Source organism: Syngnathus typhle, linkage group LG1, assembly GCF_033458585.1.
Source record: "Syngnathus typhle isolate RoL2023-S1 ecotype Sweden linkage group LG1, RoL_Styp_1.0, whole genome shotgun sequence".
Taxonomy (NCBI): Eukaryota; Metazoa; Chordata; class Actinopteri; order Syngnathiformes; family Syngnathidae; genus Syngnathus; species Syngnathus typhle.
In genome coordinates this window covers 16,919,714-16,980,661 of record NC_083738.1, presented here as the reverse complement: position 1 = coordinate 16,980,661, position 60,948 = coordinate 16,919,714, and the positions used below count along the sequence as shown (strand labels likewise).

The 60,948-nt window shown below is 40.7% G+C and overlaps 2 protein-coding genes across 2 annotated transcripts; one reads left to right on the top strand and one right to left on the bottom strand.

Moving 5' to 3' along the window:
• Positions 1-3,046: 3,046 nt before the first annotated feature.
• ctnna1 (catenin (cadherin-associated protein), alpha 1) lies at positions 3,047-44,563 on the top strand. Its single transcript, XM_061269419.1, has 18 exons — positions 3,047-3,207; positions 4,401-4,515; positions 5,662-5,857; positions 11,862-12,028; positions 12,363-12,482; positions 13,311-13,580; positions 14,689-14,892; positions 24,530-24,610; positions 24,787-24,939; positions 27,234-27,326; positions 27,772-27,928; positions 28,034-28,234; positions 28,602-28,753; positions 30,208-30,318; positions 30,832-31,013; positions 33,589-33,694; positions 41,103-41,237; positions 42,969-44,563. The coding sequence occupies exons 2-18, from the start codon at positions 4,411-4,413 to the stop codon at positions 43,257-43,259; spliced, it is 2,724 nt and encodes a 907-aa protein (XP_061125403.1). The 5' UTR covers positions 3,047-3,207; positions 4,401-4,410; the 3' UTR covers positions 43,260-44,563.
• Positions 17,494-22,665, bottom strand: lrrtm2 (leucine rich repeat transmembrane neuronal 2). The gene is made up of 2 exons (XM_061269429.1): positions 22,046-22,665; positions 17,494-21,324 (listed from the first exon to the last, which is right to left on the bottom strand). Exons 1-2 carry the CDS (start codon positions 22,047-22,049, stop codon positions 19,691-19,693), a joined length of 1,638 nt encoding a protein of 545 aa, XP_061125413.1. The 5' UTR covers positions 22,050-22,665; the 3' UTR covers positions 17,494-19,690.
• Positions 44,564-60,948: the final 16,385 nt, after the last annotated feature.

Genomic DNA, 60,948 nt, shown 5'->3' with positions numbered 1-60,948 from the left:
AGAAACCATTGCGTTACAATTCCAACACTGTGAATATGTCTCGTTTCACACATCCTTATGGGGAGGGTCACTGCAAATGAAGAACAATCATTAATGCTCCAAATCCATTGACTTCCTCTCAACTTCTTCAGACTCTCAACGTAATTGCACTGCATGTCCATTGATTATCTTAGAGGACCAAGATCTCATTTGAAAAGCGAGAGATGGCCAGTGACATCATGCCGCTTCATGGACGGCTCTCTGTATGAGTCAGGAAAATGTGGGCAAACTGAAGGTCGCAAACAAAACCTTCCTACAGTAAGGCATTTCAAATTCAATGTCAAAGTGTTTCTATCTTTGTCGGCACTGTAGGTGAGACTGACATGTTTGCACCAGTGATGTAAGAGGAGTTTCCTGCAACAACTGTAAAACTGTGTTGTTTAAAACTGACAGCAACAAAAAACACAACTATGAAGGCATAAATTCATATAAGGTGAAAATAAACATTTAAATAGATACCCATATTATTAGCCCCATGATTACGACAGTCCCGACTCCGTTATCATTGTAAAAAAAAAAAACGCACAATTATTCAACATTATCTAATTGTTTTGATCTCCCACATCTCTACACACTCATTTGCATGTGCTCAATTATACATGCAGTGTGTGACAAACATGTGAGCCTCCTCATAATTAGAAGGAATTATTTATATCATGCTGTGCTCGCCACCATTTGTTCAATCTAGCAGGTACAAAAAGATGAAGTTCAAGGACATCCCAACTTGTCTGGCAGCTAGCTGTTACTTGGGTAAACATTCATCATCAAAACATAGAATAGCACCTCGCATAATTCCTCGTCATTACAGACCAACCGTTGGATGAGCAATCCTTGCATCACTGTGTCCATGGCGAGTCATTGGCTTTACACGTCAGATAGTTCACTGCAATATCTCGGTTTTCAGATAAGCAAATATTTTTCATGAATGCATTCTGGCACACTAGAATATCAACATATTGATTAACTTTCCACAGAAAATTATACTTAATACTATATAATACAATACAACTTTATTTGTACTATTTGTATTTGTAATAGTGCATTTTACATAAGCTTCAGCTGTAACAAAGCGCTTCACATATAGCAATGGAACAATAATTAAAAAATTGAAACACACTTTAATATACAGTAGCAGAACAGCAATTCAGTCAAAAGCCAATGAAATAAAAAGGCTTTTAAAATGAACAGTGAGGGAGGCTTGCCTAACATCCAAGGGAAGGTTATTCCAGAGGGAGGACCAGCAACAGTAGCTCGATCCCTTCTGAGGCTCCAACTCGTCCTTGACACTTCCAGGAGTGTCTGGTCTGCAGACCCGAGGCCCCGAGCATTTGTGGAGGAGCTCAGAGAGGTTAACTGGGCGAGGCCATTGGCGATTTGAAAACGAGTAGAAGGATCGCTCTGAAATATATTGGGAGTCAGTGGAGGGAGGCCAGAATAGGGCTTATGTGCTCCCTCTTCTGAGCTCCAGTTAGGAGGTGAGCGGCGCCATTTTGGACTAACTGGAGACACTTGAGGGAGGACTGGCCGATTCCGTAGTGCGCATTATAGTAGTCTAGCCGAGATGGAACGAAGATATTGATCAGTTTTTAAAAAAACTCTGTGTGCGTGTGTGTGTGTGCGTACATGTAGGGTTAGAGAAGCAGTTGCACCCAGCCTCTTGAGATAGTCTATTTAAAGCTTTCACACTTCCATCCCCTACAGTATATTTTAGAACACTTTTATCTAATGTCCCAGCACTATCAGTCACAGTTGCCACTAACATAAATGTGTCGGTCTATGAGCTCTGAAATAATTTGTGGCATTTATGAAAGTGAAAAAGTAACGGGCACTTTTGGCCCCGGTCATCCGAGTCAAATAAAAAAAGAAATAGTCTCCCACTTTTACGTCTTACATAACTATAACCCCATTGGCATATGTTCTCTTCAGGATTACAGCAACAGAATGGTAAGTGTTCTAGTTAAGTTGGAAAAATAAAAAGAAGCTGACAGAACCAAAAATCAAGATGCTTGCCTCTAGGGAAAACCTCTGTTGCTTTTCACCTTTTATTCTTGAGGACAAGAGATAGGATTTTCTGACAACCCAACAAATATTTCATTGTAAACCTGTAGCGGATTTCTATGTAGGCACGTTCGAAAACCGAGGTTTGAGTGTATATGGTGAAGAGGAAATTTAACATTCATGGTTTCACCGGCATAATGGCCTTTCAAGAAAAATTGTAACAAAAATGTGGCCCGCCACAAAAATGAGTTTGACACGTCTGGTACTGTATAAATCAAAATGTTGTTTTGGGCATCCACAAGCTTAAAAATATTGCTTAATTTAACATAAAAGTTTTCTATTTGTTTTATTGCAGTCCCACGCCTTACCTTCTACTCCTTACTTTTATGAAGTAGTGATTTTATTATTTTCAGACTCCTTGGATGACACAAAGAAATAAAGATGAGATATTTGGAGAGTAAAGTGAACTGCTGTTTAGATCTTGATTGATTGAATGAGATTTTGGGGAAATCAAACGCATTGGAACCAGAGGGCATTTATGCTGACAGCAACAGATTCAATGAAGCAAGATAAAATAAATAAAAGTGAAAATAAAAACAAATATTAAAAAAATATTTACAGCAAACATAAATGATACATATATACATTTATATTTAATTGGATTTACATATATCACTATCTTGTGTTTATACCCACATTTATTTACAAATAAAACATGTATAAATTAATATTTAATTGCATCTACGTATAACAAAAAACCAAAAAAAAAGTTCATAACTGAAAAGTGTTTTGTTGTCGTTCTGTGTATCTGTTGCGTAATCACTTTAACTTCCTTGATGAGGGGATACATAACCTCTTTTAAGTTCCTCCATAAACGTGATTCTAATCTATCCTTTGTAAAAAATTTTTTTAACGTAAACCAGTCAAAATGTATGTTGCTGGTTGGTCGACGTAGTGCAAAATAGAAGCAGTAATTAATCCATATATGGACAAGCACAGCTACTGCCACGCCCAAAACAAGTCGTCATTTGCGGGCTAGTTGGACGTTCCCCGGTAGTCTAGCTGCCAGGAAGTTCAGGAACTCGGTCACCGCCCAATCCCCCCTCCGTCTCGGCTATTGTTGGGAAACAAGTCAACGACAGCGAAACCAGCTCTATCGAAACTTTCAAGGTAACATTTTGTCAAACTCTCGTTGATCGTCAACTAATTTTATTGTTTTGAAGAGGAATTTGTTATGAAGTGAGATCGAGCGACAAAAGTTGCTTCTCCGCTAGGACAGCGAAAGAGAGCAAAACTTTGGAGGCGAAGCGTTGTCATCTCCTCCATCTTGAAACTTCCCTAACGAATTGTTATGAGTGAGTTCAAAGTGATTCTTTGAAGTCACTTTGACGTCACACGATCGAAGTTGAGAGAATGGAAGGACAACCATTTGAAAGCGAACGTTCGTAACTGTTTAGTTGGGATTAGGCACAAGTAGTACACGGAACCCTTGTGGATCGTTTGTTTGTCAACTAGCATTAGCTTTAGCAAGGTGTCGGCTTTGGCAAAGTGCGCAGCAGGTAAGCAAAATGGGCGAGAACGACACTTAATCTGCAACACTTATAACTTGGTCTCAATCGCCTGATTTAGTTACATTTTAAATCTTAGGGTTGCAAATGGGATGAGTGCTGCTTAGTTTTATTTCAAATGACCACACAGGTGTAAGTTGAGCTAAATGTTAACATCGCTGACGAGTTGACTCATGCTTTGAAAGATTTTGGCTACCTGTGTCGATGAGAAATTTTAGTGATGGTAAATCGCTGAACAGAAAGATCGCTGGTCTCCTTATTTAGGCCTTGTGGCAACCCCCCCCCCCCCCCCCAAGTTTTTTATTCACCTGACCTGCTCATCAATAATACTTAATCTTTTGTTAGATATTTTTCCAACTACAAAAGAAAGTCAAACATCTAGACCACAGGTGTCAAACTCAAGGCCCCGCCGGGGGCCACATACGGCCCCCCACATCATTTTATGTGGCCCGCGAAGATAAATAGTGCATCAAATTCGTGTGTCATTACTAGAATTGCAAATTGTCTTCACTTTTGATATCTTTTAAAAAAAATACTTGATCAGTTTTTATTCATCTGATTTGAAAACGAGTTATTTGTCAGTTTGTTTTGTAGCTTTTACTGTATATAATATGAGGTGCTCGTACATTTGGCTTGACAGTCATAATGGCCCTCCGAAAGAAGCTATGACTACAATGCGGCCTGCAAAAACATTCTGAAAATCACTGTCTTGCACACACAGATTGGTCTGTGGTCGGAATGGAAATTCTCTTTCATTGTTCTTTTATTTGATGTGATTTTTGTGTACCACCTTAGACTTCCAGACATGACAAGCATCAACACCGCAAATATCAATTTCAAATGGGACCCGAAGAGTCTGGAGATCAGGACTCTGGCAGTGGAGCGGCTGCTCGAGCCCCTGGTTACACAGGTAATAATAGTGTCAGTGTGCATGTTGTTTTTACCATCCCAAGGTAAAGTTGAAATAAATCTGAATAAATTGCTAAATCAGGCCTCACTTTCTTATATGAGCCTTTTTAACACGGTCTGCATGACGTTTACATCTACATGTACATTCTACATACCCCTCAGATGTAGAATATCACGTTTTATAAACCCCATTTTAAATTTTTCAGCAATAAAGCAGCTTTAGTGATCTAACCTTGAATCCGCCCCATATTAAGTGGAAATAAAAGGCTACACACCTGTTTAAATGTGATTCTATAATAATTACAACTCAATTGGGACGAAGAAAAAAACTGAGAACGGCTGTAAAAAAACAGACAATGTAAGGATATGGCTGCAGTTTCTATTTGAAAAACTCAAGTAATTATATTGATTAATTCTATTATGTCATTATAATTGTTCTCCACCACTGAGCACTGTTGCCGTTGAAGTAATTTAGTGTGTTGGCACCAAACCCAAAGGACAGAGTGCAGAAAAGACGGTCATCAACAAGTGAAGAAAACATGGACCACTGTCATATTACCAAGAACCAAATGTCCTTTCAAAATTGAGTTTTTAGTGTTTTTTTTTTTTTTTTTTTTAATATGTTTTTTACAAATTATTTTTGAATTTATTATTTTTTTAACAGTATATCCACTGTACTGCTGAACCAATGACTAGCCGGACACTCGGTAGATTAACAGCCAGTGGGCTGAATCCCTTGGCTGTCTCCTTCCGCCTCGCTCGACAACGAGCGTTTGTGCCAGCTGGCTTTGTGCTTCTGCTACGGGGAGCAGAACTTGTGTGGAAAACAAGCGGGTACCCCTTAGCTTATAGACATCCAAAGCTTTTGTAATTGCTGAGGCAGCAGTGTCTTCTCTGTCATGTGTTCTCAGGTGGTGGTTATAAAGTTGTCTGTAAAATTGTCAATGAATTCAAAATTGTATGACTTTAGTGTTGTTTGTCTGTGGATGTTGCATCAGATAATCTTAAAATTTTGATCGTTTGAATTGAAGGCAAATGGTAACAATGGTCTGAATAGTAACTGGTGGTACAAGTAATCCAATTAGTTTGCTATGAGACACAGCCCCATTTCAGTTATTTTTTTGACCTCACTGTATTCCCACCACAGGTCACCACTCTGGTAAACTCAAGTAACAAAGGCCCCTCGAACAAGAAGAAGGGACGCTCTAAGAAGGCACATGTCCTGGCCGCTTCAGTGGAGACCGCCACCCAGAACTTCCTGGAAAAAGGAGAGAAAATTGCAAAAGAGAGTCAGTTCCTTAAAGATGAGCTGACTGCTGCAGTTGAAGATGTCCGCAAGCAAGGTAAGGGATACTTACTGTATTGGAAATGTTTGATGAGCTTTGCTCTGTGGTTTGTGCTAGTTACTCCTGGGTATATACTGTATTTTCTGGATTATAAATCACTCCGGAGTAGTCGCACAAGCCATAAAATGCATATTAAAGAGGGAAAAGTCATATAGAAGTCACACTGGTGTATAAGTTGCTTTTTGGGGGAAATTTATTTGATGAAATCCAACGCCAAGAACAGACACGTCATCTTGAAAGTCAATTTAAAATAAAAATAGAATACAGGCAACGACAGGCTGAATAATTGTACGTTATGCTAATGTTACATTACACATAAACAACGAACTGAGAACATGCCTGGTATGTTAACATAGCATATTAAGAGTTATTCAGATAACTATAGCATAAATAACATGCTAACAAGTTTTCCAAACGATCCGTGTCACTCCAAGTCACTAAATCTAATGAAATATTCATCCTCTGTGTCACTTTTAAACAACTCCGCTAACTCCGGAGGTAGAAGATGCGGCGCTTTTTCGTTTACGTCACTTGCGTCAGACTCATCGTCAGTTGCAGAAATGATCAACACAGGCCTAGAGCACCTTCTTGCAGTTCAGTGTGAGAATAACATGTGAAACTAGAATTGCAATTTCGGAAGAAATTGCGTGTGAAGGCGAAGGCAGATGTTAATTTACAAACGTTAAGCGTTAAAAATGATGAGCGGGAAGAATGAAAAGGGAAAGAAATAATTGTGAAATAAATGGGAAAATGTTACAAATACATGTTACAAAAAGGTACAAATGATAAGCGTTAAAAATGAAATGTTACAAATGTTACAAAAAAGGTACAAATGATAAGCGTTGAAAATGATAAGGGGAAGAATAAAGAGTAAAACATTTTATGACGCCCAATGTGGGAATCGAACCCACTACAAGAAACTGGCTCGGGTTGACATTGCCATTGTGTTTCCGACTGAGCTAATCGGGTCCCTTGCCTGAGGGTGGTTGAATTTGGTTAATGTAATGAATGTGTTTGTTGAATGCGAATGCGTAATCAAAGTGGTGGAAATTGCTTGTTGCGAATGACAAAAGTTACAAATGATAACCGTTGAAAATGATAACCGGGAAGGATAAAGAGTAAAATAAATAATGACGCCCAATGTGGGAATCGAACCGACGCGGGTTTTGATACCACTCGGGAAAGCCTCTCGTGTTCTGGAATCACTTGTTTCCCACGAGCTAATTGGGTCCTTTTCTTAAGAGTGGTTGAATTTGGTTAATGTAATGAATGTGTTTGTTGAATGCGAATACGTAATCAAAGTGGTGGAAATTGCTTAATGTAATGAATGTTGAATGCAAATGTTAGTTACAAATGATAAGCGTTGAAAATGATAAGCGGGAAGAATAAAGAGTAAAATAATTAATGACGCCCAATAGAGATGCACCGATCCGATATCTGGATCGGATATCGGCCCCGATATCAACAAAATAGATGGATCGGGTATCGGAAAATACAGCCGATCTGTGAGCCGATACTTTCCTTAATCTATTGGGACGCGGGCTACGTCAGACGTCAGCAGCACGTGTGCCGCATTTCACGAGAGTTTTCTAAACAAACGCAAACATGGAGCGAACGTTCGCTTCTCTTCCCCGGGTTGCTAAGCGGACGTCAAACCCTGCGCGTTCGCTTCTCTTCGGGTTGCTAATGGGACGTCAAAGGCTGCGCGTTCGCTTCTCTCCCGAATGGGGGGGGCTAATCGGATGTGAAACGCTGCGTGTTCGCTTCTCTTCCGGGGGGGTGTTAATGGGACGTCAAACGCTTTGTGTGGCGGGCTCCATCTAGTGTGGAAACTGAGAAGCTGAGCTCAAGCTTCTTGTGCGGGCCATATTCAATTATGTTTTCAGAATTTGCTGCGGGCCAATAAAAACTGGACCGTTAGTTTGGACACCCCTAATTTAGAGCAAAGAACTGTGTAGTCTGCCTGATGCCATTGCCTTTGGTCTTTTCTGTTCCACATGTAGAGTTATGTAGCTTGTTAAGTTTGAACTGGACTGCCCCTACACCTGTCTATGGACCCCGTGGAGGCTATTTTGTGTGTTTTGGGGTGTTCTCTTGTATTGAGGGGTGCTGGTTGGCCGCTGTTACTTTTTTTCCTTTGTCTTTTAGCTTTGTTTTGCTTTGATGGCTTTTATCTTGAGCACTTTCTGCCTTTCTTTGTGGCACCGTTGTGTGGCAGCCTTATGAGAGCCTATTGAGTTCCGCTCATGCCATCTGTGTGTCTTTTGTATACCCACTCTGTGGTATGAATACGGCTGGGGCCTGAATTTCCCCACCCCTGGGGATCAATAAATATACAATCAATCAAGTCAACCATAATATCGGATCGGTATCGGGTATCGACCGATACGCAAAGCCACGGCATCGGTATCGGTATCGGAACTGAAAAAGTCGGATCGGTGCATCTCTAACGCCCAATGTGGGAATCGAACCCACTACAGGAAACTGGCTCGGGTTGACATTGCCATTAAGAATGAATGGGGAAATAAAAGGCACAAATTTGCTAATTACTTAAAAACGGTAAATGTTATGAACGGGAAAAAAGGTGGCAAGCTTGCCATGAATTTTTGGAACGTGTGAAAGTTTGAACGAGGTGAATTGGTTGAAGCATGTGGGAGTAGTTTGATGTCAAAAAAGTGGGAGGAATAAGTTGTTTAATAATAAAGTACAACAATATCAATGTGTGAAGGCCTTCGCCTTCAGACAATGATATTATAATGTGTTAATAATTTCACACATACCAGAGTATAAATCGCACCCTCGGCCAAACTATGTAAAATAGACTGTGATTTATAGTCCGGAAAATACAGTAATCAGTAAATCAGAATGTGCATACGTCACAAGCAAATGACAAATAAAATGCATAGACACTTAGGTAGACATTTGGCATAGTATCAATACTCGTATGATCTCAGTGTTGTGAAAAGAGGGGATGAACCTGATTTGGAATCTTCTGGTCACAGCTCCAATAGCATTTCGGGGTAAGCAACAATGTATTTTTCTTTGGAAAATATGGATTGTGTCCATGAGCAAATGTGTTGCAATCTAATTGCCAGAGTAGTCCTGAGATTGGAATCCCGTCACACCAGAGTTATCCAAATCACTGTTGGTATGTCAGAAATGAAAGATGGCCACCATCTGTATTTGTGCAATATTTGCTTGTAGCCAATTTAGCTTGGGAACAGGAAGGCTGCTATGTCCCGACTACAGTTCAGCAATAAACATAGCTACCTGATTTTAAAAGCAGACTTTGACTTTTGACTTTAACACCGTCTTTTGTACATAATTAGGAATGGGCCTTTGGTTTAACTTTGGTTGGTAATTGGGACCCTTCTAAAATTATTTTCATGGAGTGAGCTCCGCTACAATGTGATTGTCATATTGAGCATAGCAATGCTACCTTTTAGTCTCCCACTCAGTGGAGGTACCTGTTGATGGCGCTCTGTGTAGGCTTTATTTTCAACGCGTTTTCTGCCTCAAGAGGCTGTAAGACAAATGCCTAACATCTAACGTTTGATTTTCTTTTTCTCTCTTGCCTCACTACATGAGAAACTCAATGCTGCAGTCGTTGTCTTAGTAAATAAATAGGGCAGGACTCTGTTCTTGGGATTGCACTTGTCTGAGAGTGAAAATATGTAAACGGCTGATGAAGAACATATGTATGTTTAGAATATCACCAGTTTTGACATCTTGGGTTTAGCTCCTCTTTGAGTAACCACTTTCAAAATGCTTCCCTGTTTTTGGTGGTTGATGTTCCTGCTGAGAGCAAGTTTCACTGTATTAAAGCGCTAATGCAAAGGACAAAGAAAGGGAGGCGATGTTTGTGGTGACATTGTTTTATGTTAATCATTTATCTGACCTATTCCCATGATTTGCTGGCAACCAGTTTGCACTGTATTTGTTTTTGGCCCAATGCCAGATGGTTCAAGGCTTCAGCACATCCATGACCAAAGTGAGGATAAGCGGTGCCTAGAATGGATGGACAGGTCTTAAGTCTTGCGTTTCAGTTTGCATTTTGCTACTTAAAACAAGACGGGACTCCACCATAGCAAAGTTGACAGGCTTGTTACAGCAAGTTCCAATTAATGTCTTTATTATTTTAGTTATCTGTTTTCACATACTCCCAATTATCTGGTTTTGCATACTGTTTGAATAGACCTTTATGGCGCATGTAATTAGCTAGGTAGCTTGACCTATACCGATATCTTGCTGTGACTTTTCTCTTGCTTCCACTGGCTTTCCCTTCTCTTTGACACTCTTTGCACACACATATGAGTTGATCTCAGTTAAGACTGCAAGGTCACACATTATCTCACAGGCTAGGCAGAGTCGCCCCCATAGAGAAGGGCACCCAAGAGTAGTGTAAGAATAGGGACCTTGGAGGTCAGCAATCTTGCAGAGAAGGCTCCTCAGCTGTGTATCGATCTTTCTGGCATACATTAAATAGTTAGACTGAGAAGGCAGCCTCCTGGTAATTCCTATTAGCACAGTGAGCATTGAAGATAAAGAACTGGAACAAAATCTAACAATACTCCCAGACCTTTCTGAACGGTGTCTTGGTTGAGTACAACTGTTATCGGCCCTCGATGTGACAGCTGTGCTCGTGTGTCTTTGTTGCCTCAAGTTGCCCAGCGAGTTAAATGTGCCCCCGCTTCAGCTATCCTCTCAATACTTTGGAGGTGGCTGACATGCGGCTAGTTAGCCTTTGTGACACACACTTCAGTGTTGTTACTGTAGATGCAGTAAGCTGTCACCCGGCTGGAATGCAAGCACTCCGCTGGTGCCTCGTGCCGGCTGTCAGCTTTGCTATGCTGCCCAGTGGCGCGTGACTGGACTGATAATGTGACCATTGAGAAAGCCAACATCGCCTCCATCCCCTGGATTCATGTAACCTTTTCCACCCAGCTGTGACCTGACCTGCCTGCTGTTAGAATGTAAGGATGTAACAAAACATCGATGACGTTATCAAGGATGGCCGTCCACACGTAATGCAGTATGTGCTTGTTCCCGGGGCCTTTATTTGTATTCCAGAGATTTCAAGTTTATATATATATATACTTTTACTTAATTTGACATTTATGCAGGGGACACGACTTCCACTCGAATGCATTTTAACAAAAATAGTTCTTTAAAAGATTTGTTTTGGGGTGATTATTACATAGCTGAGAGAAATGTACCCCTGAATTTTATTGAATTTATGAATTTATCACACATGAACTTTTTACAATGTTGTGAACTTAACTTCTCAGTCTTGGCCATTTTTGTTTGGTGAACCCTTTGTCATCCATATCTACTTTGCTTTAGGCAATGGGAATGTATACTGTCCTCTCACTCTTTTTATTAGTTTTTGGGTTACGATTTATATGGAGCTCACTGTATTTTAGGTCCATACTACATCCTTTTGAATTTCCATGCTCCCCCCATTAATGTAACCTATTGAATGATGCACTGATGTTCATAATGTGAGCCAACAAAGTCAATATGCGCTCAGTCAACCATACAGGCCAATGTAGGACAAATCATGGTGCTGGACAAACAAGATTTCAGGCCTTTTGTTGGGACTTTGCCCTGAGTCGTGCATTTGGAAATTATATTAGAAATGTAGAAAGAATGCCCCCAAGATGGAATGGGTCTAGCTGTTCTCCGTTGTGTACATTTGAATTGCCTGATATCTCTTTAACACACAACTCAAATTAAAAAAACTCGATGTATCATGTGCTGACTCATTCAATGTGAAAAGGAAAAGTCATACAAATATATCCATGCTGTAACCCTTACATGTAGCAGTGATTCCACTGTTGGCTACAAATTCAAACTTTGCTTGATGATGTCTGAATTCTATTGCCATCTCAAGATGGTATGTTGATATATCAGTGTCAGTATAAAGCTTTTTAGTTACCAGGGCGATTGTAATTCAAATGTTACCCGAGTAGACATGCTGACAGATATATTCTATTCCCAGGTGATTCAATGAGGCAGGCTTCTGGAGAATTTGCTGAAGACCCTTGCTCCTCTGTAAAGAGGGGCAATATGGTTCGTGCTGCCAGAGCCCTCTTGTCGGCAGTCACACATCTGTTGGTTCTGGCAGACATGTCCGACGTCTACAAACTTCTGCTGCAGCTTAAACTGGTGAGAGAGATTCCATGACATTTTGACCGACTGGACTGTATCAAAGCAGAGAAATGGAGGATATTCACGGATTAAAGTTTGGAGTGCTGCCAGATAAAGCCAGTTTAGTGAAATGTAGTCAGATTTAACTCACATAAATGATTAACACAGTTGTATATTCTGGAGGTGTCATTCACATTTTAAATTATGTTAAAATGATACTTTGGGTACATTACATTTGCAGATTGTGATGATTAACTGAGAAGACACAATTTATTGGCCCGAGAAATCTTAAGAAGTTGAATTTAAAATGTAAGGATTTTGTTTCTTGAAGCATTGTTTCTTTCATCTTGAGGTGGAGGACAGCCTTGTGAAAGTGCGTAATGCAGGAACGGAACAGGAGCTAGGGATCCAGTATAAGGCCTTGAAGCCGGAGGTCGACAAGCTGAACATCATGGCAGCCAAAAGGCAACAGGTATAATAAATATCTAGTGTTTTCTTTTAGTGTCTCGTCTTGTATTTGCCAAAATAACCCCCCTGGTTTATTTGAATGCACAGAACGGATGTGACGTTGACTGGGCTGTCCCTTGCAACCACCACTTTGCTATTGAGTGGTGTGCCAGCTTGCTTGCCCATGGCTGTAATAAGCCGCAATGGGGGAGGAGGGGAATTAAAAAAAAACTGGCTAAGAGCAATCGCGTCAGCCCCGCCTGCCCCCTCATTTGACAATTTTTTTTATGTCTTTATTTATGACGCAGGTAAAGTGTGAGAATGACTCACATTTGTCAATATCTGATCAAGAAAATAACACGTTGTATTAAGGAGCTGGCTGAGCCGAGACGCTCCTGCGTCACGGCTCCCCTTGGTCTCCCTTTCTTTCAGGCCACATGGCTGCGCCCAGGGCGTCTCGACAAATAGGCGAGCTAATATAAGCTTGCTTTTATAAAACTGGTGTAACCAAAAGCGCCTTTAGACATTGGATTTCTTGACAAACCATGTATATTTTTCCTTCTGTGCTCCACAGGTACACTTTAAAGCTCAGCTGGAAGTGAAGTGAATCCTGTGCGTGTGTTTTTTTTTTGTTTATTCCATGAAACAATGGAAGCTCATTTGGTCTATTTTCTATATAATGCCCCACTTTGAGTAGAAATACATTATACAGTATTACAAAGGCATCTTTTGACTGACTTATGACTTTTATTTGTACTGCTGGCAACAAATAAGTCTAGGTCACAGAACTCACACTTAACCTGGTCTCGTATTGAAAAAATACCTTACCACACTTTACCATTCTTTCATTTAGGAGTTAAAGGATTCCCAACACAAGGACCAAATGGCTGCCGCCCGTGGTGTTCTCCAGAAGAACATTCCCATGCTGTACACAGCATCCCATGCCTGCCTGCAGCATCCTGACGTTGCTGCCTACAAGGCTAACCGTGACCTGATCTACAAGCAGCTGCAGCATGCCGTTAATGGCATCTCCAATGCCGCTCAGGCCACTGCCACAGAAGACTCGGCACTCAATCAACCGGCAGGCGGAGGAGAGCTGGCATATGCCCTCAACAATTTTGACGTAAGTACAAGTGGTTGCAGAATGGCGACCCGTTGACTTGCGCTCCATGACTTGTTTGTGGATTTGGCACATCAGCAACTGTAGCGCACTACTTAGTATGTATGTACCTTGCTAAATTCTAAACCGAAACCATGTCATATCTAGGTTTTTGTCAAATTGGTTTGAGTAGAAGAGTTACCGTGTGCATACTGTAAACAAAGTTAAATGTTCTAAGCTTAAGTTTAACACAAGTTAAAACTTGCGTCATAGTCATAACAGTTGATTAATTGGCAATGAAAAAAAAAATAAAAACCTTAACAGCGGGATAGAACACTGAGCTAATCATCTTAATGTTGTGTGGGGTGATAAATGCAGCCAATGAAGCTATTAGCAGGCAAGATTTTGATTACAAAATAGTTTTCCATATTCACCCTGTTCAGATAATGAGCGGATCTCCACTGAGTTCTAAAAATACATGGTCATTGCAATCTTCTACCATGTTATTGAGTCAATTAGCTATTGAAGCGGTCAGCATAGCTGTACTCTCAATAGGACATTGTTTACCTTGTTGATTAATGCTGTCACTTGCATAGCTACGGCTGTAAGATGCACTGCTTCATTACTCATAGAATTTTGCATGGCATGCAGTGGTGTTGATTGGAAAGTAGTAAACCACAAGACAAACTGCCCATCAAATCGACGGTAGTTACGAATAACAATTTTACGATATGATAGGACCTCGGTTTTCTTTTGCCCTAGTTCATATTTGGATGATACTTGTATGTATGGTGCGTATATTAGACATTTTGGGCCAAAATGTCCTTTTTTTTTTGTACAATCAAAAATGGTCTACTCCAAATTGATCTGCCTTCCTTTATGACTCACCTGCTCATTTACGCATCAGGTGCACATGGGCAACTTTGAGATCACTCTTGAATCAGCGCCACCCCCTCGTTTCCATCGGAAGCAATTTGATAAGTTCTTGTGACACAGAAGCAGCTCTCTGGTCTTCATCTAACGGTTAGATGTAATTAATGCAGGGGGCTGAATATGGCTGTGATTGCGGCTGCCTAATGTACTACATTATTAACATCGGAATGATATGGCATTTTTTCTTTTTTATTCTTAGAAACAAATCATTGTGGACCCTCTGGCATTTAGTGAGGAGCGCTTTCGTCCATCCCTGGAGGAACGTCTTGAGAGCATCATCAGTGGCGCTGCCCTCATGGCCGACTCGTCTTGCACTCGTGATGACCGCAGGGAGCGAATTGTGGCTGAATGCAATTCAGTGCGCCAGGCTCTTCAGGATCTGCTGTCTGAGTATATGGGCAATGTAAGTGAAGTTTTTTTCCTTTTGTTTTTGTCACTCATATCCGGGTCCAGATGTATTGCACTTGGCAACCGACTTTTTAATTTGGTTGTATCAATTGGGGATTCTCAAAATTCTTCTTGTAATCACTTGAGTTACATTGAGTTTAATGGAGAATGCTTCAGGTATTTTGGGCTCAAAGAGGGCGGGGCCTGGTGGGGTGGCGTGTTATGTCTGCTTCAACACTCAAGTCCACAGGTCTTATTGTTTTGGCTCCAAGCAGTGAGCAAATGACATGAACAAGATGGGCTTAAACTGCTGACTTTCAGGTTTAGTTTGAGGATATTTAAATTTGTTACATATATGTTCATTTTTTCTCACTGCTTTTTAGCTGTGTAGATGATATAGCTGAAATTATGTTCAATATTTTAATGTACAATACACGCTGTTATTCTTTATTTAGGATTACTTGGCCTCTGTTGTTGAATTGTTTGCTATCGGCCAAATTGTTGATTGGCATGAAGTTTGCTGCTGCCATTAGAACATCCCTCACCCACTTCCAACAAAAAAATAAAATAAAACACCATCTCAAAACCTGCGAGGTCATTTGTAAGTCAAGGCTGCACAAATCTTTGGCTATTGGCCATGCATTATCTGAACCACTTATACTCCATATTTGCCAATTAATGCAGAAATCCTGATTAAAAAAAGTTTCACATACTTTTTATTGCAATTGAAATTTCAAGATAAAAATGAGACTTGCGGTCTTGAAAATGTTGACTGACGTAACCAAAGGAACAATTTTGAATGAGTCTGTTTCATTTAACTTCCTTTTGACGTGTGAAGCACATTTGGGAATGAAGTTTGTTTGAAACTTCCAGCCTTAAAATAATGTAAATATTCAGCAATACATAGTACATTAGTTAACAGAACATTTTGCTAAAGAATGAAGATCACAATTCTTCTTTTGACTTGGGCTCCGTCAAGATGTCTATCTGGCCATCAGCTGACTGATAAGTACTGCTTAGCTGGCGCTTCTCTCACCTCCAGAGGAGAAAGTCATTGTACAGTGGGGAGCAGCAAGGGATTCTGGCTGGTAGTTGAATGAACCATTGTCCATGCCAGTAGCACCCACCCAATCTAATACCGTGTGTAATCAGATGAAAATGTTGCACATCATTCCCCTAGGGACACCAAGTGTTACCATTCAATCTGATGTTTCAAATGACTTTACGTGAACCAATAAAATGCACAGTAACCTATTCATTCGAAGTATAATTGCACCACCACTCACTTCATCAAACAGCCACAGTGGTTTATAAAAAAGAAAAGTTTGTTATCCAAAGGGTGCAGATCACTTTATATTGGCTCATTTCAGTACTTTCCAAAAACATAAGCTGGCCTTCCGATTATTTTTCCGTACGAGTGGTTTGCATCTTGTGGTATAGCCTGTATATTTATTCTAACTACGGATTGTGATACCTTCATGCCTTACCTGTGGAGGCTAGCCGTGATGTTACGAATGAAGTCTTAATGTGTTTTTTTCACACCTCACATATTGTTTCTGTCAGCAACTGCTGCCGATTCCATTGGCAGTCCTTTTCCTGTCCTGATGTCTCTTGCTCAATTCACTAGCAGTTCCTTTCTTTTACAGAACATTGCAAATTGTTGTGTTGTGGCCATGCCCAATAATGCCAGTCTAATTTTCTCCCTTTTTCTCAGCTTCAAAATGGTTTGCTTTTCTTCCATATACTGCTCTCTGGTCTTCATGTTTGCTTAACAGCAAATGCGTTTTGCACAGGTGAAACACAAACTCAAAAGCAAACACCAGTGAATAGAGTAACCAGTAAATCGAAAAGGCAACACCTGAGCAACTCGAAACGCCCATCAGGCACGGTCCAATACTTTTGCTCACTTGAAAAGTGAGTTGCTTCAAACAAGATTTTCTGTCCATCTGGATTTAAATACCGTGACATGAAAGCTGGACTTCTGAACTTTTATGTCGTAATCATGTTTTGATTAGAAATTCCAATTTCTTCAATATATAACAAAACTAAAGGAATCAAACTTCCCTAACCCTACGTTTGGAGAGGACTGTACACCTTAATTCTTGAAATGATTACATCTCAGTGTACAAAGAGAGAGGTTATGAGCCAGGCCTTTGAGTCTCAAAGTTGTTGGCCTTTCCTGTCATTTCAATTTAGGTGCACTTTATACTTTTTTATCTTCCAGGTTTAGGCCACCTCTTGTTTGGCATGCCAACTTTGAGGGGTTGGGCTGCAATTGTGCTAGTGAATAGATATATTTGGGTCTGTCATCATGCTTACTTGAAAATCTTTTAGGTGTAAAGCAAATTGAGTAAACAGTTTGTCTTCATGAGGATTTTAGGTGTGTTGGTTGGAGTCTTTTTAGGAAAGAGCCAGTGCGTATTCCATGGACTCAGCCAATCAGTCCTAGGGGAACATATGCTAGATATTTGCGCATTTGGCAATTAGAAATTCAAATTATTTACATGTCATTTTTGTTCCTTCTTCAGCATGCAAACGCTTCCATTATCCACAATGTGATGAACTAAAGTACGTACATTGTGAGCATTAATAAGGTACACTGTTATTTGAACCATTTTATTTAAAAATATACTGTTATGTTTTTGAGGATACTTTTTTTTGATCATGATGGCACATCTTATGCACTATACAGATATGAAATTGTACATTTACAATACAAAATATGCGAAGCATTCATTTTGCACGAAAAAGCTGGGCAAGAGGGAGGAATCTGGTTCCTTTGTTTTTTACTTCTTTTTTTTTCCTGGCAGGATAGGGAGCTAAAGGATGACAAGAGGAAACAAAAACATTTTACAAAGAGCCAAAGTGCAGTGGGATGCATATTTCTACAAATGCTGTGGCTTTTCCATCACATGGCACAACCATAGTTTTTAACAGTGAAATGTCAAATAGTTGATCAAAATTTATTGGAATGCCATGTAATCCTCGCTTTTATCTGTACCATAAATGAACGTCTCTGTCTCCTGGATGGCACTTTGAAACATGCAAGACAGATAAAAGGGTTGTTGTCCTAGCAGTGCGAAGCTGAAGGAAATGAAAAGTAACAACACAGCAGACCTGTTTGATTTTGAAATCACGGTTTCCCTTTGCTTTTTTAGATGGAATAATTATTGACGTATGAACACACATCTCATGAAAATGTGCTGCCACACAGACACAAATATTGATTTGGATGTTTCAAACCAACGTGACGAGACCAAACTGCAAATGACACCTGCACACGTGTTTGTTTGGGTGTTTTGTAATATTGGTCTATGAATCGAATACTTTGACATTTTGCTAAGATTGCCAGTTGTAGTACAGTCAAATGTTGAATTTTCAATGCAAACCAAATGTGTTAACACTCAGTTTCTATTGTTCCACATATTTCAAAAGGTCAGAAATATGCACATGACTTTAAACAAGTACTTTACACCCCCCCCCCCCCCTCCATTTGCTCTTTCCATGCTCAACATCATATCCTCTGTGTGTCTCTCCTTCACCCTGCCCCCCATCACCAAACTAAGCACAAAGAAGTGCGGAGCTGCGGCAGCAGCTTTAGTCTGATGCTAATGCACATCCTCTCCCTCCTGCATACAAATGTCTCCTGACCCAGGCATGCTGTTTGCTTATCACTTGATCTCCAGTTGTTTTCATGGTATTGTCCACAGTTTTGGTTGAGACACCCGGCAGCTGTCATAGTATAGAAGTATTCTTGAGTCTGTCTCTGAATAAAAACAAGTTCCTAAAAAGAATCACTTATGCTTTTGTTGAGCATAGAGATTGAGCCTATTAAGAAACATATTTGCGACTGAACAAGCAAAATGTTGCTGGATCACTGGTGTGGGTGACAGAATATTTGATTCTTTTGCCTTGCCGTAATTGGTTTAATCTCAGGGCTGTCAGTCCTTATTAGTGTGGTAGCTGTAAAGAGCCCGGGGTATGGAAAGCTTTGATTTATTTTATTTTTTTTCTTTCACAATAAAATGGTCCCCCGTCTGGCATGTGCGCTAATCATTAGCGTTTCCTTGTTAATCATTCACCAGCGCAGTAGCTAGGTAGATAAGTGTCATGGGATATTTTAAGAATGTGTATGCAATTTCTGAATGTTGTATTGAAACAAACCCATTGTCTGCGGGAGGTATAAAACCCTCTTTTTTTTTTTTCGCGCACTAGTTGGAGGTGTAAATCAGTGTTACTGCAAACATGAAACCTGCTAGAAATTGTCCCATTCGCATTGTCCCTTCAGGAAGAGTGTATTGGGTTTTGTTAATGCAAATGTATCACATCTCAGAACCATTACATTTACCCAATTTATAGTTTGGTGTCTGTTAGTTGACTTGTTTACAGTTTCTGTGGTGTGAATAAAAGGTGATTTCAGATATCTATAAAAAGCAACACGTAATGTTTCCACTTAATGTAGTTTACAGAGGGTCATTTGATGTTTGAGTGTTTGTTCTGTGCTGAGGAATATTGACATAAGGTGGTGACAAATCTCACAGTTGACACTTGTTCAAAATGATTGCCCCTGCCTTATACGAACAACTTGCACTCATAGAAAAATAAATGTATGCCTATCTCTACATCGCCGAACACCATCATGTCTTTCATTGGATCAGTAAGCATATGTCATGTGTTCTCAAATCCCGGAAAGTAGAAATTGTGTGTGTGTGTGTGTGTGTGTGTGTTTATTTTCCACATGAACTGCAAAACGAATCAAAAAATCAAACCCTGTTTCGTCAAATGGCAAACCGTATGTCCTAGAAATAAATAGTTCATACTTCACACTCTTTGTAAGGCAGTTGCTGACACTTGCACTGCCCATAGCCATTAATGATCACAAGTGCCCCTTCTTCGTGGCTGGGCTCATACTCATTATAGGGCACCTGCGTAGCTAGATCTGCCATAGGCTGGCGCTGCTGGGTCCTCATCTGTCGGCGGTTCTGAATAGCGGAACAGTGGCGTATCCGGCGCAGAGTGGGGGGGCAGCACTTCCGTGAGATATATACAACAAAAATGATGAAAAAGAACGAAAACAGAAGCGCCATAGTCCCCATGATGACCCGATGAGTCATAACGGTATTGTCCATGATGGAGAAGTCATCTGTTACAGCTGCCTCTTCCAATGCAGTGGTGGTTGCTTGAGAAATGATAGGTGTTTGTGTTGTGGTTGCCAATGTGGAGTAGCTCCAATTATCCTCTGCATAGTCCTGCGTAGGGGTTGGCTGCATAATTCCAAAAAAGGAGCTTGTCATCTCTGCAGCTGTGGTAGCGTCTGTGGTTGTACCGGTGGTCTGAACAACTGGTGCTGAAAAATTCTGGCAAAGTTGGAATCCATACACAGCATCGAGTATTTCCTCACCTTGGGCATATTCGGGGCTATGGCAGAGAATGGAATGTTCCCACCTTCCCTTGAAGGTGCTTAGCCAAGTGGCTAGCGAACAAATCCTTTTGGTACATTCCCAGAGGTTGCTAGACAAGCCAATAGTACTTAAAGACTGCCACATATCCATGACTTGGGCATCCAGACTACTTAATTTGTTGTTATCCAACAGCAATATCTTGAGATTTGGCAGCGTTTGAAAGACATCGGGTGTCAAGACACGGATCTCGTTTCCCGTAAGGTCCAGCTTCTCTAAAGTGGTCCAGGTCCACTCCATGCCGCATGTTATGTTGTTGATCTTATTCCACTGCAGATACAGAAATTGGAGAGCAACGAGGCGTGGGAAATGGGCCAAGTTGATCTTTGTCAACTGATTGTGCTCCAAGTGGAGCTCTTTGAGTTTAATGAGCCCAGCGAAACCATTTCGTGCCAGACTTCGTAGACGGTTGCTGCTCAGACCAAGGTATTCCAGGCTACGGCAGTCCCAGAATGCACGAACGGGTGTGGTACGAAGTAAATTGGATCGTAGGTGGAGAATCTGGAGCTTTCTTAATCCATGAAACAATTCTGGTTCTAGCGCGGTCATCTGATTGAAGGACAGGTCCAAAATCTGCAGGTTAATGAGGTGGATGAAGGTTGTATTGGGCAACTTGGTGATACGATTTGAGCTCAGATTGAGGTCCTTCAGCTTGTAGAGCCCCTGGAAGGCATCTTCTTGAACCGTAGTGATCTGGTTGTGGTCGAGGTGCAACCAGGTGAGCTGACTGAAGCCGTAGAATTGATCAGGGCTAAGTTCAGTGATGCTGTTGTGTCGTAGTGAAAGCCCTAGGGCCCCTTTGTCCACACCATCTGGGGGTGCCTGAAGTCCTTGGGTGTCGCAGTAAAACTGCAGGTCCTCACAGCGGCATTTTTGAGGGCAGGTTGTGCATGATGCAGAAGGCAGCAGGCACACAAGGAGCATGCTGATCATGTACAGACAAAGAGCCGCTGGTGCAGGTCCCACCAATGGCCACCTTGAATGAAAACCTGAGTGGATTCGAAAGAAAGCAAATGAGTATGAAGGATGTGGGCGAAGGGCGAAGCTCATCTGAGCTAATTAGAATTGAGCGGTTTACTGAATTTGTTTCTATTCTAATTCCAAATACTTAACCCCCCCCCTTAACCAATAATTTCAAGTTCACTCTTTGTAGCATCGGCACCCCAATTTTACAATGATGATTTAACTGGTATGATTTCATTAATGCTTTTATATATTTGGAAATTTTCTGGTACACCTTTGAAGAAAAAAATCCAAGCTATGCAACCACCTTGCATAAAGTTCTTCCTTAATGCTGCCTGTCTTTTTAGGGTGGTTCTAACTAAATGCTGTCTTCCAACCAACCCTACTGTGATCGCTGCAATCGGAATCATCCATTTTAACCAAATAAGAGTGCTAGTTTGAACAACCTCTTGTGTTGATTTTTGTTTTAAACAATATATTGTAGAGTACAGCATCCTCTGTCAGGATTAACTGTCAACCTTGCTTCATGAAGAGAGCCCATCCTGTGGTGCAGTTGGATTATACGGTTGTTAATAGAATACATTGCTAAATGTGTGTGTGTGTGTGTGTTTGTGTGTCTCTCTTTCTCTCTGTCTGTTGGTGGAGGAGAGAAGATAAATTCTGCCAGAGATGTCAGTTCTTTGCTATTCGAGTTCTTCTTGCCTTCCCTAGTCATAGCTAGACCTTTCATATAAGAAACAAACTTACCCATTCTTTTGTGCACATCGGAAGCCGCATTCAACCGTCCTTCTTTGCAGACTTTTTGAGCACCCACATGGAAAAAACATCCAAATGGAAAGAACCTTTTAGGAAAAGCACAAAATGAACCAACCGCTTTTGGAATGAAACAATGCTGAGCCCACGCAAAGGCGAGAAAATAGACATTTCCATGTCCCAAGATGGTTACTCCTGTTTTTTTTTTAGCTGTCCCATAAAATCCAATAGTGGTTTAAATTGTTGTCGTTGTCCAGCAAATCCTAGAAGTATAGCAGTTTTTTTTTTCCTAAGTTGAGCAGTTGCAGTCCCTGCAATTCTGCTAGAGGTTCTCCTCCTCCCTTTTTTCTTTTCACCCTTTTCTTTCCTCTGCAATGATGTCTGATGAGCCGCTTACTTCAATATCAATCCTTCCCCTCTCATGGCTCGAGTCCTCCACTCTTAACTTGTTGATGGCATCCAAAGAATCTGCTTCTGACGCCAGCTAAGTCCCAACATTGCCTCCGCAGCGCCGTGAGCAGAGCCCTCATCTGCTTGCCGAGACGCAAGGAGAGAGGGGGAAAAAAGGCGAGCGGGGAGCCAGGGATGTTATTCTGTGCTTTTTGCTGCAGCCACTCACTGCTACAGAGTGGTGGCAGCCTGGCGTCGACCATCACTACTCGTTCTCTCTCTCTTTTTCTCTCCCACTCAAACAATCCTCTCGCTCGCTCTGTCTCGCTCACTTGTTCAGTCACTTGCTCCCTGGCTCATACCACTGCTTGTGTACCTCCAGTCTTCTCTTCCACCCCCACTTATTTCCCACTGACTTGTCGCAATCAGAATATGGATATTTTGAATGTGGGACTGGGCTGCTACTGAATAGAAGACTGTAATCTATTTAAAAATGACATGACCAGTAATATGAAAAAAAAATAAAATACATGTTTCCAGAGGAGTGTATGATGGAAGTATTAACAGAATAGTTCATGTAACCTGACATTGGAATTTTTAGGCACGAGCACAAGATCTGAAAGAATAAAAAACAGTACAAGCCTTGAACATGCCTGGCGTTTAAAAAATTCTATTAGTACAATTTGTTCAACAGCAAACCACAAAGTGAGATTAAATATCGAAATTACAATTTGATATTGAACAAATACATTAATTTCTGTCTTATCTGCGACAAATCAATGTTACATAGCAAACCTTATTTTTCGAAATTACCCTTTGATAATTTAAGGGCAGTTGCTATTCTTATGAACTACTGCACATTTCTAACTATCCAAGGGAGCTGGGAAAGTATTAAGTGAACGTTGTCTATTAGCAGTAGCAATGGGTATACAGTAACAATGCAATTATTTCCTGCTTGTCTCATTTGGGTCAGGGTGAACTGGAGCCTATCCCAGCTGACTTTGGATGATAGACAGGGAACACCATGTATTGGTCGCCAGCCAATTGCAGAGCACATATACAGAGAAATTGAAATATTGTGGAGAACTCAATTTCAGTATATGGCAACTATACTTCTATCCCCTCCCTCCACACTGCCCTATCTGTGCTTCATTCGAGTTGTACTAACATTCAAAATGCTCTCTCCAGTCTAGTTATCGCTGAAAATAAATCAAGCACGCCTTCATTTCCAAATCTCATGTCATTTTCAATTTTTAAAATAAAAATAAAAAATACCAAATAAGAACTGAATCCCAACTGAAGGGGAAAAAATTTCTTGTCTCCATGTGCACTTGCTAACCCCGTTTGATAGGCAAAGAGGATTGGAGGTTGGGTCGGATCCATGAAGTTGCTGCATCTGATTTGCACGTTATAAAGGGGTGAAAAGCCCATAACCTAACTGGTTACTTGTTGCCCTTTTGTGTCCATCTAATTTCCCTGTAACTTTACTAATGGTCTCTGCCTTGCTCTGGGAATATCTGAGAGCCAACTAGTTTCTGTCTGAGAAAGTTTTAGGTCTGGTAACTTCCACTTGAACAGTTTGCAGAATGAGGATGAACATCTCACTGGTCTGTGGGGGACTACTGCTTAGCATGTAGCATTCACATCTTCTGAAAGAGTTATGTTTCTATAAGCATTTATATGAAATTAGAAGATTCAATTATAGTCTGTACAATTTTCATTTGTTTCAGTTTTTGTTGACGTATAACCACAAGTAAAACACAATGCTGGTTTTCCTATGTGAAATAATGTAAAGTTAATACAAAGTTATTTTTTCCTCAGACGACAGTTTGAAAATTGGTTCTAACTTATCTCTGAGGGCGTTCAGTTGCCGTACAGTGACGGTCCAAATAATATTTGGGCAAATCGATGTCATGCACTAAACGATTGTGTGGGGTTGAGAAGTCTTCGTGCTTTTCTCTATGATCCTAAATGCACATGTGGCTGATGTTCAGTTTCATTGTGTATAAAATGTACCTGCCATCATGGCACTTAGTGTTGCTGTCCTTGATTCCAATGAAATTGATCATGCTCTTGTGTTCTTTACAGGCTGGCAGAAAGGACAGGAGTGATACTCTGAACACAGCCATTGACAGGATGACAAAGAAAACCAGAGATCTCCGCAGACAGGTTTCTTTTTTTTTTTTTTTTTTTTTTTTTTTAAATTCCCCTTTGAGGTTTTTGGACTATATGATTCTCTACCCCTCAATATAGCCATTAATGTAATACAAGCAAACAAGTACCATACCATAAACACTTTGAATACTTCAAACATTGCCCTTTTCTTCTATTTCTCACTCTTATAGCTACGCAAAGCTGTGATGGACCATGTGTCTGACTCATTTTTGGAAACCAATGTGCCCCTCCTGGTTCTGATTGAAGCTGCAAAGAATGGCAACGAGAAAGAAGTGAAGGAGTATGCGCAAGTGTTCCGTGAGCATGCCAACAAGCTGATTGAGGTAAGGTACAATGTTGACTATGTTCTTTATCAAAACCCAATCTGTTTTGTCCTTTATTTATATCATTTTTTTAAGGAGTGACAATCATTTATTTGTCTCACAGGCATCCATATAGCAAATTTCCCACAGGTCCACTATCCAGGTTTTCTTTTTTGACACTGTTGACTTCCAGTTATACAGTGGTGTAAATGATCTGTCCAAAATGTCGTGATTTAACGAGACCCTGGCAGTAGGGGTAGTTGAGTAGTAGCAGTAGGAGTAATACTGATGACTTCCAGCCTGTTACTCATTTCTAATGCTCCACAATTCCCAAGCTTGTTGGTGTTTGCCTGCTGCGGCCACACATCCTCAATATCTTGCCATGTTAATTATTGAAATGTTTACTTTGTCCTAAGAAGACAAGAGCAAATGAGGGACCACAAAATGATGACTTTGGAGCAGCAACAAGCCAGAGGCACCACTAGCTGACCTCATTAGTGTATTTTCGCTCAATTCCTTGAATGCCCGTGTCTGAGCAGCAAATGCCTGACATTTGAAATGGGACTTCCCCCCACGGGCAGTTGACCACTGTATTGGCTGGTCCAGTGAGGACAGAGCAGCATAAGCTTTTTCCAAACACCGCTGGTGAATTGGACAGTAGGGAGCATCACATTGGGGAGGAGACCTTTAAATTGTGAAGGAGCACCTCACTGTCTGTCACCCATCAGGACATTGACAGGCTCATACTATATGCTTGAAAGTACTGTAGCTACTTAGGAGTAAAATACTTTGTATAATTGCTTGTAGTTGTTAAGGTGGGAATGAGGAAGCTAATCTTATTTTAAATACAACAAGCAATGCCTCCAGTATCAAAACCCTTACAATTTATACACCCTCAAAACCGCTGGGTTTAAAATTGGACTGACCCAGGAAGTTGGGTTTGGACCCAACCTTCTGGGTTGGTGCAATTTTTTTTTTTACCTAAATTGGCTTGTTCTTAACCCATTATTTCTAAGACTGTAGTTTTTTTTGTCTCTATATTCTGATGAGACAGGACTGGGAACTACAGTAATTATTTTAAGAGAAGTCTAGATGCTTTTGTTCATTAGCAAACACCTGAAACTGGTTCCTGTGTTCAGTAACAAAAATCTTGCTTTCTCGCCCGTAAATTGTACTTTGGCTTGTACAATGTTGATGAGTACTATCTGAGTCTGATCGACCTTGACCTTGAAGGTGACCTTTCATTTTGGGGCGGTTCTCATGGGATTTTTGGTCAGCATTTGTATTGTGTCCCCTATTTCATTCATTTCCATATTGCAGCACACATCCAGGAATGGTGGCTATTGTACTGTAGAACTTAAACATCTGGTTAATATTTGCAGCTGTAGTCACAGGAACACCATCAAGCTGCTTTGAGGGTTGGAAATAATGTTTGTGTTTACTAGCTGCATCACCGTTTTAGTGTTGGCCTGAAACATGTTTTTTCCTCCTTAAATTGTTTTGTCGAACAAAAATTTAAAAGCAATATTGCATAACAAGTTTCATTGTCATGTCAATCCCGTGACAGTTGTGGGATTCACTTTAGCAGTGATACCAATAATTTAGTCAACCGATAGAGAATAGACTGGTGTGCTTTAGATGAAATTCCTTAAACCTGTGCTCTTAAACTCAGCCTTTGACAAAATTGTTGCTCACATGATACGAGTTCAAGACTTGGTGGCCTCAAGGCAAATGGTCCATTAGTTTCTACACATTAGCTTGAAACCATTATAACATTATGACTGACCCACATTCATCTTTGGATGGCATCTAAGCAGATCCGCTAGCTTTGTCTGAACCATGTGGCCTTTAGGAGGTGAGTTGAATTTATTCAAGTAGTGAAAATTTGAAATTACAAAGACAAGAACCAGACTAGTGACAACACGTTTTCTCTTGCAGTAGTGAAGTTAGGACTTGTAATAGATTACATTACAGCACAGTGTCTGGGTAATCCTGTTTTGGCGGAGTTCCTCTCATCCTCGACGATCCCCATTGTTGCCATCATATCGTAACAGCAGTGTCTGACCTACATTTTTCTGGAAAATCTTTCTGAAGGAGCACAATGACACTTATTTACTAATATGCATAGGCACCAATTTGCGTATATACTCAACTTGTATGTGGTGTACAAACGTTATATGCATTTGTTTGTATATGAGGCCCAATGGATGGGGCAAAAGTCATCATGTGGAATCTTCCCTTGTCTCATTGTCTTTTATAAGAATCAGAACTTACATGCTTATGTTGTGCCTTTTTTATCTTTTTCATCTATCAAGGTGGCCAACTTGGCATGTTCCATCTCCAACAATGAGGAGGGAGTAAAACTGGTCCGGATGGCAGCATCTCAACTGGAAATTCTTTGCCCTCAGGTACTATTGCTGTTTACACCCACTTAATTTCGTCAATCTCTCTTTTGATTTCTGCAGTTGTAAAATATGGGAACTAAATATGTTTGAACCTTGTAAGGATATGTTAGAATACCGTGATGATTGTCAATGGCACTGCACGCAAAAAAGGCTGTGACCATCTCCTGCAAAATCAACTTTTACATTTTGATATCAAAGTTGTGTGAGCATTTTTACTATTCAACCTGAATTAATCTAATTCTAGATGAAAAAAAACTGCACACAGACTTAGTAGGAAATCCTTCACAATTTCATTTCGCACTTACTGTAAATTATTTCCTCAAATATGCTATCTTCAGAGTACAGTTTGAACACTGCAGTTGTATGTTAGTGTTGTTAATTGTCCTATTAGTGCAGTTAGTGCAGATACCCTAATGACACCAACATATGTGTGATTGGGCGATTGCAGGTGATTAATGCAGCTTTGGCCCTAGCTGCAAAGCCCAACAGTAAGGTGGCACAAGATAATATGGATCTGTTCAAGGAACAATGGGAGAAACAGGTTAGAGTCCTCACTGATGCTGTTGATGACATAACATCCATCGATGACTTCCTATGTGTCTCTGGTAAGTGGTATGGTACTCAATACCCCCAATACCAAAATGTATGATGCAAGTCATAGTACAATCTACTCAGTGGTATACCTGTTGTACTGTCTGTCTGTCCCACAGAGAACCACATCCTGGAGGACGTGAACAAGTGTGTTATTGCTCTACAAGAGAAAGATGTTGATGGTTTGGATCGCACTGCTGGGGCTATTCGAGGTCGTGCTGCCCGAGTGGTCCACGTGGTCACTTCTGAAATGGACAACTATGAACCCGGAATCTACACAGAGAAGGTGTTGGAGGCCACAAAGCTCCTGACTGACACAGGTGCAACTCTTAAGTAACTGCAGAAAATAGACTGAGTTCTTTTGTGTTTAATCGAAATAAGACCATTGCAAATATCTGCTTTTATTTTGGAAAACAATGACCATCAATCTTTCGTGTGGAAGATTGCTTAAATGTTGTTTAGTTTTTTTTTGTAATCAGGATATATTACCAAATCAACGGTGAATATCAACTTGTCCCTTCTCCTAAAAATGATTTGTGACCCGTCTTGGCTGCTGTGTCGCCGTAATGAGTCATTTTGATTTGTCTGTGCTTACACACGGTTGTATTGGCCTAAGCTTACTGTGGTTCTTCAAAGAAATCTTCCTCAATATTGTTTTTCCCCACCTTTTATGTCACTCTCCCACAGTGATGCCACGGTTCGCTGAGCAAATTGAGTCTGCAGTGGAGGCCTTGAGTGCAAACCCCTCACAGCCCGTTGATGAGAATGAGTTCATTGATGCTTCCCGTCTTGTATATGATGGCATTCGAGACATTCGCAAGGCTGTCCTCATGATTAGGGTAGGTTGGACACATTGCTTCCTAACTCATGCAATTTATATTGTATCTTGTGCAAATGTGGAATTGTCTATTAGAACCCAAACAATCATTCATTTACAGCCTTCTGTTATTGCTGTCATGGACGCGTTCCAGTAAAAAGCATATTATCATCCAAGCACACTTTTAATCAGTCGTAGGTGAAATAGGAGTCAATATGCTTACCCTGCTAACGGCGCTAACTATGTTGTCAAATCTAATGAATACCAAGTTCCTTACAGAGAAGACAATGGTTTTCCAATATTTTGTCAACCAAGGACCGGTTCATGGTAGGTACATTCCTTAAAGGAAAAAAGTGAATATGCAGACTTGTGGTTGTGGATCTCTGCAGTACACCGCCTCATGCTGAACTCAAGACAGCAAATGAACATTGAACATTGATTGGAAACATTTAGCTTAGCGGCTTATTAACACTAAGTTACTCAGAATAAGTGGCAGACTTGTATCACTTAAAAACAGACACACTTTTAAATCCATACAGTGGTCAGGGTCAGACTATTTGTAAAACTGGACTGAAGAGTCGTCCAACAGACACATCACAAAATATGCCCTCCAGACATTCAAGTTCAATATGTTGGAGAGCATCATATGAGAAAAACTGTAATGTCCAGCGTGACTGTTACAAAGACGAGTAATGTACGTACCAAGAAGCCTTGTAGTTTGACCAGTATTGTTGAAAATGATCAGCTACTGCATGCCTCATATAGATAAAATACAATGACGCAAATCATCCAAGTTATCACTTGTATGAAACATTGCTATGCTGACAAAACTTTTTTAAGTGCAGACTAGTATTGACGCTGCTAAAAAAGGCAGGGGTGGTGCGTTTTGCTGCCAAACATGAGCTCCCGTTTGTGAGCCTCCCACGTTCATCTGTTGCTCAGGCCACGGCAGTTGTTATCTCCGCCCCTCCGAAAACCATTGTCTGTCTTGAAAGAGACGCCTGTGAGTCAGTGCAGATTTGTACCTGAAAACATATCCATATTCCTTGCACGACAAGAAATTTACTGCACTCCATAAAACAATAGCCCTCCCATTTAAGCTACTCCAAAGTAGTTTACAATGGGAGGTTTCGAGCAACTTAGTAAGTAAAGCATACTGATAATCATCTCTTAGACCTTTTTTTTTTCATTCTTTTGCTATTGTAGCCTCACAAAAGTTCACAAGTAATTGAGTTATACTATGTTTTAATGTTTGTATGAAAACAGAAGCATGTGGTCGGCTTTATGTTAAAAGATTGCAGCGGCTCAAATTTGAAATAGCTACACTCTGTATTCTGAAGTATTGTGATTCCAGTATGTTTTTGTGCTACCTTATTGTTTCACTTTTCTCGCAGTTTCCGAAACAAAAATCACTAAGATCTAAATGTTTGCATATCACAGTTCTAGACTCTTTTTTTTTTTCCTTTTCTTTTCCAGACCCCAGAAGAGTTGGACGACTCTGACTTTGAAACTGAAGACTTTGATGTTCGCAGCAGGACCAGTGTGCAGACAGAAGATGACCAGTTGATTGCTGGCCAGAGTGCAAGGGTGAGTGTCGAGTTTCTGTTTATAATATTAACAGCACATTGCAGAAGCAGATCACAAACCCATTTAACAGCATCAAACCATATCTTTTAAGTTGAGGAACAGTGCCAAAATGCAAAAGACGAACGTCCTAATTATGCCATTCCCATATTGATTGTTAATACAGAGACTTGTGCGGCTTTGATTAATTAATCAATCAATCCACAAAGCCTGTGCTAGCGTTTTGCTCACCTCGTGGGGAATTCCATATGCGCATGTGCATTAGCATCTATGTGGCAGCTATGTTATGACAGTGACATATGATGGCTAACGAGCAAGTTTTGATTTCAGAAGTCAATAAAAAAATAATTTGTTCTACTAGTTAGGGAAGTGCTAACAAAAAAAAAGCCTGCAATATTTCAGTTGTAAAACCAAGTGATCTCCCATAGCACCATGCTGGTGAATTGTGTAAACCTTAACACTACAAAAACAGTGTGCTGTTTTAACCTGTTATCCCCCAACTATCCTCTGCTCCAGGCTATCATGGCTCAGTTGCCACAGGAACAGAAAGCAAAGATAGCAGAACAAGTCGCCAGCTTCCAGGAGGAGAAGAGCAAGCTGGATGCCGAGGTATCCAAGTGGGATGACAGCGGCAATGATATCATTGTTTTGGCCAAGCAGATGTGCATGATCATGATGGAGATGACAGACTTCACCAGGTGAGTTTGACTGTTGAGCATCTCGTTCTATTCCTCCAAAACAAGTAAAAGTGCCTGTTCCATGGACACTTCAACTGGCCAAGAGAGAAAATAAATGCCTGAGATTACTCGGTCAGGGAATGAGTAGTAACCCAATACTTATTCTGTCTTTTGCTTATAATTATTGAGACAGGATATTTACCTGACATACTACAGAGTCCAAATATACATGGATTTTATTAGACAGTGACAATTCATGCATACAAACGCAGAACCTCAGTTGTGCTTGGCAGAACAAAATCTGTTAAGAGAACAAAGACGAAATGAAATCACATAGCAGATGGGGGGGCACACGAAGGATTTGGTGGGTGAATATATACGTTCATAATATTCCCTCTCGCCTGTATGGTATAGTAGCACACAGCAGAAGGTCAGTTGCTGGCTAATTCCACCTTCGCCCAAATGATTGCCCCTTCAACCTTGAGCTGGCACAATGCCCTGCCAAGGATAATGCTCTGTGAGGTAATTGATCTCGACCTCTTGTGACAAATCTGCAGAGTGAGAGTGATTCTTGTTGATGGCTGTCTGTTGGCCCTCATGAATAAAGCATTTGTGACTCGGAAACATTCGGTATATTTGGAGCCCACCTGATATAGCATTTTGGCTGACGGGGCATGGCTTGGTCATACGTGACTGACAAACATCTTGGAGCCTGCAACACCTTCAGTCCTTAGCTCTTTCTACTCGCCATGAAAATCTGTCCTCTCGTCAAAGGGGCTTTATTTTTGAGTGACCTGACAACTGTTAAGTACTCTTCTGGTCAGGCAGAATTTTCACCATGTCATTTAGTGCTGTGCAATATGGACAATATTTTAGATCACAATATAGATAATTTCATATTAGATCTTGAAAATTACCGTATTTGCCGCACCACGAGGCACACTTAAAACCTTTAATTTTCTCAAAAACCGAATTTATTAAGGTGTCCCTTTTGTGTGGACCAAAATCCGTAAATGTTGATATGGAGACGCGATGAACCATTCAGAAGACATTACGTTTTACGTATATCAGGGCATTAAACCAATCAGGACTATACGTAGAATCCGTACCTTCGCCGCCATTGATGAATGAATACTATTGGTTTGTGCAAAGCAAACAACATTAGGACCCTCAAAAATGGCATCGCCAAAGAGAAATGCTTACGAGGCACAATTCAAGCAAGCTTTCTGGAAAGCCGGGATTATTGTCGAAGAGCAACGTGACAACGACGGGGCAACGGCGAGAGGGAACTTTTCCTGTTTAATAGCAAACTTGCCCAACTGTTTAGTTGGGATAGATTCTTGACCCTTTTTTTGTTTTTTGATTTACCGTAAATCATACGCCGGTGAGCACCGTGTGTGGATTAAGCACAGAAAAGCACCCGCAATTGAGTCTGCGCCTTTTAACTCGACTCCTTATGGTGCGGGAAATACGCTACATGAACCTGACGACTAAAAATGGCAGAAAATGAAATGTTTTGAATGTCTACTTTTAGAAACACAAATTTGTTACCTTGTGCTGAAGGCCCCCTGTGGTGTCTCAGTCTGAACACTAAGGCACTCTGTAAAAGGAGTCTAAATATAAGAGATCAAGTGCCAGTAAACATTTGGATGCTGTGTTGGCGCCGTGTGCCAAGCTATGAATGAAGAGCATAAGAAAGAGATCTAGGACAGCTTCTTGAGAATACCACACACCAGCCAGACCCAACTGTTGGGATCATGAAGCACTCGCATTGATGAGACCAATTTCCAAGTTGTGGATCATTTGGCTCATGCGCTGAGGAAGAAGGCAGATAGCCCCAAAAACTAATGCGAATCGCAGCATATATTGGTCATCGCCTTTCCGAATGCATCGAGCAACCTGTTCCCTCCCAGAGCCATGCCTGTCTGAGCTTTGCTTCACAATCGATCAGGGAATAGCCCCAGCTAGAGCAACATGTCATTGAGCAGTATGCTGCGCCGCGGTCCCCTCTTTGCTTGTAAAGCTCGCCCCGCCCCCTTATACCACGCGAGAGAAACTGAATTTAAACAAAAATAACAATAAAAAATTATTGTAGCATCGGCACTTTATTTTCCTATGATATGTCAAATATTGGACAGGACTAGTGTGATTGTGATATTTCACGACATAGATCTACATATTAAACGGACACAGTAGTTTATCCTTTTGCTGTGTGCTGTTGCGGCAGACTGCAGTATTCTCCTTTTTGCTGTGCTGTTGCGGCAGACTGCAGTATTCTCCTCTGTCGTCTCCACCATATTACAGCAATCACTTTTCTTTTTGTATAATACTGTTCTTAGAGCATATGGGGGTGTTTTTGGGCGTTTTTTTTCCCCCCAAAGTAGTTACAGTCAAGTTGTCTCTTGCCAAATGTGTCCAGAAGTCCCTTGTGGAAAAATGGGGACGGAGGATTTGGGGAGAGCAAAACTGATTTTCTAACTAGGGGAAACCAACCTCTGAAACAAATCAAATTCATGTCATCGCCAGTGTACAAAAACAAACATGTGATACAGTACAATCCAGCTTTATTTATGAGCTTTAAATTGTTCCTCCACAGGGGCAAAGGCCCATTGAAGAATACTTCTGATGTCATCAGTGCTGCCAAGAAAATTGCAGAGGCAGGATCAAGAATGGACAAGTTGGGTCGCACCATTGCCGACAATGTAAGTTCCTTTTATGCCCAAACCCCGGAGGTTTTTACATAGCTCTCCATTGTTCTAGTGACATATTTCATATTTGGATAGTGCAAAAACAGGGCTCATTCGCTGATCAATTTTGTTTTACACGGTCCTCCCTAATTTCACAAAGGGAGTCCTGATTTGCTGTGATTTGTGTTATTCATGTTATTCATGAAGACACCCTTATTTCTCGTATTTCTCTCAAAAGAAACTCCTTCCCTTTTCCGAGTCCTTTTGTCTTCCTTTCACTTAAATACTTGCACCGTACTATTCCTCAAGGAATCACTACCTTCTTGCAATCCCATTTTATTGTATTCCTATATTCTAAATACGTTTGTATAAGACTTGCATAAGATAAGGGCTGTGCAGTTGATATGCGCTTTACGCGTGATCATTTTAACAACTCTTCAAAGACACCAAACAATTCTGCAGTCTGTCATACTAATCTATTCTTACCAGTTTTTGACTTCATTTCATTTGAATAGTTTCAATTTAAAAGAGCTGTGTTTGCTGTTTGTTCTTTGTATGCCTCACTGACACAGTTTGAAGATGCTTATTCACATTAATGAAAGCCGCGCTATCCCCCAAAGAAAACAGATGGACAACTGTGCAGGTGTGAGTGTTTGCATATCAGTACATCCTGTGTATTAGACTTGGGTGGCTAGTTTATTCTCCCCACCACCCCCCACCCCACCTCACTTGCCATTTGTGTTCAACTAATTTACGTGAGCACAGTCTGTGCTTTTCAGACTAGCGTTTGAACAAATGAATGGATACTCCTCGGGCCCAAAGTGCATCTACCTTACACAGCTCAAACAACTATGTGACACTCATAACACAGCCTGTCATATTTAGGCTAAACATGCAAGAATGAGAGATTGGAATATGAAGGTAGAGAGAATAGACAGTGTATTTCTGTGGAGAGAGGAACGTCCCTCCTGAGACATGAAACCATTAAGTGTGCTTTGCCCTTTTAATTAGCAATATAATTGCTAGGTGGCGCTTTCTAAACTGCTTGCATTTATTCACAGTATATGTATATTTAGGACATTGCTCTAACAAAGCACGGTGATGCCGCAGGCCTGCTAATAGCAAAAGGCGTGTCTGTCGTGCATCATGTCTGCATACCCCATCAGCAATAGTTAAGCGAATCACCACTAAAATGTATACATACTGACAGAAGAGTAAAGGCAATGCTCGGCCTGCTCATTAACCTAGCCATATTAATCACATGGACTCCATGCTTCTGGAAGAAGGGACCTATGAGATTTTACTCCTCATATAAAACATCAGCAGATGGCCCCACATTAATGACGGAGCTTCTCAACCCTCATTCTCCTTCCTAAGACTTTGTTCTACTCCATTGTTTCATGTGATTGCAGTAATCTGGGAAATGCATGTGCTTTTGGTAAATTTGGGTGTTTTTTGAAACATTATAACGTTTAGTGGGCCCTAATTAAAATGGAAAGAACAGACACTTAGAGATAAGCGGTATGGGTCAGTGTTGTCTGTAAGGTCTGCGCTGCAGTATATTAGGAATTTATGACCCCCCTATGCAGGGCAACTTGGAATACTATCAGTCTGCTGGTAAACAAGTAATGCGGTGTAATTGAGATTTATCATCATTAATTATCTTCCTCACTATGCGTTCTAACTTGTCTGTTTCTTGCCTATAACTTGTCTGTTTCTTGCCTGTTTGACAATTAAGGATGCATACGAACAAATCTGTGTGTATTAGGGTTGGCTGATTATAAAAAAAAAAAAACACACACAATTATTTTGATTGAGAATGAAATCACATTTCAAAGTCAAAGTCTGCTTTATTGTCAATCCCTTCATATGTCAAGACACACAAAGGAACCAAAATTCCGTTTCTTCTATCCCACGGTGACGAGACATAGTACACAATAGGCATACAAGTAGACGACACAAAATAAAAACAAGGCACAAACGATGAATAAATAAGAGTGATGAATAATAAATAAATAAATAAATAAATAACATAATAAATAACATAATGAATAAGAGGAGCAAAACTGAGCCAGTGTGCATACAGCAGACAGGAAGCATAGCGCAAAGTACAGGACGCTACGCAGAAAGGGGGAGAGAGTTCAGGATCCTAACTGCCTGGAGTATGAAGTTGTTGGTGAGTCTGGTGGTGCGGGAGCGCAGGCTCCTGTACCTCTTCCCAGAGGGCAGAAGATCAAACAAAGAGTGAGCAGGGTGACTCACATCACTCACAATCGTGGTCGCCTTACGGGTGAGATGGGAGGTGTAAATGTCTTTCACGGAGGGGAGTGAAGCACCAATAATCTTACCAGCCGTGTTCACTATGCGCTGCAGGGCCTTCATGTTGTAGTCAGTGCGGCTACCACCCCAAACAGCAATACAGCTGGAGAGGACGGTCTCAATGGTGATTCACCAGAAGAGTGACATATAAAATTGCTAGGCAACCACTATGGTGGATTCGAGGTACCTTCACAACCTTGGGAAACACCATTCTGCACAATAATTGTTGACGATAACATTTTAAAAATAGAAAGAAGCCAAAATCACAATTAAAAATTCGATTAATCGTCCAGCCCTAGTGTGTTGTGTGTGTGTGTGCAAACAAGCTTTTATCCTCATGATGTATGCTGACAAACATGGTGTACTTTTCCAATTTGCATTCAATCAGTAGAGATTTATAGTGATCCATGAGCTACGTTGCTGGACAGCGTCTAATCCTGGCTCTGGCTTGAGGTGCTTAACAGTAGGCAGGGTTGTAAATTACCCACTGCATTGGAGAAGCAAAATCACCCAATGAGCCCCATAAATTCTCAGAGGCTCAGCAGTTCAAGGGTCATCTTTCAGCCAATTGGAGTTTTGTCCAACTAAGAGCTCACTGTATTTGTTGGTTGAGACATTTGTCAATGTGCAATTGATTGTTCTGAAAGGTGTTCACGGATGTTCTCCCTAGCGGCTAGCTGCTAAGCCACATACTCCGTATAGGCCGGCAAGAGCTGTCGCGTTACTGTTCTCAGGCAATTTAACAGGAGAAAATGAAATGCCGACAGACTGATAATGATTGTTTTGCAATAAACCAGGCTTACGCAAATGTGCAGATTTAGCTAACATAGTAACATTAACCCTTGCATTCCTTTGTGTTGTTGGTTTGTCCCGTTCTCACTAAACGGAGCAAGTCTGTAAACAGTGTAATGGAGCTTACTCAGCAGTATTTCTTATTTTTGCACGTGACATCATAGAATAATGGACAGTAACAATGTTGTGTAAATGCCATTGTTTGCATTAGCTTCACTTTGATTTGCACAAATAGTTTATGAACAAACCCGAATGGGGGGGGGGGGGACCTCCTTGGTTGACTTGTGTGTGGCACTCAACAGGTTTGTTGACAGTGGGTCATTAGAATGCAGTTGCAACAGTAAATATTGGAAATTGGCATTTCCTCTGGGTGAAGCATCTTAAAGGTCAGCAGCTCTGCCTCTTTCTGTGGCGTGTAATAGAATTCACCAAAACTGTGTGGCATTACCGATGATTGGACCTGACCTTCCTGATCATCATTTATGTCATGGACATTAGCCAGTGTGTGGCACAGTGAATCCTTTTGTTCAACATGGGACTCTGTCATTCTTTCTACATTATCTCTATATTGGCTGTCATTTTACAGTTAGGACAGTGGTTCCCAAGCTTTTTATACCAATTTCCGCCCCAACAAATGCCCAGATATTAAAGTACCACTATTCAAGATTCAAGTTTGAGCGTGCCAAACAAGGAATTTGACTTCGGTAAAAACACACCCTCTGTTCAACATTTAGGTGACTAACAACACTCAGGACGTGTGAATAATGGCAAAAACAGTGTAGACAAATTCAAAAAGGTGTGAAGAGCAGGATGTTATTCCACGGTAATGAATCTGAGACTCTATGAGTGGTGTGAGTTCATCAGCGCAACAGCCTGGGGGAAGAAGCTGTCTCTGTGTCTGCTGGTTTTGGCGTACCGCGCTCTATAACGCTGTCCGGAGGGGAGTAGTTCAAACAGACTGCAACCTGGGTGAGAAGGGTCTGTAGAGATGTTCCTTGCATGTTTCCTGGTCCTGGACAAGTACAAGTCTTGGATAGATGGGAGGTTGATTCCAATGATCTTTTCTGCAGTTCTGATTGTCCGTTGTAGTCTGTGCTTGTCTTGTTTGGAGGCTGATCCAAACCAGACAGTGATGGAGGTGCAGAGGACAGACTGGATGATGGCAGTGTAGAAGGTCTTCAGAAGCTCTCGCGGCAGGTTGAACTTCTTGAGCTGTCTCAGGAAGTACAGCCTCTGCTGGGCCTTCTTCCGGACAGAGTCTATGTGGCCAGTCCATTTCAGGTCCCGAGAGATTGTGGTTCCCAGGAACTTGAAGGTGTCTGTGGAGAGAATAGTATTACTGCGGATAGTGAGGGGTAAAAGTGGTGAAGGGTCTCGCCTGAAATCCACTGTCATCTTCACGGTCTTGAGCGGGTTCAGCTCCAGATGGTTTTGGCTGCACCAGTGGACCAGCCGCTCCACCACCTGTCTGTACGCAGTCTCATCACCGTCCTGGATCAGTCCGATGAGAGTGGTGTCGTCTGCATGCTTCAGGAGGTTCACAGGAGAGTCACCTGAGGAGAAATCATTGGTGAAGAGAGAGAAGAGCAGTGGGGAGAGGACGCACCCCTGAGGGGCTCCAGTATTGGTGGTCCGGGTGTCAGATGTGATGCCCCCCAGCCTCACACGCTGTCTCCTGTTGGTCAGGAAGCTGGTGATCCACTGACAGGTGGAGGCAGGCACCGCAAGCTGGATGAGCTTCTGTTGGAGGATGTCAGGAGCGATGGTGTTGAACGCCATCATATGACGTCATTGTGAACACTAAAGTACAGTACTATAGTAGGCACAAATGTATATGAAAAAAAGAGCTTCAGTCATGAATGAACAAAATTTCATAGAAGATTGTCCACAAATGTGTAAAAACAGTTTGATGATGATGAAATACAAATGCATTAATCCTAGAAGTTAAAAACAACTAAATTGTACTCAGGGATTTTTTTAAGTGGTACTCATGCCACATGTTGAATGACGGTTCAATGTTATAAAGAAAAACTGAAAGAGCCACCAACCAAGGGTGAAGCACATGATAGTCTGGCTTGTGACAGTACCAAGTGGTGGACTTTGTCTTGTCTACTCTCCAAAAATGCCGACCAAGCAAGTTAATGGTAAATGCAAAAGTTTGTCCTCATAAGAAAAAGCCTGATTAAGGAATCGGTTGGAGAAGTTAATTTGATTTCATAAAACTATTATCATCTCTATCTCATATTTCTTTTCATTTTCTGGACAGTTTTCTTTTTTTTTTTTTAAATAATTTCAGCGGTAGGTTCTTTTTAATGTAGTGTTGTGTATTGGCACTAATTACCCCAGAGCACAGTTTCACTGTGCAATTCCATTTGATGTATTTTTAGGCTTGCTTGATTAAATCTTTTAGATTATATTGATTATGCTACTGGCATGATCAACCAGGTAGTGTCCTAATGTGTAGAGTGGGTGACGTGTCGCAGCACTGCTGCGCTGGCCCGGGCGGCCCGAGGTCCTCCTCGATGGCTTTGTGACAGGAGGGCAGCTGACTTGGCCGGAGTCGAGCAACGCCGAGTGGAGCTTGCAATGTGGTTCACAACGCACTGTGCATACTTGTTGGGTGGCCGCCTCTGTCGCCACCCGAGTGGAGTTGATCATCCACTTAGCTGAGTATCATTTGCCGCCTGCTAAAAGGGTTGTCATCCACGTTTACCGTAAAGTGTCTCTATGTGGCTGACTTAATCCCCACTCGGACTGTTCCTGGCTTGCTGGTGAAGTGGTACCGGTGTCCCCCTTATGGATGCATTCTACAGAAGGTCTTGTGCTGTAAGATATGAAAGACAGGAGAAAGCCTATTGGAACATCTTTAATTGAACTCTTAGCAATTACGAATATTTCCATTCGTCTTTTTGGGATCATTTCAAACAATCGCACGTTGTACAATAAACTTAGTCAGAATGCAAACTACAGCCTCCGAATCCCGCCCAGGTAACCACACCAGCCTACATTTTGCATTATCCAAACAATCTTTGGGGATCTTGTCGCTTGTCCGTAATTTCTGTATGCACTTGTCACAGTGCGCGGAGCCTCGCAGAGTGAAGCCAGCAGCTGAGCACGAGCACAAGTGATGCTTTCACAGAGCTCTGCTCTCAGCCGTCTGAATTCTTCCCCAAGCCCTTATTAGCATGGCTGCTGCATTCAGCCTCATTTCAGTTCTTGCCGAGTGTGTGTATGTTTGCACACACGCACGCACACAAGTATAACCTCGCACTCAGTATCCGTGCAAGCTGCAGTTGAATCCTTGTGTTTCTCTTCTCCCTAGTTGGATATCGCTCTTATTTACTTCTCCATACGGTTTCCCCTCTGGCTCACTCTTCGTCCTCATGCTTTCTCTCAAGTGCTTGTCTTCAGTTTTATGTTTTTGGTTCAGCTCCGCTTTTTAACCCTCCCATTTTCTTCCTCCTGCCATCTATGTATTTGTCCTCATCTGTAAGATGATCAACCCCCTCCTTTCCCCTCATCTTTTTTAATTATTTTATTTCATGGGTGGTGAAGTATTACATATCCCTCTTCTCCACTTGGACCATATTTCTATTAGTCAGGAATAGATAGTGATGATGAAAGAGATTCAGCCCATTTCATTCATAGCAACGCAGGGCTTCTGTAGGCTTCCCAGAAAAAGCTACAAAGGAATACGTATACATTTGAAGTACGACAAATGTGCTCATCCAACATGTCACTTCGCAGTGTTGGATGGAAGAGCTCTCACCGTCTCTTTAAAAAGTAACATTTGGTGCCATTATAACCTCTTATCCTGCTGAATATACCTATTAGCGAACCCCACGTTGTTGCATATTTAATGGAAGGTTGGTTTTCAGTCAGATGACGGAAACTTTTGTCATCTGACCTTTCTGCTAAAAATACTCAGTGTTAATTGTTGATTGTCAGAGCTCTCTAATAATTTACAAATTGTCAATGAATGTATGCTTTCATCCTGCCATGTTCCCACAAACAAATGGCTTGAGAGATTTATTCAATTAAAATGGTAGCCAGTATTTTCAATTACCACATTTTAAATTGTAGTATTTTTGTATTCAAAGTTGTTGACACCTATAGCTAAATAATCTGTAATAAAATGTGCATACTGATTATTCCACTTGGTGTTTTGAGTTTACCATTTTGGCTCTGAGCCTGTTCCCGATGTGGGCCTCTCCCATACCTCTCATGCTGCAGTGCCGCCAAGCCATCTTCAAAGTTTGTGTATGTGCGAGCGTCGCAGATTTGTTAACGGCGTTGTCATTGTGTCTTGCAGTGTCCGGACTCAACCTGTAAGCAGGACCTGCTCGCCTACCTGCAGCGTATTGCCTTGTACTGCCACCAGCTCAACATCTGCAGTAAAGTCAAGGCCGAGGTTCAGAATCTGGGAGGAGAGCTGGTTGTCTCAGGGGTAAGTACACCATCGTTTTAATCATAGGCACCAGGGGGCCATCTATAATTTACGCTCCTCAATGTGCTCAGCCACCAAAGTAACTGAGGAGTAGGGGAGCAGTTGAATGACCTAAGAAATAAGCCTAACCGTTGGTGAAATGTTTTGACAACCCCTGCGAGAAAAGCAAAGTCAAGTGTGAAAGTCTCTTGGATAACCTACTGAATCCCAAAGAGGAAGACGGCAAAGAATCCAAATCATTCAGGAAAAGAGCTTTTCAAATGCCACTCTTCCTCACGTACCTGTGTTGTCGCGTCAGAACAGCAAGTTGATAGAGCGGTCCTCGGTTGCTTCCGCTCCTTTCACATGAAATAGGTAGATTTGACATCAAGTCCTTTCTGAATGTAGTGGCTTTTAACAACACTTGCCGTAACGTATCAGTTAATCTGTTCAAGAATCAAACGATTACCTTTTGAACTCGGCAGGGAATGTTTTCTGTGATATTTTAAGTGGGCTTGAAAGACGATGGAGAAAAGCAAAATTGCCACCGCTTATTTCTATGATGTCGACTGCATAATACGTAGGTTGCGCTTTAGAAAGATGGAGTAAAATGTGATCAAGAAATGTTTTCCAAAAATACTGAAATATGCCTTCGGCAATAATGCTTGTGGCCGAAGATATATATATATAAATAAACCCCCACTCCCTAATACTGTAGATGGCAAAGAAGGAATTCTAGTTGGATTTGAAACGTTCCCTTACCTTGACTAAAACCTTTGCATTGCATTGTGGCCAAAGGTAGAATCCTACTCTTGTATTGTGTGTTTTGCGGCTGTAAATGGTAAATCCTTTTGTGGCGGATTCCGCATGCTAAATTAGTCAGCTCGCCAGCTTGGGAGACAGTCACTTTGTTCCCAGAAGAGGCAACAGCAAACTAACAATACATCGGCGTCACGCATTAGTTGCTGTGACTAGTGCAACTTCTCGTCTTCCATCTCCCTTTAATTTTCTCTTGGCAGTTGGCAAATACTTTTTGTGCATTAGCATGCGTTAGTGTGATTGTACTCGCGAGCGACTTAGTCTGAAAATACTGTAACTGTACTGTCGCCCTAAGTTTCCTGTTTTAAAATGATCATGAACTTTTTTCCTCTTTGTCATCGCTCTGATATATTTACAGATTTGCTAACTTTCCGCTTTTAAAGCATTTGAACTGTTAAGGCTACCTTCTTATGACACGCTTTTTAGTCACGGTTTTCCACTTGAACTACTACAGTTGTTACGTTGGTTTGGTTGAATTGGTGCCACTTTATATTGACTAATCGCAAGGGTGTAATTGCTTTGTTTGCTAGAAAACAGACATTGCCTCCACGCGTGCACCATTTTCAGGATGAGCAATGTTTACAGGGTTGTTAAAGCGTTAATTAGCCACTTGCCAGCCAACCTGATTTTAATAGCAAGCCTCTGTGCATGAAATAATGAATCCCCTTTCAGCGAGGCTGACAGGCGACTGCGCTTTCACACTTAGCATAAGTGTCACCAATGTCTTGGAGGCTTTTAAATAGTTGGAATTAAATTAGTCTGACCTTTTTATCTTTTCGGCAAATCCTCGCATATGTTTATATGTCAAAATGTGAAAAGGTTGTTGATTGCCGGTTCCAAACAATGACGCCTTTGTTTTCCAACATCTCAGAGGCTAACTTTTTTTTTTTTCACCTTTCACGCTCTCTTTCTCTCTTGTTTTCACACAAACAGTTGGACAGCGCCATGTCCCTCATTCAAGCCGCAAAGAATCTGATGAACACCGTGGTGTCCACCGTGAAGGCGTCGTACGTCGCCTCCACCAAGTACCAGAAGAACAAAGGTATGGAGGCTCTCAATATGCCCGCCATTTCCTGGAGGATGAAGGCACCTGAGAAGAAACCTCTGGTGAAGCGAGAGAAGCAAGATGATGGCCAAACTAATCGGGTCAAGAGATCCTCTCACAAGAAGCACGTCAACCCCGTGCAGGCTCTGAGCGAGTTTAAAGCAATGGATAGCATCTAGTGCCTCCCTCATTTTTGTTTTTGAATAGAGATCAAGCTTGTCATTTTATTAAAGAGAGCTTTTAACCTTTTTTCAACCCGATATTGTAATCATTCTGTTGGTCCATGTGTACGCGTCTGCCTCATCTCAATTCCAGATGACTGCTGTATACTGTCTTGCGTGGAAAATAGTAAAGGATCAATTGGACAGAAGTGTTTTGTTTTGTATTTTCCAATTTATTTTCTGTTCTGTATGTATGACCTAATTCCACAAGGCAATTCTCATTTCTTTGTATTATTACCATGCTGGGGTTCTCTGGTGTTTTTCATTGTCTGTACCACAAATAACTATGCAAACTCCCAATGGCCTTATTTCAACTCGAGCAATAATGTTTGGAGCATGTGGGGCGAATGTGTGACTTGAATGTGTCATGGCCCAACTGTAACAAGCCAAAGTTTGTACTATAAATTTGTACCTGTTAACACCGGATGACAGATTTGTCATCTCTGACACATTTTTTACTTTTTTTGTTTTCTCGCTGTTTTGTTCAGCAATGCAGCCTTTTTACACGGCCTTGTAACCAAGAGCATTTAAGACCAACAGATCTGCCCTTTCAGGGCAGCTCCGAGCATTTGAGGCTCATTGATGAAGTCTTATAAAACCCAGTCGGCCAAACAATCAGTGAAATTCGCCTGTTCTCTGCAGAGAAGTGCCAAGCGTTATTTTCTGTCAATGAGACCAAGCTCCACCATCTTAGAATGGGTCTAAATTGAGGTATCAATACGTTGCTCGACTCAGCCTGGGAGGAAGGCACGAAAAGAAGCGGGGTTCCTCCCTAATGACTTGTTTTCTATTCCTTGTTCTAAATCTTGAGAGCTGGTCTAGATTTATGTGGTAAACTTAGCTTTTGGAAGCATTAAAGCAACTCGTAATGTGTTAAAGCTTTAAAAATGGTCACGTTTTGATGGCATTGTGAGACTTTGAAGGTTTCAAAAAGTGTGGTTTAGTTTTCCATTCAAACTTGTTTTTGGCATCAGTGAACTAATCCTGCATTTGTGCTCAAACACACACACACACACACATCACTGAGCATGTTTTTTCCCTCATCATCACAAAGATCCCATCTAACACCACCCTTCCCTCCTTGGATTGCATTTTGCTGTACGTATCCGATTTTGAAATAGATATAAGTAAAGTACTTTGCTGTGCATTGCGTTTTCTTTTTTTTTTTCTTTTATATATAGCTGACCTGTTAGTAGACAGAATTTATGTGCCTGCTCTGTATTTTGATCAGCAACTGAATAAAACCATCCCCCCCAAAAAAATGTTTTCAACTCAATTGATTTCAAGCTTCATTGTGCTGCTAAATTGTTGTCAAATCTTAAATCGTGACGGAAAATATTTGTTTACTTTAATTGAAATCGTTTTTCCCCAGTAGATTTTTTTCTGTCATTTGCGTTACAAAGTGGACTATTTTTTTTATTTATTTTTTTAAAATTGTGACATGTCACATACTGCTTTCATCTCGCCACTATCTCGAGAGCTCGTCTTTGCCTTTCCATCTTACAGGCACTAAATTTCCTCTGAACATCAAACAGCTCTTGTAATAATCAAGAAACAACTGCTTGATTGGATGTCTTAGTTTCAATCATTTAAAGCAGCACCATGCTATTCATGTCAAATGATTTTAGGACTAATCCAGACGTTACATCTTTAGGCATTTTGTACTTGAAGAGAATTGGTATGTGTTGGCGAAAGGCTGGTTTAATATGCTGGGGCAGACCTAATTAGCAAGACGTGTGTGTGTGCATGTTTGAGTGTTATTTCATCTCCGACCCAGCATTAATGGCGAGGACTCCAGTCCCAAAATTCAATCTCATTTGTATTCATTTGCTTGAATATCATTTTAAAATGTACATAATCCGGCGCTTCATCTACGTTGTTCTTAATGAGTGTCCACGTAGGAGTTAAATCTCTCGCTTGAGTAATATCTATTGTGGTTTGAATATAAGCAACGCACAGATTATTTTTTTTGCACAATTTGTCATAATCCGATGACCGGGTTTATAGTCGTTTTGGATTTTTTATTTTTTTTTAAAACGTTTATTTCGAACAAATACAGAAAGAAAAAATACAGAAAAATGATAACTCCATAGTACAATAGAACATAAAAGATATTGCATTATAATTTTCCTTTAGCGTAAAATCATATTTGTTCAAAAAGGGAGTAGAAGGAAGCCTAAGTTTATCTGACTCTACCCCATGTAACTATGTTTGTTCGATTCTGTCAAGAATTTGTCCATAGTCAATATATTAAAGAGAATATATATATATACTATATATTTTCTTAAGATAAATACAAAAGCAACTTAAACAACTTCACAGCATGCGACGGTATCCCGTCAATATTTTGTCCTTATACATTTTTTTAAATTAAGGTAAGGTACTACAGTTCTTTAATTCTTCACTGCTGGTGTTCCATAATTCCACACCTCTAACTGTTATACAATGTAACTTTAAGTTTGTTCTCACTAAATCTCTTTTAAACATACGTGTTCCTCTTAAATAATAGGTACTTTCCCTCCACTCAAACAACCTCTGGATACTGTTTGGTAATTGATTATTTTTTATTTTGTACATGAGTTGGATGGTTTTAAAGTCGACCAGGTCGTTATATTTCAGTGAGTTCAATTTAATAAAGAGAGGGTTAGATGGTTCTCTATAATCAGCATTATTTACAAGTCGTATTGCTTTTTTTTGAAGAATGAAGATTGGATCTGTTTGTTTTGTATGTATTGCCCCACACCTCCACACAGTACATAATGTATGGGAGTATGAAGGAGCAGCACAAGGAATATAATGATGACTGATTTATAAGGTCTTTTACTTTATATAATACTGCTAGTGATTTTGAAATTTTTGATTTGATATACATTATATGTGGTTTCCAACTTAATTTCTTATCTATAAGCACTCCAAGAAATTTTACTCATTTACTCTTTCTATTTCTATATTATTTATTGTAAGAATTTTGTCTGTGTTGGTCGGACGGTTTCTAAATGTAATATACTTTGTTTTACTTAAATTTAGTGTTAGTTTGTGTCAAACCAACTCTGTAATTTTTCCGTTTCAATACCCACAGTATCCAATAGTTGATCCAGGTCCTCCCCACTGCAAAGCAGGTTTGTGTCATCTGCAAAAACTACGGCCTTGAGTAACCTGGAGACCTTGCATATTTCATTGACATACAAAATAAATAACAAGGGGCCTAATATTGAGCCCTGAGGAACACCACACTTTACCTGCTTTTGTTTTGATTTATAGTCCATAAATTGCACATATTGAGTCCTGTTTGATCAATAACTGTTTAACCAAGTGAGTGACATACCTTGTATCCCATATCTTTCAAGTTTTGTTAACAGTATTTCATAATTTACAGTATCAAAAGCTTTCTTAAAATCCAAGAAAACACCTACAACATATCGTCTATTTTCAATAGCTGTTGTTATTTCAGCTACGAAATCTAACAAAGCTAGTGTGGTGGTCCTATTTTTCCGAAATCCATACTGTTGGCCACACAGAAAATTTTGTTTTTTAATAAAATCATCAAGCCTTTTATAAAAAAAAATTCTAATATCTTAGAGAATTGTGGGAGTAGAGATATTGGCCTATAATTTGAGAATGTGTGTCCCCAGCTTTATATATCGGAATAATTTTAGCAGTTTTCATTTCACTTGGAAAAACACCATTTGTCAGAGATTGGTTGCAGATATCTGTAAGGGGTTTCACCACACATTCAATAATATTTTTAACAAGTGACATATCAATCCCGTTACAGTCGGTTGACTTTTTACCTTTGAATTCTCTAACGATTTCTATTATTTCCTTCTCATTCGTTCCCATTAGAACCATACTTTCGGCTATGGGTACATCCTTAAGTAGGTCACTTGTACTCCCTTTTTTTGCTACTTCCTCTGCCAAAGTAGGCCTAATACCAACATAGTAATCATTGAACTCCTCTGCAATCATAGTAAGATCATTTATAGTTATGTTATTACTGTTTACAAAGTAAGAAGGATATCCTGGCTTTCCAGTTCTGTTTTTAATAACCTCATTTAACACTTTCCATGTTATTATTGTATTACTCTTGTTTTCCTCCAGTATCTTGCTATAGTAGTCCCTTTTACTGATTCTCATTATTTTAATCAATTTGTTTTTATAGATCTTATATTTTAATTCAGCTTCTTTTGTTCTTATCTTTAAGAAATCTTTGTATAATAGGTTTTTCTTCTTGCAAGCACTTAAGATTCCCTTTGTCAGCCATGGTTTTTCCACTGAATTTAGTTTAACTGCTTTCTTTACAAGAGGACAGTTTTAATAAAGTTCGGATATAATGGCCATGAATGTGTTGTAGGCTTCAGTGTTGACCAGCTCAGTGGCTTAGTGGTAGAGTGTCCGCCCTGAGACTGGAAGGTTGTGGCTTCAAACCGCGGCCGGGTCATACCAAAGACTATAAAAATGGGACCCAAAGAAAGTCAGAAAGGCACAAGATAAAAGCCATCAAAGCAAATCAAAGCTAAAAGACAAAGGAAAGCAAAGTTAGAAGAAGTTATTCACAGGATCAATATTGTTCTCTATGTCAAATCCCTTATGGTCAGTGAAGTCAAATGTTTTCAAATCAAGTTCTTCATTTTCAGTTAAATGAACACCAGTTGGAAAAGAAAGGCATTTGTCAGTACTGTTCATGGTGGGTTGATAATTTCACCAGGTTTTTACATTCCATGATCTAAAGGTACCACAACTTGAGGTTCAGCAGACAGAATAATGTACAGGTTACTAGTCTCCTTCGTACCTCTTAAGTTGCTCTATGGCACTGATGCAGAAACCATGAGAACTTTCTGCTGCCCCAACAGGTTTGATGAACACCTTACAACCAGCGGTCCAAGTGGACTGTATTTTACCGCTTTTCTTAAGATCTCTTGCTTTCTTAGCTATTTCACCATTTGTCTTGGTGAGGTGTTCATTAATGTACACGTTCGTGCCTTTTAGTTTTCTACTTTGTTTGAGCAGATTTATCTTACTTTTCCTTTTTGTAAATCGGACAGTTATAGATGGTATGACAGGCTTACCTTTCAGACTCTTGGTTGGCAGAGTGTGGCATGCCTCAATATTAACAATGTCAATGGTGATGTCTTTACTCTGGAGGAAAGTTTTTACCTGCTCCTCTGTTGTCTCCTCATGTTCAGGATCATCCTCTGAAGCAAGGCCTTTCACAGCCTGCTGGTAGCTCCGTGGTTTGATCCTTAAACCTGTGATGATGACATCGCTCATTCTTGAGTACTGCTCCAAATTGTCTAATCTATTTTCCAGGCTGACAATTTTCTTATTTTGTTCAATGTTTAATTGTTTGAGCCGCTTCACCTCTCCCATCAGCTCTGCAATAATGGCCTGTTGCTTCATTATAATTTCCACATTTGAAGACATCACTTCCATTGATAACTTCAGCTCCTCCATGTCCTTCTGAAGCACTTTCATGGCCATCCCGGCTATCAATCTATACCTGATGGTAGCTCTCCTCCTGGGCTGGTGGTGTTAGCCTACTAGGCCTGGTGGTGGGTGTCCTCGCGAACCTGATGGCGTTTGCCTACTGGGCCAGGTGGTAGCTGGCCTCCTGGTACCTGGTGTTGGCTGGGCTCCTGAGGGGATGATCGCTGGTCCGGCGCAGGTGGCTAGAGGTCTGGTGAAGGCCGCGGGTCCGGTGTTGCTGGCACGCAGTCCGCTGACGGCTGCAGGTCCGGCGACGGCCGCAAATCCGGCAACGCTGGAGTGGGACCCTAATGCGGCCGCGAGTCTGATGGCGCCGGGAGGAACCCCAGCGGGGGCCACGGGTCTGGAGTTGCTGGAGTGAAATCCAAAGAAAATACTGAAGTTTATATTTTATTTACTCTTGTGTGACAGTCGCTTGAGAATTTTCAAAACTTACCTGAACTAGTGCAGATACACTTTTTGTCCCCAAGTACTATTAGACCCCACGAGAGCCAAACTTGAGTTTCAAATGATTTCCTATGGGAGAAATGATTTCGTTGCAATTCTTTTCTACTGTGTTTGGAAATATTTTCTTGATTTTTATCAGGGTCAAGACCAGCATTATTTGTTCACTACCCATCTCTTTTTTTGTCATTTTTATATTGACAATATCACAATATACAGTCTACATGCTGAACAAATGGAGACGAGCCTGTCGAGGGAGATCTTGTCACACCTGTGATTGTTCTTTGTGAATTTATGATGCCTTTGTGGCCAGTGTAGCAAAACAATGAGCTGAGCTGCTCCTCTTTGGAGAGAATTCTGCTTTTTGTGTGTGTCAGCTGACGATTTCTGTTCAGTTTGCCTTATTACCCTCACACCATGGTTTATTTCTTCACCAAATCATGAAAAGCTTTCTTCCCCATTAAATGCACTATCCTGTCATTTCTATTTTTATTGTTGTATAAAATTCCATATGTTTCGCAGGAGGTTTTAATCCATGTAGGCCTCCTGATGCATTTCCAACAGTTTATCAGTGCCATGGATTCACCATCCTGTTATATTAATCTTTGCGTTACCCAGATTATTTGGGGGATTTTATTTGTTGATTTATAAAATAACATTTTGTGTTGAATCACTGTCATGTGCTCAAAAGCTAGCTCAAAAACAATTATTCATCCGGCCATCCATTTTCTGACTCGCTGCTTCTCACAGTCATCGGGCAGTAGGCGGGGAAACCCTGAACTTGTTGCCAGCCAATTGCAGGGCACACATAGACGAACAAGTGTCTAACCATCTACAGACAATTTGGAGTGCTCAATCGGCCTACCGTGCATGTTTTTGGGATACCTACGCAGGTATAGCTCAGCTCAGTGGCCTAGTTGGTAGAGTGTCCTCCCTGAGACTGGAAGGTTGTGGGTTCAAACCCCGGCTGGGTCATACCAAAGTCTATAAAAATGGGACCCATTGCCTTCCTGCTTGGCACTCAGCATTAAGGGTTGGAATTGGGGGTTAGATCACCAAATGATTCCCGAGTGTGGCACCGCTGCTGCTCACTGCTCCCCTCTCCCCCAGGGGATGGATCAAAATCACACGGGAGGGGTTAAATGCAGAGGACAAATTTCACCACACCCAGATGTGTTTGTGGAGATCATTGGGACTTTAACTTTTTAACTTTGTAAGGAGAACATGCAAACTCCACACAGGCCGGTGTCAAAACCGCAACCTCTGCACCGTGGGGTGGACATGCTAACCAGTGCGCCACCAAGTGTCCATGTGAAGTCCAGTGAATGTCACCGTTCTATTTATAAATGTGGCTAATTTTTATATATATATTTGGAGTTTCAGTACAATAAAACAATGACAAAATGAAAAAAAGGGAGCTATACACATTTCGAATGGTTTAAAATGTTTATTATAGCGCATCACTTTCCAAAGAAAAGACAATTCAGAATTGTACGGTACTGTTTTAGAGTGGTCTATGGCTCAGATGATATTTGTAAGTCGATAGGCGCGCATCCTCTGGCGTTGAAGAAAACAGCTCCGTAAATATGGCTGCTCCCCAGAGATCACTTGAGACTTGACAGATAATAAGTAGATGGGCTCCTGTGATGTGAAACAAGAGAGCTAAATCTGCCAAGGCCTTGAAGAGCTAACAGGCAGGATGAAGCATTTGAATGACGATGGGATGCAAAAGCACAGGAGCTACTTATACTCTCGTGTCTGCCCTGGTGTGTCACCTAAATGAAGATTTATCAATCAAGGTGGTGAAGTGTGACACTTTAATCCATAGGTTAGCTTTTCTCAACCCTTCCTGTGATATTACAATTAATGGACCTAAGGTAGTTTTAGAAGCGGCCAGCGGGTCTGTTTCCGACTCAAAGCTGTTGAGCTGTTCCTAAACACAGAAACGCGGAGGCTTTAGAAGTATTAACCCTGAATCACATGCGAGGCTTCAAGACTGAGAGACTGACATTGCCGCCTCTTCTCTGGCAGACCGACCTCCAGAGCTTAACAAATACGCACGCAAGCACGCACATGCACGCAAACACACACACACACACACACACACACACACACACACGATCTGCCATGTGGAGCTGCCAAACTAATTTTCACAGTTAACACTGCGTTAACGTGACAATAAAGGAATTCATTCATTCAATTTTGTTGCCAGAGCAATATGAGGAACGCTACAATATATACAAGATGCCCGTCCATCCATCCGACCTAACCTCAAAGAGGGCATGTCTGAAATTATGCCCGCACCCATTTGAATGAGTTGTAAAGGTTAATTTATCTTGGTCTTTATCGCAACAATCTAGCATCTTGAAAATGGTGTGTGCAAACTTTGTAACCATCAGAGAATTTGACAAACTAATATTGCTTGACTCGACAAACAGATGGAGCTAAAATGCTTACCATGCAAATTTCTCGAGCTTTAATGCTGTCAATTTGTTGTTTAATTTCAATCTGATGGTGAGAAGACATGGTGCATGGACGCCAGGGTGCAAATGAACTAGTAGTCATCGGAGAAATCATTAGCGTTATAAAAAATGCATGAGTCCAACAGGACACTTTGGGAGACGTCCATTTATTAGACTTTGGAGTGTACCCACAAACATGCCAACTGAGGTTTTATTTGCACTTCAGAGCCAAGTGCATGATTAGGGTATATTAATTTGAAAAAAGCAAACACGTACGCTTGTTCTCGCCTATCAATGTACAGACAGTGAAACTAAGCTTATGATTATTTTCAAAAAGTTTAAATGTTATACAATTAAATGTTAAATGTTGTATGTCCTCTCCCTGTATTATGTAAGTAAATATTTTATATTAATATATTAGAGTGCAATGATGAAGCCATTATTGACAACTTATTAATAACCAATCGATAGTTTGATAATGGATTAATCTTTTCGAGACATCCTTTAATCATCCAAATCTTCTGATTTTCAGTCTCTCACCTGTAATTTTTCTCCGATTTCTGTAGTCCTCTGTGAAAGCAGACTGTTTATACTTTGGTCCCTCCACTTGGTTTTGAGGACTTCCGTATATTTGGGAGGATTTGCTGCTGGCAGGGGTAATCACTACAAGTATTTTATTTTGTTTTCACAAATCAATGCACTGTGTACATACGACCACTTAAATCCTTAAATCAATATGTATGTTGTTCCAGACATCATTACAGTGTCACATGACCAGTCTGCCCACAAGTGGTACACAACGAAATACAGTAAATAATTCTCAAGATTTTAATAAGATATGTAAAAAAAAACAACACACATTTATTTTTAAGTCTCTTTCTGCAGACTGCAGACTTGATTGAAATACATAGTATTTATTTACTTAGTATTTAATTCTGCAGTTGTGATGGCATGATGCATTTAACCCTTTCCAAGGCAATATAATATATATATTTTTGTTGCTCAAGCTGTCAGGAGGCAATAAAGGCGTCCAGATGTCCCACAGGCTAAGGGCTGGGAATTCAGGAGAACATTAATTATCCCTGGATCAGAAGAGGAAGGCGTTACAATTACAAGGTGCAGAATGATACAGCATTCCCTCCTCGTGTCCTATTTACAAAGGCAACGTTGAACACTGGCCCACCTTTCATGTTTAATGGAACTTTCCTCTTCAGGGGATTAGATTTCTGCAGTGTTGGTAAAAAGTGTAATTAAGTACGGGACATTCAAACAGCTCCACATTCACCTGCTCGGACTGATGGGGATGGCAACATGTTCAAGTGTTTCTATTTTCAGGGTTAGTTTGGATAGAATCACCCACGAGTACAAAATGGATGGATAGATGGATGGATTGATTTGAAGTAGAGTTCTAAACTATATTTAGGGTTTTGAAGTAACATTTTGAACTAAGGTTTAGGTTTCGTAGTAAGAGTTAGGGACAGGGATAGGGATCGGGTTTAGTTGTTAGGGTTCAGGTAATAGTTAATGGTCGTATTATGGCTTTAAACTAGTATTTTTTCTAAACTAGGGATAGTTTAGAATTAGTGATCTAAACGAAGATTTGGGCTTTGCAGTAGGGTTTAAAACCTGGGTCAAGGTTTCAAATAGGGTTAGGGTTTCAAAGTAGGGTTTGAATTTGCACCTCCTGATCCCCTACTTGTTTAACACGATTTGTTGCATGCCCGTTGTCAATCGTAGATAAAGGAGCATAATGAAAAACTATCCTACTACGATCGATACACATTAAGTTATAAAAAAAATCACCCATGCCCCCTCAACCCCAGCATCAATTTTTCTGGGGGCATCACAATCGGCCGATCGGGCTGGGCATCTTTTGCGCTTTGCACGCCACTGCTAGAACGGTGTGTAATCCAGAAGAAAAATGATACCAGCACTGCAAATAATTGGTTCTTTCTTAGCTATGCTTCTCCATGGAATCACACAAAATGCTTGAAGAACAAAAAGGTCAGTTGTATGCATCGGTAATTCGATTCAAATGCAGAGCTGAGGAAACATGCTTGCTACTATATAAGCTTTGCATTTAGGGAATGATCGTTGTATCGCAAACAAATGCCTGTGTTGTCCAGGGTGATTTATGCAATGCAATTACATGCAAAACGCTCTTTAATTGACTTTAGGTTTAAGTGATCTGTGCATATCATGTTTTTATCCCGTTGTCTTGAGTCATGGCCGGTAGGAGACCCCAGGGACGACCCAGGACGCGCTGGAGAGACTATGTCTCTCAGCTGGCCTGGGAACGCCTTGGGATCTCCCGGGATGAGGTACATCAGGTGGCTGGGGATAGGGAAGTCTGGGAGTCCCTCCTGAAGCTGCTGCCCCCCCGACCCGATAAGCGGAAGAAGATGGATGGATGGATGGATGGATGGATGGATGGATGGATGGATGGATGGATGGATGGATGGATAGATGGATGGATGGATGGATGTCTTGATTCATGGCCGGTGAATTAGTTGTTAAACATTTAAATGTACCAGGGGGATGAACATCTTCAATCATCTCTTCTGAGAGGAAATGGCCTGTGCCTTTTATACATATTTATTATTATTGATGGATGGATGGATGCTTGGCTGCTCTCTCAGTCTCACTTCCACGCAAAGCCCGATTCCAGTGAAGCTGGGACGTTGTGTTTAACACAAATGCAAAGCGAATTCAATAATTTGCACATTTTCAATTGAATGCACTAGGAAGACAAAATAATTCATATTCAAACTGATAAACAGTTTTATTGCAAATATACACTTGTTGACGTGTTCCAGAGCCCACGTGGTAATACTCAAAATTCATGGGCATTCAGTGTTCCTGTTTGGCCTTCCTGCTTACATGCAGAGACTTTTGTCGAGATTCTCCGAATATTTTAATGATGTTACGGACAGGACATGATGAAATTCCTTGCAATTGCGCATTAAGAAATGTTCCCAAACTATTTGCTTACGTTGTTATTCACAAAGTGGTGAACCTCGGCTTATCCTTTTGCTTGAACAAATGAGCCTTTCGGGGGATTCTCCTATGATACCAAATTGTAACACTCACCCTGTCACTTCTCGTCTTGGCTTTGTAGTGTATTCTATTGAATATCGGATTTGCAAATCATTGTATTAGATTAGGATTTGTACAGGCAGCTATTTAAACAGGCCAGCGTGCACCTTTTTACTCAGAGACATTTAATTATCTCCTATGATTTCGAATTCAATTTTTTCTTGTGCTTTAACGATTGGCATTACATTGCTTCAATAGAGGTTATTTCTATCTCGTAGTCAGCAGCTCCAATCAAATGGAGGGTTTTGTCTTAAGGGGAGGAAAAGAGCAGTGTCGCATATAGAAAATGCAATAAAAATGTGAATCCTAAGTGCCTGCTGCAGCAGACTTTAAGAGGGATGACAGGCCGCTACATTGACACACGAGTCTGTGTCTCATCCTTAAAGCAATTTCCTTCAACAATACTCTGGGGAGTGCTCTGATTTGCACCGTTTCCTTTCTAGGAGAAAGTGTTTATCCTGTTTTCACAATTAGATCTCGCTCCCAGTCACAGCATTAATCAAATCGTCTGACGTACGTACGCCCGGCATTGGGGGTGTGTGTCCTACACGGCTTTCTTAGTGGTAACAGACTGTTATGACAGCATTTCAGGATGTTCCGAAAAGGAGCCCGGGTGAAGGTTATTTTGATACATGGGCGTAGATGATGTGCATGTGACCTATGTAGTCAAAGGATAAAATATTGCTCATACCTATCTTGGCATTCCATTTTGCTTTGTGTTTTGTGATTAGATACGTATCATGAAAATGTGTCTTTCTACAACTGCATCATGGGAAAAAGCCTTTCTCATAAAGGACGTTTAATGCTTCACCTAGTTCAGGATTATGATATTAAAAGAGGAAAGAAGATCCCACTCTCACGCATTGTATGTATAATTTCTTCATTCGTGCGAACATGGATGAGGATGGTTGTAGTATAATGTTTGGATGTGTGCATCACTCTCTCGCTTCATAACGTCAATAGTAACACACTACAATCACTTAATGTACGCTATTATGCTACCCTACCTATGGGCTTTCAAATATTTGAGTCCAAGGGTCCCTTATGTCTTTATAGCTAAGGTCAGTGATGCTTTTTCAAATGCACTCATGATTGATGGCTGATGAGGGCAAGATAGGGCGGATCACAAAGCCTTTTTAGTAACCGGGCAAAGGCAAGCCAGTGTAATGCACAGCGTAGATAAAGGAAAGGTAATATTTCATTAAAGTAGAGAGCAGAGGAATATTGTCACAAAATAGGAAAAGTTCCCAGGGCTTTAGTTTAACTGAGTTTCATTATTAAGGCAACATTTTCTGTAAAATAGAAAACATTGTTTGCAACACTAACACAGACTTAAATGCATTTTGAAGCCCCATAATAACGTACGTACTATGTTGCTCTATAGTCAATGAAGCTGCCTTGGTTCTGGCAACCGTGAACCGAGGAAGCCCTGTTTTTTAAAAAAAGAAGAGCTACAGTACAAACTATAGAACTCAAGAGATAGTACAGGACAAACTATAGAGCTCATAACTGCCCTCTGAGGTAAACCGAATCCACTAAGTGGCCCATGTCAAAAATGATGTTGACATAGTTTCTGATTATGTACAAATTGAAAGACTGGTGCTATCTTTTAATGTGATGTCCTTGAGGCTATGGTCACACCTCCAATGAACTGCGGTGCAACACAAATTGTTTTGTCATGTCTGAATGCTAAAATCCTAGCCATTGTGCGCACTCAACAAGATCATCAAGACAATTTAAGCCTACAATATTTTTGTGCAGTATTAAAATAATGATTGAAAAAATTCCATTTACACAGTATAATAATAATAACGATGATAATATCTTTAACCCTTGTTAAAACGCTGTGTTGAAAACATGCCATTTTACAATTAAATTGAACCCACACAATTTGCTGGCTAATTAGCTTTCCTGCATTGCCGAATGGCCGTCTGTTCTACATAAAATCTACACAAGGTGATTTAAAATAATTGCCTCTGGTAAGAACAACGGGCACGTTATACTATGTAAAAGTGTTTGTGTGAGGAATATTTTGATTTCATGATGTTTTCATATGTGTTGCTGCAACCTCAACACATACCTGTCCAGTGTTCCAACCACAAGGCCGCAAACCTAAATGGCTGCTTGTTTGGCCACCCGAGATCTTTGACTCACATAGACAGTTGTATACAGTACACATACGAAGATCTGACAGCATACGCTGTCAGAGGGGATCTAAAACGACACATTATTATTATTATATTATTAATCTGTATTTCATCAACAGAGAGGTACCAACAATTTGTCCACGTGTAGTTTTGAAATAAGCTCCCATCTGAGATGTTAACACCTCCTTGGAGAAATCATTATTCACTTGTCTCCTGTCATAAATGACAAGACAGTACAAAAGGTATACGTGCATTTGACAACTCAGCATGTAATATTCATAACACATGCATATTTATGTGAAGTGTCAAATAAAAACGTCATGAATTCGATCTTCTTTAGTGTTTTGATTGTGATATCTAGTGAGATATTCAATGTCCTATTAAAAGAAAAAAATATTCTTTCAATTGGTTTGTTTCTCTTCTCAAAGCACACAGCTCATTTATTATTCACTTGCTTATCCTTCCGCAGTTTTACTCCCAAATGTATCCACTGGGAAAATTTTGTCTCGCTGTTTGAGTGGTTCATTGTGTGCTTTGCATGTTTTAAGCGCCTTGTTTATGCTGTGCCAGCAGTGCCACACTGATCTTCCTCTCATCTCAAACACACGAGAACTCAATCCCCTCATGTGTTGTAAAAACCACTTAGGATGTTGAAAATCGGTACGTGCATGCCCCGCTTTAGACTGACAGTCAAATGCAAACTTCTATCGAGCCGAGAGTCTCAACTCAGATCTAGTACTGTCCATCTTAGTGAAGCTGGGTCACACTTCCATCTCACACACACAGAGTCTCCTTCAAAAAGGCTAGTGAACTGTGTGAATGGGGTCAAGTAAGAGATAAGGGCTTTGTCTTGCACTCAGCTCAAACAGGGGAACAAGGACAGTCACAAGGTTTATTGCTTGTTTCTTTCTAAATGGCCAATACGCTTGCACCCATCTGCGTGTCGGTGGGCGTGTTGCTCTTCAAATGAGCTGTGCTGCGTTCATGTGTTCCATGCACTGCAGACCATATGCTTCGGAAGGCTGAATGAGAGCCCGGCATTTGGTAATAACATGGCTGATGGGAATGCGATTAAAATATAATTACACATATACGGACGCATACAACGGCATGTGTTAAATAAAGCAGGCTCCATCTTGGTGGAAAAATACAGGACGCTGTGTGTGTTTGCTGAAGTGACCATGACTTCTAGTGAACAATGGACAAGGGCAGTAGAAAGGCGTTTTTTTGGTTTGCCATAGTAATTTTGTTCCTGCTTGACTGCAGACTGTTTTAAGTACATATTGAGTTCAACAATGAGGTTTCCATTCATCACACAAGCTTTCTCTGACAAAAAAGCTGTATTCATAAAAGCAGAGGCAATGGGCCACGTGAGCCTTTCTTAAAGAAATAGATACTTTTTTTCAAGTGCACATTACTGAAATCTGTCAATGGTACCAGATGTTTGTCACTTGAATAAAGTGGCCTTGACGTGTCTGTTGAGGACATTCGGGGAAATTTTTAAGAATGACTCAGCTTTGTAAAGGGCACACTTGAGTTTAAGCGCAGTACCTCTGTCACGTCTTTGCCGCCTCTGATGTATTTCTGACATTGTTGCATTGCAGAGATCGATGTCGTTTTTTACTTTTTTCCGAGCTCTGTCACTTTTGGAATTGCTTCTGTCGTGTATGTTGTGACATACGGTTGATAGGTTAGCATTAACACCGGTGACCATGCGCTGCGTGGGCACAGGAAAGAGCCGCCCAAATCAACTGAGCTTGAAATGCCTTCAGTAAATGGACATTTTATTGTAATCAGCTGCTGCATTGGCTGCTTTCATTGACAATTATGTTGAATGATTTCTGTTATGATGGCCCGTTGTGAACACAGGTCAGATGAGCAAACTCTTCTCCATGGCTAATTTCAGTCATCATGCTCAATGAGAGGTTATTTGGCAGAGAGCATGCAGTAAGAAGGCCCTTTTGAATTTGCATATTAATTTTGATCCCGATAAGGTAAACTTTGATCAAATTGTAAAGAACAAAACACTTATTACCACATTTGTACCTTTAACTCGATGGACATTGTGCTGCTCCTTCTTGTGTGAGTCATTGGCCACCACCTGGGAGCAGTATATTGCATCCATGCATTCTGACATAAGGGGGAAAAAAAATCTATATTGCCCCCCTAAAACCACTTTTCTAAGTCACATTTAAGAGAAATACCAAAAAGACAGGTAGCCTCTTTTTTTTGTAGCAGCCACTTTTGGGTAAGTTTGGCCTTCAAAAACTAATACAAGTATTGTGGCCAGATGGCAAATGTGAGTTTTAGACATTTGGGTGGAGCGTGACAGCCAAGTTTGAAAATTAAGTTTCTTCCAACTCTCTATATCCAGCACAATATCCTTCACTTCTACATTTTCATGTGATCCTGACAGGGGTTGGGGGCGGGGGGGTGTCCAGGAGGTTTATATTTAATTTGAATCTAGCGTAAATTCATCATCTCGTTCAAACGTAACCTACCTTTTATAGGATTGAATCAACCAAGGTGACCAAGCGCGTGTGTATGAGTGTGTGTGAGTGTATATGTGTGTGTATGCTTGATGAAATAACAGGACAGGCCAAAAATGAGCTTAGACTCCCAAGGGTGTCTGCTTTTTTCTGGTCTTGATTGCTCAATGTTTGTCAAAAGGTTCTGCAATACAGACGCCATTTCGATGTGAACATAGAGGCATGGATTTACTCTTACATTCATCTAAAGGCTGAACGAATATGAATATGACACAGACATGTCATTCTATCCAGTTTTTTCCCCCCAAGAGATGAATTCTGTCTCCCAGAAAATAGGCTTAGGAAGAAATTGTACATTACAACATGATTCTGCCTCATTAAAGTCTTGTCACACCGTTTCAAGTGTTGTAGAGATGGCTCAAATATATGCAATGGGATACATTTTTGAAACGCTCTAATGTCGAACACTAGTGCATAAAAAAGGAAGTAGAAATAAAATAGAGTATTAGTACAAATTAATGAAATGGAGTTTTCCAAAGCGATCTTCTTGAGATGAACAAATATCCTTTATTGGAATGCATGATAGTAAATGCACGTTTTATTTGAAGGGTGTAATTTCATACTCCTTATTGTGTCATTCTAAGACCCTGACACCCACAGCCAGCAGATCAGTGGATGTCCAACTACTCAGTGAGCGAATATTCTTACATACCAGTAAAAAAATTCTCACAGAGTGAAACATTTTGGATGTTTTAACTTGGGTGCACACGCATGGATGTTTTGAAAACCCAATTAGGGTATATCCCACTCTTAGGATACAAAAGAGAAACTCTCACAATAACAACAACAAATGCCTTGGTTGCACATTATGACGTCTCTGTTCCACTATAAAGTGACAGAAACAAATTCCATTTACATATTGAAATACATATTGATACATTTGGTGAATAACGCTCTTTGCAATAGCAATTCCTTCCTAGTTATTCATAAAGACTTAACTGAGTATGACCGTGGTGTGTTTCCATGTTAAGTGTTCACTTTTCACGAACTGCAGTACAGAAAGTCAAAACTCTGGGAATTGGACATGAAATATCCGAAATTATGTAAAATCAACAACCGAGAGCACAGTCTATTTCAAAACCAGACCACTGGTCAATTAAATTGTTCCTCTTCGGACCTTAGCGCTGTTCTGCCTATGGCAATCTCATTGCTAACAGTTATGCGGAGTCCAGAGTCTCAGCCCTCGTGACCTAAAACTGCCTGAGTCCAACTCGTTTGCAGGGTGACTGCTGCAGAACGACAGTGACTCATTTTTCTGCATTCAGCTACGGATAGTTTTGAAAGAAAGTATACGACTTTAGCAAAAAAAAATCACAAAATGTCACGATGCAATTTTTGACTCCATAAGCACCTACCTGAGGCAAGAAGCTGGAGGAGTTGATAACCAGGATGTGGAAGATCCAAAAGAATTCTGCCTGCCCTTTTTATCCAAGGAGTGTCTCATTTCCATCGATCAAGTACACAA

Coding starts and splice junctions, on each gene's coding strand:
- ctnna1 (XM_061269419.1), top strand. CDS start 4,411: ATGACAAGCATCAACACCGCAAATATCAATTTCAAATGGGACCCGAAG. Junction 24,940..27,233: donor ATGCCAACAAGCTGATTGAG/GTAAGGTACAAT, acceptor TCATCTATCAAG/GTGGCCAACTTGGCATGTTC. Junction 41,238..42,968: donor GAGAGCTGGTTGTCTCAGGG/GTAAGTACACCA, acceptor TCACACAAACAG/TTGGACAGCGCCATGTCCCT.